Source organism: Salmo trutta, chromosome 4, assembly GCF_901001165.1.
Source record: "Salmo trutta chromosome 4, fSalTru1.1, whole genome shotgun sequence".
Taxonomy (NCBI): domain Eukaryota; kingdom Metazoa; phylum Chordata; class Actinopteri; order Salmoniformes; family Salmonidae; genus Salmo; species Salmo trutta.
Genome location: NC_042960.1, coordinates 53140456 through 53212544, shown reverse-complemented (window position 1 = coordinate 53212544; position 72089 = coordinate 53140456). Strand labels below are relative to the sequence as shown.

The 72089-nt window shown below is 43.9% G+C and overlaps 2 protein-coding genes across 4 annotated transcripts; both read left to right on the top strand.

The window, feature by feature from the left end:
- Positions 1–843: 843 nt before the first annotated feature.
- Positions 844–32313, top strand: LOC115192603 (mesoderm induction early response protein 2-like). Of its 2 annotated transcripts, XM_029751288.1 has the most exons (13): positions 844–991; positions 2969–3135; positions 7621–7746; positions 13243–13360; positions 13774–13880; positions 14001–14070; positions 14198–14349; positions 18995–19076; positions 21971–22065; positions 22270–22400; positions 22967–23064; positions 24366–24461; positions 30230–32313. In XM_029751288.1, exons 2-13 carry the CDS (start codon positions 2977–2979, stop codon positions 30706–30708), a joined length of 1713 nt encoding a protein of 570 aa, XP_029607148.1. In that variant the 5' UTR covers positions 844–991; positions 2969–2976; the 3' UTR covers positions 30709–32313. The 2 variants fall into 2 exon arrangements, with proteins under 2 accessions (XP_029607148.1, XP_029607149.1); XM_029751289.1 differs by lacking the exon at positions 24366–24461.
- Positions 32314–40780: 8467 nt separating this feature from the next.
- On the top strand, positions 40781–67994 carry LOC115192602 (interleukin-6 receptor subunit beta). Of its 2 annotated transcripts, XM_029751287.1 has the most exons (13): positions 40781–41034; positions 44284–44404; positions 45213–45388; positions 45746–45906; positions 46052–46235; positions 49239–49321; positions 49618–49849; positions 50050–50238; positions 52851–52952; positions 53103–53378; positions 53493–53586; positions 53764–53866; positions 67944–67994. In XM_029751287.1, the coding sequence occupies exons 1-13, from the start codon at positions 40971–40973 to the stop codon at positions 67983–67985; spliced, it is 1827 nt and encodes a 608-aa protein (XP_029607147.1). In that variant the 5' UTR covers positions 40781–40970; the 3' UTR covers positions 67986–67994. The 2 variants fall into 2 exon arrangements, with proteins under 2 accessions (XP_029607147.1, XP_029607146.1); XM_029751286.1 differs by lacking the exon at positions 67944–67994 and having other exon boundaries at positions 53764–54144.
- The last annotated feature ends 4095 nt before the right edge of the window (positions 67995–72089 follow it).

Genomic DNA, 72089 nt, shown 5'->3' with positions numbered 1-72089 from the left:
GTCTTAAAGTAATGATGGACTGTCATTTCTCTTTGCTTATTTGAGCTGTTCTTGCCATAATATGGACATGGAATTTTACCAAATAGGGCTATCTTCTGTATACCCCCCTACCTTGTCACAACACAACTGATTGGCTCAAACGCATTAAGAAGGAAAGAAATTCCACAAATTAACTTTTACCAAGGCACACCTGTTAATTGAAATGCATTCCAGGTGACTACCTCATGAAATTGGTTGAGAAAATGCCAAGAGTGTGCAAAGCTGTCAAGACAAAGGGTGGCTATTTGAAGAATATCAAATATAAAATATATTTTGATTTGTTTAACACTTTTTTTGGTTACTACATGATTCCATATGTGTTATTTCATAGTTTTGATGTCTTCACTATTATTCTACAATGTAGAAAATAGTACAAATAAAGAAAAACCTTTGAATGAGTCTGGGTCCAAACACTTGACTGGTACTGTGTGTTTTCAAAACTGTTATGTTTCCATGAATTCTGATTATTTCCAGGGATACACAACATCCTGAAATATATGTAGATAGATTTGTTAAAAATAATACTATATTTCCCTTGACATAGTGATGCTGAATGTAATAAAAAAAAGCAAAATTTACCCCACTCTCCCCTAGACCATGACAATCAGATTGGCTACAATGACTATTCAGGCTCATAGGTGAACAAACATGTGATATTAAGTTCAAAGGGCAACTTTACAAACATCTGAACTTCAATCATTGTCCTTTGTTAGTTATTTTCACAAAGAGCAAGCGGGATGGCAAGTTTCTGAAAGCCTGTACCAATACCAGACGTGAATAGTACAAGGCGTACTCTCTCATTTCAGAATTTTTCCTGTAGTTTACTGTCATCATTGTTGCTGAAACGTTGCGGCAGTAAACTAGGTCTGTAGGCTGTACATACTGTAGAATAGAGCCATAGCTCTACAACATCCGGGCATTCCTCAGCCTGCGCAGAAACGGAATGGCGGAGGTAAGTAAGCAAAAGGGCTTGGGTAGGAATGTGAGGACTAAATGATACTGGAACAGCTCTGAGTTTGAGAGCCTCTGTCGTCCAAGACTGTAGCTATCGATGTTGACAATCGTATCAACGGGTTACAGAAGGTTTTGAATCTAATATTTGTTGATAATTAAGGAAGTAAAATGGGGGCATTTTGTCCCAGGCTCGCCTCTCCGCGTTCTTCGCATTAAAGAGCCATTCCCAATTTGCCAGATAGTGCGCTATAGAACACAATCGGAGACCACCTCGACGGTGGTGCTGAAGAAGTGGTCCAGGTGTGCTCCGTTAGTAATGCATTTGGACTGCAAACTTTGAGAGAAGTCCGACTTATTTCAGATACTCTGTCGGTGTCTTTTCGGGTGGAAACGCAATAGCCAGAACTATTTCCTTCTCTCGCGTGCCATTTGTGAGTCAGAGGAAGGAACGTTCAGCACCAAGTTACAGGAAAGCGCCCTGGTCATTGCGTCCTGAAGTGAAGTGGACCAAGCTTTTCAAAGTTAAAATGGCCATAAACGTACCTGTCACAAATGTATTGTTTGTGAAAGTATTCGCCCTAAAGAGTTTTAAGTAGACCACAGCTGTATTTGCTTGAGGTGAAAACTAACTCTTGACTGTTGGTTCATAGGTCAACTCTATTAATGGATTTTCTATTTTGACAAAAAGTCAAATTCAGTTTTTCTAATACCATTAGTTTCCACTGTTGGATTAACTTCAACCATTCTTTAATTCATGAGTGATTGTAAGGCAACTTTGAATTACAGAACAAGTAAAAAGACTTGTAACATTTTACACAACAGCAGGTAAGCCTATAATGCATTATTATAAACTAGGTGGTTCGAGCCCAGAATACTGATTGGCTGAAAACCATTGTATATCAGACCGTATACCACGGATATGACAAAACATGTATTTTTACTGTTCTAATAATGTTGGTAACCATTTTATAATAGCAATAAGTCACCTCAGGGTTTTGTGATATATGGCCAATATACCACGGCTAAGGGCTGTGTCCAGGCCATCATGCATATGAACAGCCCTTAGCTGTGGTATATTGGCCATATGCCACACCCCCTCGGGCCTTATTGCTTAAATATACTGCTATAATGCATTCTAGGGCTTGTCATAAGCATGTATGACAGGCCTTATAATGTTTTATCATAATCTCATAATGATCCTGACTAAATAAAAGCCATGTTGAGTTGACAATTCACTGTTTGTGCACAAATTTGTTTACATCACCATTAGTGAGCATTTTATCCTTAGTCAAGATAATCCATCCACCTGACAGGTGTGGCATATCAAGAAGCTGATTAAACAGCATGATCATTACACAGTTTTGTCACACAACACAATGTCACAGATGTCTCAATTCATGAGGGTGCGTGCAATTGGCTTGCTGACTGCAGGAATTTCCACCATAGCTGTTGCCAGAGAATGTAATGTTAATTTCTCAACCATAAGCCGCCTCCAACGTCGTTTTAGAGAATTTGATAGTACATCCAACCAGCCTCACAACCGCAGACCACGTGTAACCACACCAGCCCAGGACCTCCACATCTCGCTTCTTCACCTGTGGGATCGTCAGAGGGGTGGGGGTGCCGAGGAGAATTTCTGTCTGTAATAAAGCCCTTTTGTAGGGAAAAACTCATCCTTATTAGCTGGGCCTGGCTCCCGGGTGAGTCGACCTGGCTCCCAAGTGGGTGGGCCTATGCTCTCCAAGGCCCACCCATGGCTGCGCCCCTGCCCAGTCATGTGAAATCCAAAGATTAGGGCATTATTTATTTATTTCAAATGACTGATTTCCTTATATTTACTGTAACTAATTAAAATCTTTGGAATTGTTGCATGTTGCGTTTATATTGTTGTTCAGTATATAATGGAATGAACAGGGATCAAGCACCTACTGGTCTTCCACGATGGTAACCCTTTGTGTGTGTGTGTGTGTTTTAGCTAGTTCGATGGGCTCTGGAGATCACAGATGCAGCCTAGTGGAGATCCTGAGGCAGGGCTATGAGGGGCCAGAGGAGGAGTCCAGGGCCCTAGTGGAGCTGCAGAAGAGCCTGGGGGCCTCGCACTCACAGGGCCGCCTAATGAAGATGGCAGCACGTCCCCAAAATGTGAGTACAGCTCCTCTGGCATCTGGTGTGGTGTGTTGACCCATTAGAGGCAGCAGTAGGCAACCACAACTTTACTGCTGGGCTGGGACAAAAGCCTGACCTCACTGCATCCCTCTAGACCAGGAGTGAATAATATTATTCTATGTAATAGATTGTCAATTATTCCATAATGTGATGAATTAATGCAGGGCAAAGTCCGGCCCGGGGGCTGTATGCAGCCCGCGACCTGATTCAATACAGCCCGCGGAATCATGCTCAGATCACATGAAGTATTTGCGATAGTAAAGTTTTGAAAAATGTATTTGTTATTCAAATTAAAAGCCCAATGATTACTCGCCTTTGTGTAATGATTTAACTCACACCGCTTGTGGGACATTTCTTTTGAAGGCACGTATAAATAACAACTGCACAAGGACAGACAGTGACTGACAGGTTGACACGCACGTCACAGTTACAAATAGTAGCTAGCTAGAAATTGCGCAAAAATGATTTTTTCAAAGATAAAAAAAGGAAAGTAGACAATGAATGTAGGGTGTTCCAGCAAAAGCGGACATCGAAATATGTCTTTATTGAGGTATCAGGGAAAGCGGTGTGCTTAGTGTGCAAAGAGAGCATCGCTGTCTTGAAAGACCACAACTTGTCCCGACACTTCCAGACAAAGCATGTAGAGAAATATAGGAATATGTCTTCTGAGCAGAGGGCAAGTGCATTCACAGCTTTCACAGTTGCAAAAGCAGCAAGGACTTTTCACAAAACTGCATTCAGCATACGACGGAATTGCGAGAGCTAGCTTTGTACTGTATACAAATACCAAGGTATCTGGTTAGACTGTAAACTCTCCTTTCAGATTCACATTAAGCATCTCCAATCCAAAATTAAATCTAGAATCGGCTCCCTATTTCGTAACAAAGCATCCTTCACTCATGCTGCGAAACATACCCTCGTAAAACTAACTATCCTGCCGATCCTTGACTTCGGCGATGTAATTTACACAGTAGCCTCCAACATTCTACTCAGCAAATTGGATGCAGTCTATCACAGTGCCATCTGTTTTGTCACCAAAGCCCCATATACTACCCACCACTGCGACCTGTATGCTCTCGTTGGCTGGCCCTCGCTTCATATTCGTTGCCAAACCCACTGGCTCCAGGTCATCTATAAGTCTCTGCTAGGTAAAGCCCCGCCTTATCTCAGCTCACTGGTCACCATAGCAGCACCCACCCGTAGCACGCGCTCCAGCAGGTATATCTCACTGGTCACCCCCAAAGCCAATTCCTCCTTTGGCCGCCTTTCCTTACAGCTCTCTGCTGCCAATGACTGGAACGAACTGCAAAAATCACTGAAGCTGGAGACTCATATCTCCCTCACTAACTTTAAGCATCAGATGTCAGAGCAGCTCACAGATCATTGCACCTGTACATAGCTCATCTGTAAATAGCCCATCTAACTACCCCATCCCCATATTGTTATTTTTTTCTCCTTTGCACCCCAGTATCTCTACTTGCACATTCATCTTCTGCACATCTATCACTCCAGTGTTTAATTGCTAAATTGTAATTACTTCGCCACTACGGCCTATTTATTGCCTTACCTCCCTAATCTTACCTCATTATATAGATTTTTTTCTATTGTGTTATTGACTGTACGATTGTTTATCCCATGTGTAACTGTGTTGTTTTTGTCGCACTGCTTTGCTTTATCTTGGCCAGGTCGCAGTTGTAAATGAGAACTTGTTCTCAACTGGCCTACCTGGTTAAATAAAGGTGAAATATATATATATATATATATATATATATATATATTTTTTTTTAAATAGTCCCACAAAATTTCTAAACATAGCAAGCCATTCACTGAGGGCGAATTCATTAAAGAATGTTTAATTGACTGCAGCAATACTTTGCCCCGACAAGAAAGAGCTGTTTGAAAATGTTTCCCTGTCAAGACGAACAGTGACACGGCGTGTTGAGGACATCGCAGAGAATATGGAACAACAGTTGAAAGACAAGGTGGATGAGAGCAGTGATGCACGTGACACAGTGCAGTTGTTGATATTCTTACAAGGCATAACCCCAGACTCGGAAATGACAGAGGAGCTTGGTTCAGTGCAGTCTATGAAGAGCACAACACTAATAAGTGTGGCAAAGCTGGGACTGAGTTTTGAAAAGTTATCCAGTGTGACCACTGATGGGTGCCCAAAGTTGACAGGAAAAAACGTTGGCCTTTTGAAAAGGATATAAAATCAAGTAGCTGAGCTGAACCCAGATCAGAAAATGATTTTCCTGCATTGCATTATTCATCAGGAGGTGCTCTGTAAATGTGTTCTGAATATGAGCCATGTTGTGGATACAGTCACTAAAGTGGTAAACTTCATGAGAGCAAAATCTTTAAACCACAGGCAGTTTGTCTCACTGTTGGAAGAGACAGAGTCGGATCCTGCAGATCTCCCCTACCACACAAACGTGAGATGGCTGAGTTTGGGGAAGGTCCTTAAAAGGGAAAGGAGGATACCTAGACAGTTGTACAACTGAATGCCTTCAAGTTAAACGTGTCTTCCGCATTTAACCCAACCCCAATGAATCAGAGAGGTGTGGGGGGCTGCCTTACTCGACATCCACATTTTCGGCACCCGGGGAACAGTGGGTTAACTGCCTTGCTCAGGGGCAGAATTACAGATCTTTACCTTGTCAGCTTGGGGATTCGATCCAGCAACCTTTCGGTTACTAGCCCAACGCTCTAACCACTGGGCTACCAAAAGCGTGTGGGACCTGAAGTCAGAGATTGCTGAGTTTTTGCAAATTAATGGGAAAAATGTGGATATCCCTCAACTGTAAGATAAAGAATGGTTGGCTGATTTTGCCTTCACCGTAGACATCATGGCCCTCATGAATTAGCTGAATTCCAAACTACAAGGGAAGGGCCTTTTTGCACATCAGATGTACAACTTTGTAAAAGCCTTCAAGGGAAAATTACTCCTCCTGACCCGCCAAGTAGAAGCCAACAATCTCACCCACTTCCAACACCACTAGTCTGCTCCCTATCAGATGACCAGCGGGAGAAGTATACATCACTGCTGCGTGCTTTGAACGGTGAGTTTTCTCGTCGTTTTGACGATTTCAAAGTGTTGGAAAATGACATGCTGTTGGTTTCCTCTCCTTCCACCTTCAATGTGGATAACACTCCCACTGACCTGCAACTTGAGCTTATCAATCTTCAGTCTGATGCAGTGAATGCAGAACTATTCAAAACAATGTCACTGACGAGGTTCAATGCATCTCTCGATGAACAAAACTTTCCAAAGATTAGGAGGAGTCATGCTCAGAATATGTTTGTACTGTTTGGGTCAATCTATGTATGTGAACAGACATTTTCAGTGATGAAATATAACAAGTCAAGGCACAGATCATCTCTTACTGACTCTCACCTCTCTGCAATCCTGCGCATAGCGACATCAGAAACTATACCTGACTTCACTGCTCTAGCCAGACTTCACCCCTCACACTGATTGTTTTATTTATTTATATATATTTTTTATCCCTTTCTCTCCCCAATTGATAGTTACAGTCTTGTCTCATTGCTGCAACTCAGGAGAGGTGAAGGTTGAGAGCCATGCATCCTCCAAAGCACAACCCAACCCAACCAAGCCACACTGCTTCGTGACACAATGACTGCTTCACCCAGAAGCCAGCCACACCATGTGTCAGAGGAAACACCGTACACCTGGCGACTGTGTCAGCATGCATGCACCCGGCCCACCAGTCACTAGAGTGCGATGGGACAAGGACATCCCTGCCGGCCAAACTTTCTGGCTGCGACAGAGCCTGGACTCAAACCAGGTCCTCTAGTGGCACAGCTAGCACTGTGATGCAGTGCCTTAGACCACTGTGCCACTCAGGAGGCTACTCCTCACACTGATTGAGTAGTTTAAATGTAATGTTGAGCTCTCTCTCTTTCTTGTGTTTTTGTGCATACCCGTTAACAAGAGTTCTGTCCGTGGTGCTGAATGCACAATGCACTTTTCCCTCCGTGTAGTTCATTGCATGTTTAATAATGAAAATACCTACCAAAAGGAGAAGATGGATGTGGTTTATTTGTGTGCATGTAAAAAAAAAAAAGTAAAATAAGTAGCATATCTGAATGTGATTTACAGTAGATATATCTGTCAACACAGTCATACACATGATGTATAATCCTGTAATATGATTCTGGCCCGCGATGGCAAAAATATATTATAATGTGGCCCTCCATTGAAAATAATTGCCCAGGCCTGGATTAATGGATTCTATCCAATTCTTAATTGCCAAATGTACCCTTATCTCGCTCACTCGCTTTCTCTCTCTCTCTCTCTCTCTCTCTCTCTCTCTCTCTCTCTCTCTCTCTCTCTCTCTCTCTCTCTCTCTCTCTGTCTTTCTCTCTCTCTGTCTTTCTCTCTGTCTTTTTCTCTCTCTCTCTCTCTCTCTCTGTCTCTCTCTCTGTCTCTCTCTATAGGGCAGTGAGATTCCCCTGGAGGACCTGCTGTCTCTGTGTGGGTATGAGGTGTCTGATCCCCTCCTGCAGCAGGACAGGGAGCCCAACGAGCTAGCAGCCAGTCTGCCTGACATGACACTGGACAAGGTGAGACCTGGGTATAACTAGACATACCTGAGAATGGAGTAATCCACAGATAAAACTGTAAACACAGCCAGGAAAGCATTGCAGAAGGGGTGAACAACTCAAGCCCTCCAGTTCCAGTCTGGGTGATTTTTGTTCTTGTTTTGTTTCTTCCTAGTACTTAATTGATGAATTTGTTAGTAAATCAAATCAAATTTTATTTGTCATATGCTCCGAAAGCTTACGTACGACCTTAGTAAAAAATGCAGAGTTTTTAAAAAAGGTGTAGGTAGGTGTAAAGTGACTATGTACAGAAAATAAACAGAGAGTAGCAACAGCGTGTGTGTGGTGTCAATATGCATGTGTCTTTGTCCGTGTGTGTGTGTTGGAGTGTCAGTGTAGTATGTGTGGGTGTGTGGTTAGAGTCCAGTGAGTGTACATCAAGCCTGTGCAAGACAGTCATTGCATATACAGTGCATTCAGAAAATGTTCAGTATTGACTTTGACCTTGACTTTTTCCACATTTTGTTGTTTCAGCCTTATTCTAAAATTGATTCAATAGTTTTTTCCCCTCTCATCAATCTACACACAATACCCCATAATGACAGAGCAAAAACTGTTTTTTGCACATTTATAAAAAAATAACAAAACAGAAATATCACATTTACATAAGTATTCAGACCCTTTACTCAGTACTTTGTTGAAGTACCTTTGGCAGCGATCTGCCCTGAGTCTTCTTGGGTATGACGCTACAAGCTTGGCACACCTGTATTTGGGGAGTTTCTCCCATTCTTCTCTGCAGATCCTCTCAAGCTCTGTCAGGTTGGATGGGGAGCGTCACTACACAGCTATTTTCAAGTCTCTCCATAGATGTTCGATCGGGTTCAAGACTGGTCTCTGGCTGGGCCATTCAAGGACATTCAGAGACTTGTCCCAAAGCCACTCCTGCTTTGTCTTGGCTGTGTGCTTAGAGTAGTTGTCCTGTTAGGTGAACCTTCGAGCCAGTCTGAGGTCCTGAGCGCTCTGGAGCAGGTTTTCATCAAGGATCTGTCTGTACTTTGCTCCGTTCATCTTTCCCTTGATCCTGACTAGTCTCCCAGCCCGCTGTAAAACATCCCCACAGAATGATGCTGCAACCACCATGCTTCACCGTAGGGATGGTGCCAGGTTTCCTACAGATGTGACGATTGGCATTCAGGCCAAAAAGTTTGATCTTGGTTTCATCAGACCAGAGAATCTTGTCCTTTAGGTGCTTTTTGCCAAAACTCCAAGCGGGCTGTCATGTGCCTTTTACTGAGGAGTGGCTTCCGTCTGGCCACTCTACCATCACGGCCTGATTGGTGGAGGGCTGCAGAGATGGTTGTCCTTCTGGAAGGTTCTTTCATCTCCACAGAGCTGGAGCTCTGTCAGAGTGACCATCGGGTTCTTGGTCACCTCCCTAACCAAGGTCCTTCTCCCCTGATTGCTCAGTTTGGCCGTGCGGCCAGCTCTAGGAAGAGTCTTGGTGGTTTCAAACTTCTTCCATTTATGAATAATGGAGGCCACTGTGTTCTTGGGGACCTTCAATGCTGCAGAAATATTTTGCTACCCTTCCCCAGATCTGTGCCTCGACACAATCCTGTCTCTGAGCTCTACGGACAATTCCTTCGACTTCATGGCTGTGGGAACTTATATAGACAGCATTGGCGCTCAGTGCCATTTATGATGAGGGAGGAAGATTTTTCTTTTCATGAGCATGGCCTTATTTCTATTACAGCATGTTGGATGACTGTCATTCATATTCCATTCACCCAGTTCGATGTAACGTTGATAGGTTTAGGCTACTACATGCTAGTGGTTAGAGCGTTGGACTAGTCACCGAAAGGTTGCAAGTTCAAATCCCCGAGCTGACAAGGTATAAATCTGTCATTCTGCCCCTGAACAGGCCACTGTTCCTAGGCCGTCATTGAAGATGAGAATTTGTTCTTAACTGACTTGCCTAGTTAAATAAAGGTATAAAGGTTAACATGTTTTTTTTTAAATACTCACATTTTCCCTATACCCATCATGAGTTTGCTACAACCTAGCCTATGAATGAAATTTTACAACATAGGTGCACACAGGTCCAGAGAAAAATGTGAGATGACAGACAGTGACACATTGACAGACAGTGACATTCAGTACTACCTTGCACACTCTTGCCTGCATCTAGCTTATCAAGGTTGTCATCATTAGTCCAACAGTTGCAAACGAGAGTTTCAAATGAAAAAAATATTTTTTTATCCCTGTTTCAATTGCTTCCATTTAAGAAACGCTTTTCAACAGAATCGGTGGAATGAATACACCCCTGATCACGCATAAACACAGTTCACGTTCATAGCATTGTTATTCCTCTCACCTTTTCCCTTCGTTTGTGGACTTCAATGAACAACACATCAGCTGTATGTGACCAGGCTAAAAAAAACTTTCCAAGCCAAACCATCTACATCGTTGTCCCCATATTAGCTAATCAAGCAGTAACGTTACAGTGTATAGTCAGTAAGCAGTTACACCGGCGGGCCCCAGTGGCAATAAATTAATAAAACCAAAAGCTTACCTTGACTTGGAAGAGTTCCAGTGTTGTGTTGGATAGTCATAGCCAGCTAGCTAACATAGCATCCCTCTGTTTGAGCCAGGTGTTTGAGTAGCTAAACTAGCCAGCTGCGTTTGCTAGCTAAGTAAGTGAAACTGAAAGTGAAGAAAAATGACTCTCTCTCTCTCTCTCTTGTTTCTCCTTCATTTTTTAAGAAATGTATTTGTTGAAAACTGTTCAACTATTGTCTTTCTCTCTCTTTGAGTCAACTACTCACCACATAATGTTATGCACTGCAGTTCTAGCCAGCTGTAGCTAATGCTTTCAGTACTAGATTCATTCTCTGATCCTTTGATTGGGTGGACAACATGTCAGTTCATTGCTGCAAGAGCTCTGATAGGTTGGAGGACGTCCTCCGGAAGTTGTCATAAGTTACTTTGTAAGTCTATGGAAGGGGGTGAGAACCAAGTGCCTCCTAGTTTTTGTATTGAAGTCAATGTACCAAGAGGAGGACGGAAGCTAGCTGTCCTCCGGCTACACCATAGTGCTACCCTACAGAGTGCTGCTGAGGCTACTGTAGACCTTCATTGCAAAACAGTGTTTTAATCAATTATTTGGTGATGTGAATATATTTACTATAGTTTTATCTAAAAAGGATAACTTTTTCAATGTTTTACAATTTTTATTTTTATGAAATTCACTGATGAGGATGGGCCTCCCTTTCCTCCTCTGAGGAGCCGCCACTGATAGACAGGTGGGTGCCTTTCCAAATCATGTCCAATCACTTGAATTTACCACATCTCAAGGATGATCGATGTAAACAGAATGCACCTGAGCTCAATTTCGAGTGTCATAGCAAAGGGTCTGAATATTTATGTAAATAAGGTATTTCAGTTTATTTTTAATATATTTGCAAAAATGTCTAAAAACCTGTTTTTGCATTGTCATTATGGGGTATTGTGTTTATATTGATGAGGATTGTTTTTAAAATCAATTTTAGAATAAGACTGTAACGTAACAAAATGTGGAAAAAGGGAAGGGAAGTCTGAATACTTTCCAAATGCACTGTATACTTATGGGGTCAATGTAAATAGTCCAGGCAGCCATTTGATTAACTGTTCATCAGTCTTATGGCTTGTGGGTAGAAGCTGTTAATGAGCCTTTTAGTCCCAGACTTAGCACTCTGGTGCCATTTGCCGTACAGTAGCAGAGAGAACGTCTATGACTTGGGTGGCTGGAATCTTTGACAATTTTTAGGGCCTTCCTCTGACACCGCTCACCGCCTTGTGTAGAGGTCCTGGATAGCAGGGAGCACTAAACTCTGTAGCACCTTGCAGTCGGATGCTAAGCAGTTGCCATACCAAGTGGTGATGCAAACAGTCAGGATGCTCTCGATGGTGCAGCTGTAGAACTTTTGGAGGATCTGAGAACCCATGCCTAATCCTTTCAGCCTCCTGAGGGGGAAGAGGGGTTGTTATGTCCTCCTCACAACTGTGTTGGTGTGTTTGGACCATAATAGGTCCTTTGTGATCAAATCAAATCAAATGTATTTATATAGCCATTCTTACATCAGCTGATATATCAAAGTGCTGTACAGAAACCCAGCCTAAAACCCCAAACAGCAAGCAATGCAGGTGTAGAAGTACGGTGGCTAGGAAAAACAACCCTAGAAAGGCCAAAACCTATGAAGAAACCTAGAGAGGAACCAGGCTATAAGGGGTGGCCAGTCCTCTTCTGGCTGTGCCGGGTGGAGATTATAACAGAACATGGCCAAGATGTTCAAATGTTCATAAATGACCAGCATGGTCAAATAATAGTAATCACAGTGAACAGGTCAGGGTTCCATAGCCACAGGCAGAACAGTTGAAACTGGAGCAGCAGCACGGCCAGGTGGACTGGGGACAACAAGGAGTCATCATGCCAGGTAGTCCGGAGGCATGGTCCTAGGGCTCAGGTCCTCCGAGAGACAGAAAGAAAGAAAGGAAGAGAGAAAGAGAGCCTTTCAAATCATTTCATGGCTACAGATGTAAGTGCTATGGGGCGATAGTCATTTAGGCAGGTTACCTTGGCCTTTTTGGGCACATGGACTATGGTGGTCTGCTTGAAACATTAGGTGTTACGGACTGGGTCAGGGGCAGGTTGAAAATGTCAGTGAAGACACTTGCCAGCTGATTAGCGCATGTTCTGAGTATGGTAATCAGTCTTTCTCTGTGGCCTTGTGAATGTTAACCTGTTTAAAGGTCTTACTCACATTGGCTATGGAGAGCGTGATCACACAGTCGGTGCTCTCATGCATGGTTCATTTAGCTCGTCTGGTAGGCTCGTGTCACTGGACGGCTCGTGGCTGGGTTTCCGTTTGTAATCCGTGATGCTAGCCCTGCCACATCCGACAAACGTTAGAGCTGTTGTAGGAGGATTCGATCTTAGTCATGTATTGACGCTTTGCCTGTTTGATGGTTCGTCGTAGGGCGTAGCGGGATGTTTGTTGCCTGGTATCCATGGCTTCTGGTTTGCATATGTACGTACGGTCACTGTGGGGATGACGTCATCGATGTACTTATTAATAAAGCCGGTGACTGATGTGGTATAATTGGTTATTGGTGCACCCACCTGGTTTTCCAAGCAGAAATCAATCACTAGTTAAAAGGCAAGAAGGAAAACCAGCATTGAGTACACTGTGATTATCGAGGAGCTGTGCAGTTCTGCATTCAAGAGCATTATAGGATACATGTTCTGGCGTTGACATGATGTCTATTGATTCTTGTATGAGTAATGATGACTTGGCCCTTAAGGAATTGAGTTAAGATGGGCTCTTGATGCCCTGTCTAGTCTACAAACACTCAGAAAACATGAAAAATACTAAATCACGTTTATGTATTATAAATCCCATTAACTTCGCTGAGTGTGATGCTTAGAGAAGGTAGTGAACTATTCCATTGAGACAGTAATGGACAGTTCCATTCTTCTAGGACCAGATTGCTAAAGATCTGTTCTCAGGAGAGGATGAAGAGGAGTCATCAGCTGATGACCTCACTCTCTCTGTCACCTCCCACGCCTCTGACCTCCTCTTCCGCCGTCACCTAAGAGGTATGACCAAAAATGTCATATAGAGTATTAGGGCTGTGACGATACCAGTATTGCAATATTTCTTTCAATGGCAAAAATGAAAAGCACCTATATTGAAAGCACCTGCTTTCAATATACTTTGTATCCCTCATTTACTCAAGTGTTTCCTTTATTTTGGCAGTTACCTTTATGTAATGGGTATGACACACTCCTACTTTTCGAGCACAGCTACCACTTCCCCTAAACAGACCCCCACCCACCCACCCAGCTCACCACTCAGGAGAATCCCCTTCTTATCATATCACATCAATATATTTTTTAAATGGCCTGAGGACCCCTTTATGCCAAAACAAATTTGTTGTACCTTGAAGTTGTTAACTGGTGGTGTTATGAGAATGCTACATATTGATGTAATAAATGTTCCCATGTGCCAGCCCATTCCATGGCAGATGGAGACAAAGGCACCTTCGTCAGCTCTTCAGAAGATGTCTCAGACGATGATGACGACAACACCTCCATTCCATCCAATGATGAACGCAAGGTGAGACACTGGGGCCTACTGAACAGAGCTCAAATATTCTACAATTACTATTTAGGGAAATATAACAACCTGTTTTCTGTAGTGCCTTTGTGACTGACACTGTGGTCGTTATTTTTCCAGGACATCATGGTGGGCTCAATGTACCAAGCCAAAATCCCTCCTCTCAGCCCATACTCATACCAGGAGAGAGGTAACCCCCAATAGACCCTTTCAGAATCAGTGTACATTTTGGATTAGTGTGTTGACACTTTGGCTCAGTCTCACACAAATCCTTATACCTGTGTCTCTATCACTATCTCTCCATCTCCTGTTCCCAGTCTATGAGAATGAGGACCAGCTCCTGTGGACCCCAGACATGTTGCCAGGCCAGGCTGTAAAGGAGTTCCTGCTAAGTGCCCAGAGACGGGGAGGCCAGGACGGGGCTGTAGACACCCTCATCAACGGGGACATAATCAAAGACAATGAACAAGTAATGTAGTGGGTTGGGTCATTTACTTTATGTTCGTATTCTTATCTTTTATTACAGTTGAAGTCGGAAGTTTACTTACAAAAAAATCCCTGTCTTAGGTCAGTTAGGATCACCGCTTTATTTTAGAATGTGAAATGTCAGAATAATAGTAGAGAGAATGATTTATTTTAGCTTTTAATTCTTTCATCACATTCCCAGTGGGTCAGGCGTTTACATACACTCAATTAGTATTTGGTAGCATTGCCTTTAAATTGTTTAACTTGGGTCAAATGTTTTGGGTAGCCTTCCACAAGCTTCCCACAATAAGTTGGGTGAATTTTGGCCCATTCCTCCTGACAGAGCTGGTGTAACTGAGTCAGGTTTGTAGGCCTCCTTGCTCGCACATGCTTTTTCAGTTCTGCCCACAAATTTTCTATAGGATTGAGGTCAGGGCTTTGGGATGGCCACTCCAATTCCTTGACATTGTAGTCCTTAAGTCATTTTGCCACAACTTTGGAAGTATGCTTGGGATCATTGTCCATTTGGGGTCATTGTCATTGTCCATTTGGAAGACCCACCTGGTTGGGATGGTTTTCTTCGGCTTGCAAGCCTCCCCCTTTTCCTCCAAACATAATGATGGTCATTATGGCCAAACAGTTCTATTTTTGTTTCATCAGACCAGAGGACATTTCTCCAAAAAGTACGATCTTTGTCCCCATGTGCAGTTGCAAACCGTAGTCTGGCTTTTTTATGGCAGTTTTGGAGCAGTGGCTTCTTCCTTGCTGAGCGGCCTTTCAGGTTATGTCGATATAAGACTCGTTTTACTGTGGATATAGATACTTTTGTACCAGTTTCCTCCATCATCTTCACAAGGTCCTTTGCTGTTGTTCTGGGATTTATTTGCAATTTTCGCACCAAAGTACGTTCATCTCTAGGAGTCAGAACGCGTCTCCTTCCTGAGCGGTATGACGGCTGCGTGCCCCATGGTGTTTAAACTTACGTACTACTGTTTGTGAAGATGAATGTGGTACCTTCAGGCGTTTGGAAATTGCTCCCAAGGATGAACCAGACTTGTGGAGGTCTACAATTTTTTTCTGAGGTCTTGGCTGATTTCTTTAGATTTTTCCATGATGTCAAGCAAAGAGGCACTGAGTTTGAAGGTAGGCCTTGAAATACATCCACAGGTACACCTCCAATTGACTCAAATGATGTCAATTAGCCTTTCAGAAGCTTCTGAAGCCATGACATCATTTTCTGGAATTTTCCAAGCTGTTTAACCTCTCTAGGGTATGTGGGACGAAATTGTCCCACCTACTCAACAGCCAGTGGAATCCCGTGGCGCGATATTCAAATACCTTAGAAATGCTATTACTTCAATTTCTCAAACATATGACTATTTTACACCATTTTAAAGACAAGACTCTCGTTAATCTAACCACACTGTCCGATTTCAAAAAGGCTTTACAACGAAAGCAAAACATTAGATTATGTCAGCAGAGTACCCAGCCAGAAATAATCAGACACCCATTTTTCAAGCTAGCATATAATGTCACATAAACCCAAACCACAGCTAAATGCAGCACTAACCTTTGATGATCTTCATCAGATGACAATCTTAGGACATTATGTTATACAATACATGCATGTCTGTTCAATCAAGTTCATATTTATATCAAAACCAGCTTTTTACATTAGCAGGTGACTAGCATGTGACTAGCATTCCCACCGAACACTTCCAGTGAATTTACTAAATTACTCACGATAAACGTTCACAAAAAACATAATAATTATTTTAAGAATTATAGATACAGAACTCCTATATGCACTCGCTATGTCCGATTTTAAAATAGCTTTTCGGTGAAAGCACATTTCGCAATATTCTGAGTAGATAGCTCGCCATCACGGGCTAGCTATTTTGACACCCACCAAGTTTGGCACTCACCAAACTCAGATTTACTATAAGAAAAATTGGATTACCTTTGCTGTTCTTCGTCAGAATGCACTCCCAGGACTTCTACTTCAATAACAAATGTTGGTTTGGTTCAAAATAATCCATAGTTATGTTCAAATATCCTCGAAGGGTGACGAAGGGTGACGCGCCCGACGCGTTTCGTGACAAAAAAATTCTAAATATTCCATTACCGTACTTCGAAGCATGTCAACCGCTGTTTAAAATCAATTTTTATGCGATTTTTCTCGTAAAAAAACGATAATATTCCGACTGGGAAACCCTGTTTTCGTTCAAAGACGAAAAAATAAAAACATGGAGTCGTCTCGTGCACGAGCACCCAGTCTCATTGTTCTCTGATTGACCACTATCCAAATGCGCTACTGTTTTTCAGCAATGGGCTGCAAAGTCATCATTCAACGTTCTGCCGCCTTCTGAGAGCCTATGGGAGCCGTAGGAAGTGTCACGTTACAGCAGAGATCCTCAGTTTTCAATAAAGAGAGTGTAGAAAGCCAAGAAATGGTCAGAGAGGGCACTTCCTGTAAGGAATCTTCTCAGGTTTTTGCCTGCCATATGAGTTCTGTTATACTCACAGACACCACTCAAACAGTTTTAGAAACTTTAGGATGTTTTCTATCCAAATCAAACAATTATATGCATATTCTAGTTTCTGGGCAGTAGTAATAACCAGATTAAATCGGGTACGTTTTTTATCCGGCCGTGCAAATACTGCCCCCTACCCTAGAGAGGTTAACCTCTCTTGGGTATGTGGGACGTGACCGTCCCACCTGCGGGACACACTATTCAACAGCCAGTGAAATAGCAGGGCGCCAAATTCATAACAACAAAAATCTCATAATACAAATTTCTCAAACATACAACTATTATATCCCATTTTAAAGATAAGATGCTCGTTAATCCAACCACATTGTCCGATTTCAAAAAGGCTTTACGGCGAAAGCATAGCATTAGATTATGTTAGGACATCACCTTGACAAGAAAAACCACACAGACATTTTCCAAGCAAGGAGAGGTGTCACAAAAACCAGAAATACAGCTAAAATTAATCACTAACCTTTGAAGATCTTCATCAGATGGCACTCATACGACTTCATGTTACACAATACATGTATGTTTTGCTTGATAAAGTTTATATTTATATCCAAAAAACCCATTTTACATTGACGTGTAATGTTCAGAAATGTTTTGCCTCCCAAAACATCTGGTGAATGAGCACATCAATTTACAGAAATACTCATCATAAACGTTGATAAAATATTAAACTGTTATTCAAAGAATTATAGATACACCTCTCCTTAATGCAACCGCTGTGTCAGATATCAAAAAAACTTTACAGCGAAAGCACACTTTGCAATAATCTGAGTACAGCGTTCAGACATGAAACCAAACCCGCCATTTTGTTGAGTCAATAAAATATTATAAATATTCACTTACCTTTGATGATCTTCATCAGAATGCACTCCCAGGAATCCCAGGTCCACAATAAATGTTTGTTTTGTTCGATGAAGTCCATCATTTATGTCCAAATACCTCCTTTTTGTTCGCGGGTTCAGTCCACTACTCTAAATGCAGGAAGCGCGCAAAAATGTCACGACGAAAAGTCAAAAAAAGTTATATTTACGTTCGTAGAAATATGTCAAACGATGTATAGCATCAATCTTTAGGATGTTTTAAACATAAATCTTCAGTAATATTCCAACCGGACAATTCCAATGTTTTCAGAAAAGAAAAGGAACACAGCTCACACTCACGTGAGCACGCACCTCAGAGCTCATGTCATTTCCTCACTCATCTGACTCCAGGCCCTCTCGTTCGCTCAATATTCACAGTAGAAGCATGAAACAATGTTCTAAAGACTGTTGACATCTAGTGGAAGCCTTAGGAAGTGCAAAATTAACCCTAAGTCACTGTGTAGGCAATAGGCAATCAGTTGAAAAAACTACAACCCTCAGATTTCCCACTTCCTGGTTGGATTTTTCTCAGGTTTTCGCCTGCCATATGAGTTCTGTTATACTCACAGACATCATTCAAACAGTTTTAGAAACTTCAGAGTGTTTTCTATCCAAATCTACTAATACTATGCATATCCTACCTTCTGAGCCTGAGTAGCAGGCAGTTTAATTTGGGCACGCCTTTCATCCGGACGTCAAAATACTGCCCCCTACCCTAGAGAAGTTAAAGGCACAGTCAACTTAGTGTATGTAAACTTCTGACCCACTGGAATAGTTATACAGTGAATTATAAATGAAGTAATCTGTCTGTAAACAATTGTTGGAAAAATTACTTATTTCATGCACAAAGTAGATGTCCTAATCGATTTGCCAAAACTATAGTTTGTTAACAATAAATTTGTGGAGTGGTTGAAAAAGGAGTTTTAATGACTCCAACCTAAGTGTATGTAAACTTCCGACTTCAACTGTATTTCTTATTGTTGTTGCATTGTTGAGGAGGAACCTGCAAGTAAGCATTTAGTTAGACGGTGTATACCACATGTATCTTGTACATATGACTAATAAAACTTGAAATTGGGTGGTAAAGCAGAAACAGAGTGGGACTTAGTAGGGCTGAATCTTCATATGTAAATCTATTAACTTTGTTTGCATGTTGAGTGATTTCTGCACAGTTCATATTGTGGTTGAGGTCACGGACTTCTGTCACAACTGTTTGCTTTCTTTTCTCTTTCTTTCCGTCTCTCAGGCTCTGTATGAGCTGGTGAAATGCAGCTTTAATGCAGAGGAGGCACTGAGACGAATGCGCTTTAATGTGAAAGTATTCAGCGGTAAGACCGTCCACGACACATTTATTACTGCTATATAGTAGGTAATATGTCATCTTACTGCAACATATTACTTGTGACAACAACTCTTTTGATTTTATTAGGATCTCTTATAGTCCTCATTTGGACTAATCTTTCAAGAGTCTATTAACTCATATCAATGACTCATTAACGGCACCAAATTGTTATGATTATTTTTATATTTTTGGTATTTTACCCTTTTCTCCCCAATTTCGTGATATACAATTGCGATCCAATCATGACCTTGTCTCATTGCTGCACACTCAACGGGCTCGGGAGAGGCAAAGGTCGATTCATGTGGCCTCCGATAACATTGCCCGCCAAATAGCGCTTCTTAACACCCGCCCGCTTAACCCGGAAGCCAGCTGCACCAATGTGTCGGAGGAAACACTGTTCAACTGACGACCAGCGTCAGCCTGCAGGCGCCCGGCCCGCCACAAGGAGTCGCTAGAGCGCGATGAGCCAAGTAAACCCTCCCCTGGCCAAACCCTCCCCTAGCCCGGACGACGCTGGGCCAATTGTGCGCCTCCCTATGGGACTCCCGGTCACGGCCGGTTGTGACAGCCTGGGATCAAACCCAGGTCTGTAGTGACAGCTCAAGCACCGTGATGCAGTGCCTTAGACCGCTGCGCCACTTGTGAGGCCGGCATCTAATTATTCATTGGAATTTCATATTTGAGGACAGACAGTGAAGCACCCACCATCCCTGTAGAGTCTTCTTAAGCAATAAGGCCTGAGGGGGTGTGGTATATAACCAATGTACCATGGCTAAAGCTGTTCTTATGCACGGCACAACGTGGAGTGCCTGGACACAGCCCTTAGCCGTGGTATATTGGCCATATATTACAAACCCCAGAGGTGCCTTATTGCTATTATCAACTGGTTACCAACATAATTAGAGCAGTACAAATAAATGTTTTGTCATACCCGTGGTATACGGTCTGATATACCACGGCTGTCAACCAATCAGCATCCAGGGCTCAAACTACCCAGTTTCTAAAACTCAATAACCACCCCTGTGTGTTAATTCTCTACAGCTGTTTAGTCTCTGAATGATGCTAGTATTCTACATTTCAGAGCATAAAATATAAACATTTTGTGTGGGACCGTGGAACTTCTATGGTTTCTTTGGAACTTAATCTTTGCTTTCCCTTGGAAATTCAATTATTTGATAGACCCACCACAAACCCATGTTACCAACAGCTTAAAATACACATATCTTGGCCTAGGTCAAATATTTAAGCTAACTCCCAGGGCTTGTAATCGTATTCATATCAGCAGTCCTACTCTGAAAACCTTTTTGAATCTGTCATCTAGTGCCGGGACGATACCAGTATCACGATACTCGTTAGTGTCGTGGAAAGAAAACAACACGAAGCGGATTAACTTCTTTAGGAAAACAGCCCTAATGTTGGAAACATCATTATGTTATCATCCAGAATCACATGAATTTATATTCCAGTTTATAGCACATAATATTTTACATACAGCAGGTTTTAAAGGACCAAAGAGTTAGTTCTACTTCGTTATTGCGATATTGGTATCGTGCTAGGCCTACTGTCATCTTGACTAACGCTACAAATAGTTTTGATCCTGCATTTCTGCCACACACATCCAAGCTGGGAGTGTAGTAAAGCCCTGCATGGGCATTCATTGTAAGCCCGAGCCTGTTAGTAAATCCATTAGCTGCTCTTCTCTGTCTGTCACACGCTCCCTGCGCGCAGCTCGCTCTGCTCATGGCTCTCGTGAGTCTGTGAGTATCCATAGCAATGGCTCAGCCTGGGCTGCTCTGCTCAATGAAGAGTCATGAGAGAGCAGTTCGCTGTCACTCTAAACTCAGACAACTCAAGGAACATTTATTATTTTCTGCTAAGTAATGTCTCCTGTTTTATATTTGATGAGGTTGAAGCACTTCTGACACCATGTTATGATCTTAGTCTGATATGACTGTACTGCGTAGCAGAGCACAAGCAAACAGCCCCTACCTGGCCTTTAACCCAATGTGTAATGTCGGGGGTCGGGTAGCAGAGCTCTAGAGTAGGTTAAAATGTAGCCTATTGTGCCCTCTCCAGTGTAGGCTGACAAATCTACCAACTTGCAATGCCAAGCGTCGGCTGGAGTGGTGTAAAGCTCACCGCCATTGGACTCTGGAGCAGTAGAAACACGTTTTCTGGAGTGAGGAATCACGCCTCGCCATATGGCAATCCGACGGACAAATCTGGGTTTGGCGGATGCCAGGAGAACGCTACCTGCAGAAATGGTTTGCCAAGATCGGTGTGGAAGGACTTGACTGGCCTTCACAGTGCCCTGACCTCAACCCCATCGACCACCTTTGTAATGAATTGGAACGCCGACTGTAAGCCAGGCCTCATCGCCCAGCATCAGTGCCCAACCTCATAATGCTCATGTGGCTGAATGGAAGCAAGTCCCCGCAGCAATGTTCCAACATCTAGTGCAAAGCCTTCCCAGAAGAGTGGAGGCTGTTATAGCAGCAAAGGGGGGACCAACACTATATTAATGCCCATGATTTTGGAATGAGATGTTCGACGAGCAGGTGTTCATATACTTTTGGTAATTTAGTGTAGCTAGATAATGGAAATCAAGCATTCAGAGGAGTTTGTTAGATTTTGTTTTTAATTTAACCTTTATTTAACTAGGCAAGTCAGTTAAGAACAAATTCTTACTTACAATGATGGCCTACCACTACCAAACCCGGACGACACGAGGCAAGTTGTGCGCCGCCCACTGCGGTGGTCTAAGGGTGAATGGTGAATGGATTAATAGTAATCATCTTGACGTGGTTAGCTCCTGTAATATGACTCCAAAACAATTCATTTAAGTCTGTTCAGAGACAACTGCTGTTGTCTTCTGTGCAGAGGAGCTGTGTGCCTGGAGCAAGGAGGAATGTCGAAACTTTGAACATGGCTATCGAGTTCATGGGAAGAACTTCCACCTCATTCAGGCCAATAAGGTGAGCAGCACAGAAACTACCAACGTCAGGTTTGGGACGAACCTGATTTGCCACAAAGTTGAAATTTTCTTTTTTTAAGTAATGGCCAAGACTGGCATAACCTGAGGTGTGCCTGTGCAAACCTGCTTGTCTCCATTGATCAGACAAGAAACTCACTGATTCATACCATAGCAAACAGCAAACCACACTGTGTTTATATGTCAGGTACGCACGCGTTCGGTGGGTGAGTGTGTGGAGTATTACTACATGTGGAAGAAGTCGGATCGCCACGAGTACTTCACCCAGCAGACCACTAAGCTGGGCCGCAAGAAGTACAGTCTGCAGTCAGGGAGCATGTGAGTAGCACTGCAGATATGACCTTGTCTAGACCTGAGAGTCAAGCCCCATTTCAATGCCAGCTGAGTTGGCAAATACTACCATCAAGTTGAGTAAAGTTTTAGAATTGCAGTCACTATTATGACACTACCATCTAGTTGTTGTTGTCATGATCGTCTCCTTAGCCTGGCATCATTCCCAGAATAATAGCTTATTTAAATAGAGCGCAGGAAAAGGATATCCTGGCACTGGACACAGTGGACACATTTTAATACCAGGTGTAGACGCACTGTACTGTGATGGGAATGTAATAGGATCATCTTGATCGGAATAAATAACAGGTGTAGACAAGCAGAAGTAGTGTATCTCAATATAACATCCCCATTGTCATTGTTTTCAGACTCGAGATGTTTGATATGTTTAGTTGATATCATGCTGGGAGTCCTGGGTCGTGTTCAGTACTCATAACAATAACAAAATGGTTTAAATCTGAGAATGGAAATGAGTTTTCTTCTTGGACAAGTTCAGGTGTAGTTGGAACGGTTTTTCCTTCATAAGCCGTTTCCTTCTGTTTTGTGTTTTCCAGGGAGGATGGAGAGCAGGATGGAGAGGTTGGGGAGATGGAGGGGTGCTCCCAGATTCAGCCCTCCTCACATCCACCAGTCATAGACCTGGACAAGCAAGGTAACCCCTTCCCTGGTTACCCCATAGCCCCAGCCCTGGACCCTTCCCTTAGCCTAGCCCCTTCTCTAGCCCCAGTCCTATAACACAGCCCTGGACCCTGCCCTTAGCCTTAGCCCCTTCTCTAGCCCCAGTCCTATAACACAGCCCTGGACCCTGCCCTTAGCCTTAGCCCCTTCTCTAGCCCCAGTCCTATAACACAGCCCTGGACCCTTCCCTTAGCCTAGCCCCTTCTCTAGCCCCAGTCCTATAACACAGCCCTGGACCCTTCCCTTAGCCTTAGCCCCTTCTCTAGCCCCAGTCCTATAACACAGCCCTGGACCCTGCCCTTAGCCTTAGCCCCTTCTCTAGCCCCAGTCCTATAACACAGCCCTGGACCCTTCCCTTAGCCTTAGCCCCTTCTCTAGCCCCAGTCCTATAACACAGCCCTGGACCCTGCCCTTAGCCTTAGCCACTTCTCTGGCCCCAGTCCTATAACACAGCCCTGGACCCTTCCCTTAGCCTTAGCCCCTTCTCTAGCCCCAGTCCTATAACACAGCCCTGGACCCTGCCCTTAGCCTAGCCCCTTCTCTAGCCCCAGTCCTATAACACAGCCCTGGACCCTGCCCTTAGCCTAGCCCCTTCTCTAGCCCCAGTCCTATAACACAGCCCTGGACCCTGCCCTTAGCCTTAGCCCCTTCTCTAGCCCCAGTCCTATAACACAGCCCTGGACCCTGCCCTTAGCCTTAGCCCCTTCTCTAGCCCCAGTCCTATAACACAGCCCTGGACCCTGCCCTTAGCCTAGCCCCTTCTCTAGCCCCAGTCCTATAACACAGCCCTGGCCTTGGTCCCTGCCCCAGAGCATTCAAGTTTCAGAGTTTATTCACCATGTGCACAGGATACAAAAGGTGTACAGTACAGTGCAATTCTTACCTTGAGAGCTCTTTCCCAACAATGCAGTGATGATAATAGAGAGAAAAATAGAACAAATCATTTTAAAAAACATGTTTGTAAAAAAATAAATAATGAAAGAAACACTACAGCTTGTTTTAAGACTGAGGTCATAAGAGTTAGCTGGATCCATAAGTAATAGTCATACATGCCATCTACCCTCTCACCATTTCATATCCACCCCACTCTTTGTCTTATTATTATTTGTCTTGATTACATTGTTTGCCTCAATTTGATGTGTTGTATTCATGAACATATGATTTGAAGCATTTTGATGTATTGTTTTATCCCACCGGTGTGCATCTGTGTTTTCCCATTGGTTTGTGTGTTTTCCTGTGGTGTTTCTACCTTTGTGTTGGCATGGCGTTCCAGAGGAGGAGGGCCGTCCCCGTCGCAGACGAACGCCCCGCTTTCTCTTAAAGCCCTGAGCTCACTGCACACAGGCCACTCTAACCAGGCAGGGACACAAGGTAAAGAATCTAACCAGATGGGGCCACCAGGTAAAGACTCTAACCAGGCAGGGACACAAGGTAAAGAATCTAACCAGATGGGGCCACCAGGTAAAGACTCTAACCAGGCAGGGCCACCAGGTAAAGACTCTAACCAGGCAGGGCCACCAGATAAAGACTCTAACCAGGCAGGGCCACCAGGTAAAGACTCTAGCCAGGCAGGGCCACCAGGCAAAGACTCTAACCAGGCAGGGCCACCAGGTAAAGACTCTAACCAGGCAGGGCCACCAGATAAAGACTCTAACCAGGCAGGGCCACCAGGTAAAGACTCTAACCAGGCAGGGCCACCAGGTAAAGACTCTAACCAGGCAGGGCCACCAGGTAAAGACTCTAACCAGGCAGGGCCACCAGGTAAAGACTCTAGCCAGGCAGGGCCACCAGGCAAAGACTCTAACCAGGCAGGGCCACCAGGTAAAGACTCTAACCAGGCAGGGCCACCAGGCAAAGATTCTAACCAGGCAGGGCCACCAGGTAAAGACTAACCAGGCAGGGCCACCAGGTGAAGACTCTAACTAGGCAGGGCCACCAGGTAAAGACTCTAACCAGGCAGGGCCACCAGGTAAAGACTCTAACCAGGCAGGGCCACCAGGTGAAGACTCTAACCAGGCAAGGCCACCAGGTAAAGACTCTAACCAGGCAGGGCCACCAGGTAAAGATTCTAACCAGGCAGGGCCACCAGGTAAAGACTCTAACCAGGCAGGGCCACCAGGTAAAGACTCTAACCAGGCAGGGCCACCAGGTAAAGGCTAACCAGGCAGGGCCACCAGGTAAAGACTCTAACCAGGCAGGGCCACCAGGTAAAGGCTAACCAGGCAGGGCCACCAGGTGAAGATTGACCAGGCCGAGCCACCAGGTAAAGACTCAAACTGTGCCTGACTTACAGTGAGGGAAAAAAGTATTTGATCCCCTGCTGATTTTGTACGTTTGCCCACTGAATAAGTATTTGATCCCTCTGCAAAACATGACTTAGTACTTGGTGGCAAAACCCTTGTTGGCAATCACAGAGGTCAGACGTTTCTTGTAGTTGGCCACCAGGTTTGCACACATCTCAGGAGGGATTTTGTCTCACTCCTCTTTGCAGATCTTCTCCAAGTCATTAAGGTTTCAAGGCTGACGATTGGCAACTCGAACCTTCAGCTCCCTCCACAGATTTTCTATGGGATTAAGGTCTGCAGACTGGCTAGGCCACTCCAGGACCTTAATGTGCTTCTTCTTGAGCCACTCCTTTGTTGCCTTGGCCGTGTGTTTTGGGTCATTGTCATGCTGGAATACCCATCCACGACCCATTTTCAATGCCCTGGCTAAGGGAAGGAGGTTCTCACCCAAGATTTGATGGTACATGGCCCGGCCCATCGTCCCTTCGATGCGGTGAAGTTGGATCAACTACTTTTTTCCTTCACTGTACCTAGCACATACTCCCCACTGGAGTCCTGGGTGCACAGTGTTTAATAGGCAGTCAGATTCAACCAGTTTACACAAAAAGTTTTTATTTCCTGTAAGGGTGAGAGAAAAAAATATACAGTATCACAGGAACCACTCACTTACAGTGCCTTCAAAACATCCTCATGCTCATCCAATTTCTGCTGTTGCTGTTTTTGCTGATTGAAAATATGAAGCCAAACAAGTTTCATGAGGTCAGGTATTCATGAGGTCAGAACTGGAGCAGGGTCTCGAGTGGCGCAGCAGTTTAAGGCACTGCATCTCAGTGCAGTCCCTGGTTCGAATCCAGGCTGCATCACATCCGGCCATGATTAGGAGTCCCATAGGGCGGCGCACAGTTGGCCCAGTGTCATCCGGGTTTGGCTGGGGTAGGCTGTCATTGTAAATAAGAATTTGTTCTTAACAGACTTGCCTAGTTTTATGAAGGTTAAATACCAAATACAGGCATTATGCTTCTTAGGCCAGGAAGTTGCAGGAAATCTACCAAACCATAATTAAAACTTAGGGCTCATGAAAAGTCTCATTGGAGGGTTAGATTTTTAAGTTTTGTTTTGGCTTCCTCACAATAATTTAACCTAAAATATTTTATGAATATTTTATTTAAATTATTTTATTAATTCTAATGCTTTAACTGATCAAATAAAATGTTTTTTGTCACATGCGCCAAATACAACAAGTGTAGACTTTACCTTGAAGTGCTTACCATCTTACCATGTTCACCAGCTTTGTTATATTGTACTTTGAGTCTGAAACCATAACATTTTGAAAAGAGCTCATTGTCCCTTGTAGCTCAGTTGATAGAGCAGGTTGTGGGTTCGATTCCCATGGGGGGACCAGTATGAAAAAACTCTGAAAATGTGTGCACTCACTACTGTAAGTTGCTCTGGATAAGAGCGTCTGCTAAATGACTAAAATGTAATTGTAATATTAACCAGGTTTCCATCCAACCCTTTAATACTAATGAGTTAGCTGTTGCAAAAATAATCAAGACAGGCCTCATGGAAACAGAAAAATTGTCGGTCTAATTTCCTTATGTCGACAAAAGAAAATATGCTGGACAAGGGTGGATCATTTTTTTCTCAGTTAAAAAGATTCTGACATTTGCGGTGGAAACTTGGAGTCACGCAATGATATATTAGGTTATAGCATACTATGACCACGACGTGGACAAGCATGAAGAGTTTATAGGCAGAGGAAATACATTATGATCAACTTCACATGGGGGTTAAGTGCATGATGAGCTTCATGCAAATTTCTGATTAATATTGAGGGTATTTCAATGCTGGTGACATGATAATCAGTGCTTTGTTGCCAATTATCAAATAAAAATGATCTTGCTCTTGTCCATATCTCATCATATAAGCTATCCTTTCCATCGTATCAACTAACTTTTGTCTACAGAGCATTCGTCCAAAACCAGGTTGGGCAAGTTTGCTATTTATCGCAACAGTTTTTGTGACAAAGTCATTGGTAGAGTTGAAAATGTGATGGAATTCACTTTAAACTTTTTTTCCGGTAGATGGAAACTTAAGTGCTTTTTATGTGCACTACATCATCATGCACAGATTCTTATCCGCAACAAGTCAGTTTGATGGAAAAACACCTCTGGTGGGAAAATGCTCCATTCATTTCAATGCAGATTTTATAATATTCACCAATTGGATGAATACCTAACTAGTAAGGGGAGAAAAGGGAACCACTGCCCAATGTCAGTAGCTGGGTTTCCATCCAATTGGTAGCTGTATTCCATGTGAATTTAAAAAATATGCAGAAAAAAAAGAAAAGCATTTTCCCACCAGAGATGTGATTCCCTCAAACTGACTTGTTGCGGATAAAAACCTGTGTGTGATGACATATTGCACATACAGTGCATTTGGAAGATATTCCGACTCCTTGACTTTTTCAAAATGTTGTTACATTACAGCCTTATTTCAAATGGATTAAATCATTTTAGAAACAGGTTTTTACAAATGTTTGCAAATGTATACAAAAAAAACTTAAATATCACATTTACATAAGTATTCAAACCCTTTACTCAGTACTTTGTTGAAGCACCTTTGACAACTATTACAGCCTTGAGTCTTCTTGGGTATGACCCTACAAGCTTGGTACACCTGTATTTGGGGAGTTTCTCCCATTCTTTTCTGCAGATCCTCTCAAGCTCTGTCAGGTTGGATGGGGAGCGTCACTACACAGCTATTTTCAAGTCTCTCCAGAGATGTTCAATCAGGTTCAAGTTCAGGCTCAGGCTGGGCCACTCAAGGACATTCAGAGACTTGTCCCAAATCCACTCCTGCTTTGTCTTGGCTGTTCTTAGGGTCGTTGTCCTGTTGAAAGGTGAACCTTCATAAGTTACATAACAAGATGTTGATCACATTTTTTTTTTATTCAATAGATTTTTTTCCTCATCAATCTACACATTTATCAATTTTAGAATAAAGCTGTAACGTAACAAAATGTGTAAAAAATCAAGTGGTCTGAATACTTTCCGAATGCACTGTATATACAAAAGTAGTGGATTCTGTTATTTCAGGCACACCAGTTGCTGACAGGTGTATAAAATCGAGCACACAGCCATGCAATCTCCATTGACCAACATTAGCAGTAGAATGGCCTTACTGAAGAGCTCAGTGACTTTCAACGTGGTACGAAGTGGTAGACCACACAAGCTCACAGAATGGGACTGCCATGTGCTGAAGCGCGTAGCTCGTAAAACTCATCTGTCCTCGGTTGCAACACTCACTACCGAGTTCCAAACTGCCTCTGGATGCGACATCAGCACAATAACTGTTAGTCGGGAGCTTCATGAAATGGGTTTCCATGGCCGAGCATCCGGACACAAGCCTAAGATCACCATGCACAATGCCAAGCATTGGCTAGAGTGGTGTAAAGCTCGCCGCCATTGGACCCTGGACTAGTGGAAACGCGTTCTCTGGACTGATGAATCACGCTTCACCATTTGGCAGTCCGACAGATGAATCTGGGTTTGGCGGATGCCAGGAGAACGCTATCTGCCCCAATTCATATTGCAAATGGTACAGTTTGGTAGAGGAGGAATATTGATCTGGGGCTGTTTTTTCATGGTTCGGGCTAGACCCATTAGTTCCAGAGAAGGGAAATCTTAACGCTACAGCATACAATGACATTGTAGACGATTCTGTGCTTCCAACTTTGTGGCAACAGTTTGGGGAAGGCCCTCTCCAGTTTCAGCATGACAATATCTCCGTGCACAAAGTGAGGTCCATACAGAAATGGTTTGGCGAGATCGGTGTGGAAGAACTTGACTGGCCTGCACAGAGCCCTGGCCTCAACCCCATCGAACACCTTTGAGATGAATCAAATCAAAGTTTATTTGTCACGTGCGCCAAATACAACAGGTGTAGTAGACCTTACAGTGAAATGCTTACTTAAAGGCTCTAACCAACAGTGCAAAAAAGGTATTAGGTAAACAATAGGTCAGTAAAAAAAGGCTATAACAGTAGCGAGGCTATATACAGGCACCGGTTAGTTGGGCTGATTGAGGTAGTATGTACATGTAGATATGGTTAAAGTGACTATGCATATATGATAAACAGAGAGTAGCAGTGGCGTAAAAGAGGGGTTCGAACACCGACTGTGAGCCAGGCCTCATTGCCCGACCTCTCTATTGCTCTTGTGGCTGAATGGAAGCAAGTCCCCTCAGCAATGTTCCAACATCTAGTGGAAAGCCTTCCCAGAAGAGTGGAGGCTGTTATAGCAGTAAAAGGGGGACCAACTCCATATTAATTCCCATGATTTTGGAATGAGATGTTCGTTCGAGCAGGTGTCCACATACTTTTGGTCATGTAGTGTATTTCATTTTCAAGAAATCTGCTAACATTTCTAAAAACATGTTTTCACTTTTGTCATTATATGGTATTGTGTCTAGATGCTTGAGGATTTTTTTTTAATGAAGTTCATAACTTATTTTATCTCCCTATTAACTGATTTTCCACGTTGTGGTGGTAGTACAACGTAACATTTGCGCATAAATGCATTTCCACCGCAATTGTCGCATAATCTATTTCACAGACAAACATATTATCCACCCTTGTCTAGCGTATTTTGTTTTGTCGACATTGGGTAATTTTACACAGCAAATGTGCTGTTTCCATCAGGCCTGTCAAGAGTTTTTTTTTTAATGCGTCAGGTAATTAATCAGCATGAAATGGTTGGATGGAAACCTGTTAGTGCCACATATGCTCTGTCTGTTACCGTTGAGGTAGTGATTGTTCCAGTCTCGCTTTAGTAATTCTTCTCTGCTTGTCTAGATGCTGAGATGGGGATGGAGGTGTTGGAGCTGTGTGGCGCTCCTTGCCCCAGCCCACTGAGGGAGCAGCTGTTCAGCCACTTCTCTCCACTCCCCCCTCTGGAGGACCTGCAGCAGGAGCCCTCTCTGAACTGTTCCAGCCCGAGCCACTGTCCCACCTCGCCCCCTGCCCAGCTCCACCTCTCCTCACTGCCCTGCTGCAGCTCCCCGTGCCCCCAAGCGGAGCCTCCTCTCCTGGGTTCTGGCTTCTACCAGCTGCAGCTGGGGCCTTTCCTTCCAGACGGTCTGTCCATGGGGCCAGAGGATGGGGCATCCCAGGGGTTGCAGGTAGACTTCTCCCTGCCCTCCATCCCCCAGACCTCACCCGCCATTGCCCCCTCAGTCTTCGCCACTTCTGACTTTGGGGCCATCAGCAGTTACCTGTGTCCCTCAGCCCTGTGCCCCCCTCCCGTCCAGCACCCCCGCTCTCTCACACAGTAAGGGGAGGAAGAAGGGTGTCTTTACTCTGGAGAACATTCCAATAACACCTGGGTTGTCTGTACTTCTAATTATTGCCTGTTGAAGTAAACTTGGACCAGAGCTTACTCATGTGTTGGTGTGAAACTCCCCAGGAGAGAAACTATGTTTTTAACGGGGAGATGGGCATACCTGTATCATAGTGTTTACTAGGGGGGACTCCTACTGCATATAAGCACAATGGCTTACCTACCTGTCTGTTCTGGAAGGCCAGTCGTTCTACAGGGATGTTCCCAGTTCTTAGAGAATTCTTAGGTAATGTTGGTACTGGAAAAGCGGGTGGGCTTGTTGATAGCTCCAAGGCCAAAGCAATTATCCTGATGTTCTTTGCAGTGGCCTCCTCATCTTCCAGAGCAGAATTAGAGACAGATATAACATCCCTCACTGATTTCCCAACATTTACTGGGAACAATGAGCAGCAGACAGACAGCATGACCTGGATGCCATATTATAGTAGTATGTCCACAAGAGATGTTCTCCCTCTATCAGATCTGATAAGGCTGTTTCTATGAGCAGTGTTCAGTATGACTCTGCACCACTCTGACTGTGGACCTCTTAGGTAGGATCAGCCTCCCTGGTTCACTGTGGTTCCACCTCTCTTGAACATCCACAACTGAAACTGAAGGTTTTGTATACAGTCTATTTAAAAGGAAAGATCTGTATAAGAATACCATGAAACAATGCTTTTGAGATTGTCACAATGTTTTTATTTCTTTTCCTTGTTGTTCAGAAATGTCTTGGAAGGTTTGCAATAAGAAACCAGAGTTTGCGATGGGAGTACTTTTGTGTTCTTTCTAGTTTATGTTGACATTTGAAAGGTCTTGTACAGAACCAAACTCTCACAATTGCCTGACAACCATGGTAGGCACGTTAGCCTGTGTTTTGCGCATTATTGTACATGTTACTGTAGGTAAGTCACTGAATACACAATTACTCAGGTTTTGTAGCCTCTGGCTTCTTCCATGTATCTCAACTCCTGTTGTGTGATTAAGTGTTGGATATTACCCTGAATCACACATGCAACCTTGGGGGTAACAGCCATTGAAAAAGCCCAGTGGCATTGAAGGACATCAACCCAAAACGTGTGTGTTCAGAAAGATGCAATATTAAGAATGTTGCAGATGGAGAATGTGATATATAGCTAGCTACACAGTCCCCAGGTTTCAGTGATGCTCTACAGTATCCTGCCACTAGAGGATCTCGGCTGTCACATAGTCTGAAGAGAGTCTGCCTGCTTCACAACCCCTGCTCAGGTGGGCCCGGAGAGAATACATCCCCTGTGCTCTCTGCCCTGACAGCAGGAAAACGGCATGTCTTTATTTATTGTTATAGGTGGGGTCATCCTCTACTCCCTGCTCTGACCTAAGCTGTTCTAGATCTGTGTTTTCTTCGACCGTTTACAGGAAGTTCTGGATGTTGACTATCGGGGCAGGAAAGGGAGTAGAAACACAGCTTTTGTTTATTCTTTTTTAGCATTTATATCGTACTGCTTCTGTTGGTTTGTAATTATAATTATTATATTTTGTAAAAAACAAAAAAAAATAACCTATTAAAAATACACGTTGACAATGAAAGTCATTGCACATACACACTCACACACACTTTTTTACTATCGAAGTGGGGATCAAAAAATGTATACCGATTCAAAATCCTATTTTCCCTAAACCCCTAACCCTAAAACTAAACACAACCCTAACTCCTAACACTAATCTTAATGCCTAACACGGAACCCAAACCGGCTGTGCGCGTGCGCCATCGTGCATACATTTATTTTGTCCCCCCACACCAAACACGATCACAACACGCAGGTTAAAATATCAAACAAACTCTGAATCAATTACATTCATTTGGGGACAGGTCGAAACGCATTAAACATTTATGGCAATTTAGCTAGCTAGCTTGCACTTGCTAGCTAATTTGTTCTATTTAGCTAGCTTGCTGTTGCTAGCTAATTTGTCCTGTGATATAAACACCGAGTTGGTATTTTGCCTGACAAGCACAAGGTCCTCTACTCCGACAATTAATCCACACATAAAACAGTCAACCGAATCGTTTCTAGTCATCTCTCCTAGGCTTTTTCTTCTCTTGACTTTATATTGCGATTGGCAACTTTCATAAATTAGGTGCATTACCGCCACTGACCTCGTTCGTCTTTCAGTCACCCACGTGGGTATAACCAATGAGGAGATGGCACGTGGGTACCTGCTTCTATAAACCAATGAGGAGATAGGAGAGGCAGGACTTGCAGCGCAATCTGCGTCACAAATAGAACTGACTTCTATTTTAGCCCTTGGCAACGCAGATGCTCGTTGTGGGCGTGAGCAGTGTGGGTGCAATAATTGAATAATATAGATTTCTAAATGTATTTTTCAACGCTCGTGCACACGATGTGAGCAGTGTAGTCAGCCTGTAACCCCAATTGTAACCCTAACCCTACAGTAATTGTAACCCTAAATCTAACCACAGGAGGCTGCTGAGGGGAGCACAGCTCATAATAATATCTGGAACGGAGCAAATATAATGGTATCAAACACATGGAAACCACGTGTTTGATATATTTGATTCCATTCCACCTATCCCCCGCTCCAGCCATTAACATGAGCCCGTGCTCCCAAATTAAGGTGCCACCAACCTTCTGTGAATCTAACCCCTAAACCTAAAATAGCATTTTTCCTTTTGGGGAATGTGAAATGTCTCCACTTTGTCCTTGTTTTACTATCTTTGTGAGGACTTTTGGAACCCAAAAGGATGGTAAAGTTAGACCACACACACACAAGTACTTGAATCAAATTTACAACATTGTACCCAAATTAATCTTCATGGACAGACTACTTATCTGACCAAATTACATGAGTTTCTAGTTCTGGGTTAACCAAGATTATACCCACATAGGCAATACAAAAAATCCATAATGTGATTATGTGGTGCCATAATAGTAGTTGAATAACCCACTGCACTGTGTATATAACCATTTGGGTATAGGTTAATCAGCAGCAACTTGGTTAACATAGAACCGATACTAAATAACCCAGTAGCTGAAAAACCCAAACAGATCTCCAGAGTAGTGGCCTTTCTACTATGCCTATGGTATAACCAGGCTTCAAGTGCACCTGGATCCAGCGGCGTAGCCACGGGTAGGCCAGTTTGATCTCAGGCCTACCCCAGTTATTAGTATTATTACTCAATATACATTTTTATTTGTATTTATTTTATTACATGTTTAAAAATTCTGGCTCCGCCCCTGCATGACCTACATCACAAGGCGCAGACGGCAAGGCTTTGAGTTGAATATGGTGATGATTTCATCATAATCCAATGTATCTGTCAGTTCACGCTCAAAAGACAGCAAACTGAAGTGGTTCAGCTGGGCGCTTGTCATTGATGTTTGAAGACAATTTTTTATCCTAGTTGTTGTTGAGAAAATCTCTCCACACTGCATGATGTCATTGGAAGTGTGACAATGATCCTTAACAGAGAGTTTATATTAGGGAAAATATCATCAGGGCAGCTGTCAAGTACACTCATTATGGAGGAAAAGTCGCTCTTTCCCATGTTCATTTTGCGACTCAACTGCTGAATAAAGACTGTGAATTCAGCATCCTCAATTGACATTGCATAATGATCGCATGTGGTCTTCAGCTGCTCTTTAAGGCCGCAGGTTTGGGATTCTTTGGAAAAGGAGGCTGCTGCTTGCATGATCCTATATGTGTCTTCTTGAAATCTTGAGTTTAACTCCATAATCTGTCTGTCTAGAATATTGTTCCAAAGCTGTCTCAGGTCACTGTCACTCTTGATGCTGGATGTTTTCCCTAATGAAGTTGTGACTACACTGTCTGTCAATTTTACAGGGAGTTTTCGCTGCCGTGATGCGCTCACATCCCAATTACTAATCATGCTTAACCATCATCTCTTCAGTTAGCTTGAGAACTTTATCAAAGTCTCCCCCTGAGTTATCTCTGAACGTAGAAAAGCTGCTTTTGAGGATTTCAATTAAACCAATACAGTCCGTCACAGATAATGTAGAGCCTTGTAATCCCTTGGTAGAAAAATCACTAGTGTCAAACAATTTACTAAACGTGACTAACAGGAATAAAAACGTATTGTTCTGGAGTTGTTGTAAGAGGGCATCGGCTTCTAATTTGGTTTGTCCACAAGCCTCTGAAAAATCTGCAAGAACCTCTAAAATGACATCTAGCAGTAACAGCACTACTCATAGACCCTGATTTTGAACTCCAACATACATCCGTGGATCTTTCTAGCTCGATACATGGTCTATCGGGATGCAACTCTTTCTGTACTTCTAAGAATCGAGCATGTCTGTGGGATCCACTTATTGTGTGTAGCTGGTTTACTGTGTCAAAAAAAGTACTGACATGTCTCGACACTTGCCGCCATGCACAGAACCAAATTCAAACGATGGGAGTTGCAATGCACATATACCGCTTGCTTAAATGCTTGCCTTAGTAAGACATGTACCCCTCCTCTGTTCCCTGACATAACTAGCATCGAAACAAAAACCCACACACAGAGTGGGATCCAACTCCAAGGGTTGCAACACTTCAAGTATTTTCCGAGAAATTCCTTGTGCAGACAAATCAGCGGTTTCCATAAACCCAACAGCTCTTTCTTTAATCATTCCAGCATGAATGTATCGGATGCACACAGCAATAAGTTCTCGTTTAGATTGATCTTTATATTCATCTGCTAGTATGGCAAAATACGTGGAAGGCGCAGAATGAACTTCATCTTTTATCATGCACAGCAATTTCGGGGCTCATAAGCGTGGCATTGCGAGGTAGCTCTGTTATATCTAGCCTAGCTGTAGAAGAACGCACATCTGCACAGTTTCACATTGTACATCACTCTGTCATTTAATGACATGTGCCACTCATTCTGACAACCCATTCATCCGTAAAGCAGCACACTGTCGTAAACCATAACAACGTACAGTATGACGTACAGCACGTCGTACCATACATAACATCCCCCCCCCCTTTCCAAAATCAGGGACTGGTACCATATATAAAATGTCCATAGGGCAAGAACCTAGAGTGATACCTGTAAGAAATAAACATTAACCCTTAAACGGAAGGACTCTCCAAACTAACCAGTTCAGTCCATTAACCTGGAGGTTGACTAAGACACCTACCGGAGCCTAAGAATGAAAAGAGGTTAAGTAGTCCCCCAGATGAGCAGGGCGAGTTCGTGCCCGCATAGGCCTTTCTTCAACCGCCACCGCTTGTGGCTCTGGCCCTTGGGGAGCCCACAGAGGCTGGGGCTCGGGTGGTAGTGGTGGGGGAGGTCCATCCGGTGGCGTCTCTGGCCTGCATGTCTGTTTTGTGTGCATTCGTATTCCTCGAGGGGCAGGGACTTTTCTGAGGCGGCTGGCGTGCCAGCGTGATCCATTGCTCAACATGAATGTGGCGGGCCCCAGTTGTCGACTGACCTGCAAGGGGTCCGACCAGAATGAGGCCATTTTGTTGCACCGCTGAGGCCGTCGGGCTCGGACCCAGTCAGACACTTGGATGATCGACTTCTTCACCCTGTGTGCCTTGTCAAAACGCTGTTTCATTGCTCTTTGGTGCCTGGTCACTGCCTGCTGTTCTTGGGTGCACCTAGTCGCCAGTTCTGCTACTCTCTGTGTTCTGAGTCTGTCCAGTGGCAGTTCCATCTCACGACCTAGCATGAGGGATGCCGGGGAGACCTGTGTTGTTGTGTGTTTGCTTGCTCTGTAGTGCATTAGCGTTTGATTCAAAGCAGTTTGGAACGTGCACCCCTGGACCAGGTGCACTCTGATGCCGTTCTTCAGTTTGGTTGAAGCGTTCTACCCCTCCGCTAGCTTGTGGGTTGTAGTAGGCCGTGCGAATGTGTTTGATTCCCTTGTTGCTGAGATATGAGGAGAACTCGGCAGAGGTTAGCTGGGGCCCATTGTCCGTGGTAAGGGTGAGGGGTAGGCACCACCTTGTGAACAGGCTGTCTAGGATGTCCACGATGGCCTGTGCTGTGACAGTTCCGACAGGAACCACTTCTGGTCACTTAGAGTGGAGGTCGTACACCACCACCAGGAAGCGCTGATGGTGAGGGACTGCGTGTCCATGGATCTCGCCACAGATGTCCAGTTGGATGTGCTCCCAGGGGCGGGACGGCCATGCGAGAGGCTGTAGGGGGGTGGGGCGGACTGTCCTGTTTTCCCACTGAGGAGGCATGCAGCACAATCCCTGACCAGGGCTTCAATGTTGTGGTCGACGCCTGGCCACCACACAAGGTCTCGACATCGCTGTTTGACCTTCACTATGCCCAAGTGCCCCTCGTGCTCCATGGATAGAACACGCGCACGCAGACCACTCGGGACCACAGTGCAAAACCCTCGAGAGACACAGACTTCTTCCCAGCAAGAAAGTTCGTGCTTCACCCTGGCGAAAGTCGGCAGCTCTTCCGGCACGTGTGCTGGCCATCCAGTGGGAGTAGTGGGGCAGAAACCTGAGGTAGTAAGCTGTCATGCCCAAGAATGAGGCCACCTGAGAGGCTGAGGTCGGTTCCGGGATCCGGTGGACGGCTTCAATGTTCGACATGAGTGGGGCAATGCCTTTGGCTGACAGGCGGAACCCCACAAACTCAACGGCTGGAGCTGCAAAGGTGCACTTTCCACCGTTAAGGGTCAGGTTGTTCTGCAGTAGAGCGCTGAATACTCTGTGGAGTCGATAATCATGGATGTGGAGGTCAGGGCCGTGGACCACGATGTCATCCAGATAGACCGCCACCCCAGGTATTCCAGCGAGGATGGTGCTCATCACTTTCTGGAAGCAGCTGGGGGTGGAGCTAAGTCCAAAAGGCATGTGTGTATATCTAAACACGCCAGCATGTGTGACAAAGGCCGTGAGGTCTCTGCTAGCTGCATGGAGGGGTACCTGAAGATAACCCTGATGAAGGTCAAGCTTCGTGAAGATCGTGGAGCCATGGATTTGTGCGGTCAGCTCCTCAGCTGTAGGCAAGGGGTACTTATCCGGGACAACGGCCTTGTTCACAGCACGGAGATCCACACAGGTCCAGATTCCACCTGACTTTTTGGTTGCAATGACCAAGTTTGAAATCCAGGGGGCAGCGTTGACTGGCTCAATGATGCCTGCATCCAACTGTGCCTGGAGATCTTTTGTGACGTCATAACGCAGTGGGGTCACTTCCGGATTCACTAGGGGCCTGTGAGTAAAGGCTGTGAGGCAGCCCAGTCCATCAAACAGAGTTGGCCAGTTCTGTTGCCATGTGCAGGTAACCTGGTGGATAGCTGACCCACTGTCATCTCTCAGTGTGAATCCCAAGCCTGTGAAGAGGTCGAGGCCCAAGAGGTTGGCACCCCGCTTTGCAACATGGGCTGTGCCGTGGCGGAGATCTTTGTGGGCTATACTCGGCCTTGTCCCGGGATGGTATGTTGGTGGTTGGAGATATCCCTCTAGTGGTGTGGAGGCTGTGCTTTGGCAAAGTGGGTGGGGTTATATCCTACCTGTTTGGCCCTGTCCGGGGGTTTCATCGGATGGGGCCACAGTGTCTCCTTACCCTCCTGTCTCAGCCTCCAGTATTTATGCTGCAGTAGTTTATGTGTCGGGGGGCTAGAGTCAGTCTGTCACATCTGGAGTATTTCTCTTGTCTTTTCTGGTGTCCTGTGTGAATTTAAATATGCTCTCTCTAATTCTCTCTTTCTCTTTCTTTCTTTCTCTCTCTCGGAGGACCTGAGCCCTAGGACCATGCCTCAGGACTACCTGGCTTGATGACTCCTTGTTGTCCCCAGTTCACCTGGCCGTGCTGCTGCTCCAGTTCCAACTGTTCTGCCTGCAGCTATGGAACCCTGACCTATTCACCGGACGTGCTACCTGTCCCAGACCTGCTGTTTTCAACTCTCTAGAGACAGCAGGAGCGGTAGAGATACTCTCAAAGATCGGCTATGAAAAAGCCAACTGACACTTACTCGTGTTACTGACTTGTTGCACCCTCGACAACTACTATAATTATTATTATTTGACCATGCTGGTCATTTATGAACATTTCAACATCTAGGCCATGTGCTGTTATAATCTCCACCCGGCACAGCCAGAAGAGGACTGGCCACCCCTCATAGCCTGGTTCCTCTCTAGGTTTCTTCCTAGGTTTTGGCCTTTCTAGGGAGTTTTTCCTAGCCACCGTGCTTCTACACCTGCATTGCTTGCTGTTTGGGGTTTTAGGCTGGGTTTCTGTACAGCACTTTGAGATATCAGCTGATGTAAGAAGGGCTATATAAATAAATTTGATTTGATCATACTTGAAGGGAACTTTGCTAGCTTTGGTTGACAGGCTGGTTCATCAACGGCAGACAAATCTGTTGGTGGACCTACTGCAGGTTCACCCCCGCCCGCAGCATCAAGAACGAGAGGAGACGGTGGGGTAGGAAAGCATGCCTGGCTCAATGTGGCAGTGGCGGTTGTGATGACGATTGCGGTTGTTTCTATCCTGGAGCCACCTGTTAATGTCTCATTCTGGAAGCTATCGGTCGATTGATCCAAATAATTTTCTGGCACACACTCTTTTTCCTCCAGACGTCTTTTTTTTTTTTAAACCTAGCGATCGACATTTGGTTTGCCATTGCTAGAACTACTAAATGACCTTAGCTGGTGAGTCAATTCGAGTAAGCTAGTGTGGTAGAGGTTGCTAGCTTATGAGCTACAGAGTTTATCCATGTGACCTTGTTCAGTTAAACCACCGTATGATTTTATTTTTAAATGTAACCAATAGTCGGAAGCCAACTTGATTGTCACAGACTATTTCTTTGTTACATTATATTAAAATTAACCATAGAAAATACATCTCACATGCATTTCTTTTAAACGTATAACAAAATAAATACAAATAAAAATGTATATTGAATAATAATAATAACTTTTTTGGGGTAGGCCTGAGATCAAACCTACCCAGGCCTACCCGTGGCTATGCCACTGAGGTCACGCCTTATGATATGTCTACTAAAGGTAAGGTACCTTTTTATAGTACTACTGCCTGCCGTGGTATAAATGGTGACATCAAATATAGGCGTGTTTGCCCATCGAGATTAAAGTGCGCCTGAAGATGAGTTGTATGTTGTTGGCAAGTTGGCAACTGGTCTAAAGTTACTGTCTTATTTTAATATGCTGGGATAGGTAATTATTTGTATATGTAACGAGGTTGCTCCGAGTACTATGCACTAGTATAAAACGATTGTATTACGAAATAATATACGGTGCACATCGCAAAAAAATGTAATAAACAAGTAGAAAAAATGCCTATCCAAATTTTTCTAGGTCTATCCCTCCCTAAACAAATCTGGCTACACCCCTGCCTGGATCTACTGTACATTTCTGCATTCTGTGCTTTTAACATAGTGTTTTCAACTTACATATCTGACACACGTTGACCAAGATGGTTACATTGTGCATGTTCATTTCTACAGGTATTATTATTCAACAGTTCTCACCTGGGTTTTTGAACCCACAGCCTCTTGGTTCCCGGCACTCCAATCTTTCCGCTAAACCACCATGCCCGTGTCCTTAGCGGTTATCGGTCAATCTGACTATTCTCAGCATTGATTTTATTTATTTTATTTCAGCAAGTTAGGGCTTTCTGTATAGTTGTCTAATGTTTGTGGGGCGTGTTAACCTGTTTTAATGATACTCATGAACAATGGTGAAAGTATAATTAATTTCTTCCCTGTACAGGACCTCCACATTTTTGTATGGGCCTAATCATATAATTACGTATATAATATCTTAATTCAATATGATCTCTGTGGAAATAGTCATAAAGATGTGTCATTTAACTTTTCAAATGTAGACCTAATAAGTTTTTATTCTGTCAAACTCTACCAGTTATGAAGTTTTAATCTGATTGTCAAACAATCACGTTTAGGCTAGCGGCTGATTGCTGAAATATGAGAGGTTGCTGAAGAGCATCGTCATAACTGGTAAGAGGGGCTCGTTATACTAGCTATGTTCCTGGAACTGTCACACGTCTTCACACTATATTCAGAGCTCTGTTGTGTGACACTCCGAGGACACCGTTAGTGACAGCAGACCCCTTTCTAATGAGGCATGTTAAGATTTGTTTACACAGGCAAGACAAGCTGTTTAGGACCCATATTTTAGGCCAATACGAGGCTTCAGATAGTCAGCCGTCTCGTAATCTGGACTCGGGGTGCTGGAGGCATAGGAATTCATCGTAACTCGAGGATGGACGACAGGAGTCTAGCACTTGTGGCTCTATACGTTGGACTAAATATTTGCACTGCTACAGGTGAGAGTTTGTATAACTTTTTAGTGTTGTATCTACATACATTGGAAGTTTGAACAAGTCTTGTTTCTCTTATGATTAAATACTTGGTAATGTAATAATTGGCATGCTGCTAAATTCAGCTAACAACAAACATTCCCACAACTTTAGAGAACGTTCCTTTAAGAGTCTCATTAGGTCATTAACTAACGTTTTCATAGGAATGTTCCCTTGATGTGCAAGGAATGTTTCCAGAGACTTTTCCCGGAATGTAAAATATACCATGTTCTCAGAATTTAAGATATTAATGTTCTGGACACGCTTCATGGGAACGTTGCAATAACATTCATGTGTCCAGTTTTCTGAGGATTTGGAGAATATTCAATCAACATCCCACCAAACATACACAGAACATGGTTACCATGTTCTCCGAATAAAATATAATGTTCTAGACACGTTTCATGCTAACGTTGCAAGAACATTCATGTGTCCTGTTGTAAGGATGTCGCCTGATGTTTAAAATGTTTATTTCATTACACATCAAGCCTCATTTCTGTTGCCGAGCCAAATAAAGCTCTGATTAGTGAACCACTAATCTGATCATAGCTCTTTGTCTGTTTGCAAGGTTATGGATACTCACACACACACAGTACTTTTAACATAGTGTTTTCAACGTTGACAGCAGTTGCCATACCAAGCGGTGATGAAGCCAGTCAAGATGCTCTCAGTGGTGCAGCTGTCATTTAGTAATGACAGAATGTATTTAGAACTTCACGCACAGTAAAAATTGTATGATTTAATACAATTATTTTATTGATAGGAGTGGGAAAAATGTCTTTGTGCACACCAAAGCACACCAAAAGACGGCATTAACGATAAGTAATAAAATAAAGACGCCACTTCTAAAATCCCATTTTACACCATAGCCTGCTGAATTTGCAAGATACATTTTATTTCATTTTTATTTAGTCACAAATGAAAATGTGACCACCGGTCGTAGTACAGATGTGTAACATGTACTCTGGGAATCGGGAAGCAAGGACAGGGAGTGCAAATTTAATAACAAATAGAACATAGTACAAAACAAGAAACACGAAAAGCGTACAGATAAGAAACAACAGAAACAGAGTCAATAACACCTGAGGAGTGAAAGATATGGGGGAGGAAATCAGAAAGGTGATGGAGTCCAGGTGAGTGTCATGAGGCACAGGTGCGCATAATTTGTATTTATTTATTTAACTAGGCAAGTCAGTTAAGAACCAATTCTTATTTTCACTGACAGCCTAGGAACAGTGAGTTAACTGCCTTGTTCAAGGGCAGAATGACAGATTTTAACCATGTCAACTTGGGGATTTGATCTTGCAACCTTTCAGTTACTAGTCCAACACTCTAACCACTAGGCTACCTGCCGCCCCAATGATGAGACAACTGGCGCCGGAGAGGGGGAGTGGGAGTAAATGTGACAAGATGAAGCCTGAGCTGGAATGTGAAGCTAACTGAAGCTGTCTAGTAGATCTAGCTTCTATCTAGTAGATCTAGCTTCCTTCATAGTATAGTATACCTGGCATACTACAAAGCAGGATCAAGGCGTTAGCCAGCTAACTAGCCTAAATATTCTGGGGAAAAAACATCGATATTTTTGAAAGATAAGCTTGAAATGGGCAATCTCTAATTGACTCAACAACAAAAAACACATATCTAAGTTTAGCTTTCTTACTGAACTGTAAAATCATCAATTATTTCTGGCTATTTATCAAAGTTATCTGGCTAACTTATTGCTCCTGCTTTGTAGTATAGCCTGCAGAACTAATAACATAGATTTCTGCAACCTACTTCAGGGTGGTTAGGGAGGTCAAGCCTACACTGATATATTTAACAGTGTCAAGAGCACATGTGGAGAGGTAGCATACCAAATTTACATCACTCTAGTAGTCAATGAAGGTCAGTATTTTTGGTGTGCCAAAATCCTGAACTATCCCAAATTCAGGACCTTAATTAAGAGCTTGGTTGTGGAGGAATGCAATATTTTTTAATTGTTTTATTTTCATTGTGTATAGCTGCATTTTTTGAAATGTATTGCTTTTTGATTAATTACTATGTATGTTGTTTCTTAATCTTTTATTGGCTTTCAGGATATAGATCTAATTTCAAAAATAGATGAGCTAATCTCAATATGACTTCATAGAAATGATATAAGCCTAAATAGATAACTTGATTAGTAAGGAATGCACAGTAATATCCAGGAGTATATCAGAGAGGACTATAATTTGTTGGTATTTCTTGAGAGAGACAACGATAGGGAGGAGGTCAGAGACACACTGCCAGGATAACAACCTCTCCCTCAATGTGAGCAAGACAAAGGAGATGATTGTGGACTACAGAAAAAGGAGGACCGAGCATGCACCTATTCTCATCAACAGGGCTGTAGTGGAGCAGGTTGAGAGCTTCAAGTTCCTTGACTGGTTGCATCACCGCCTGGTATGGCAACTGCTCGGCCTCCGACCGCAAAGCACTACAAAGGGTAGTGCGTACGGCCCAGTACGTCACTGGGGCCAAGCTTCCTGCCATCCAGAACCTCTATACCAGGTGGTGTCAGAGGAAGGCCCAAAAAATTGCCAAGGACTCCAGCAACTCTAGTCATAGACTGTTCTCGCTGCTACCGCACGGCAGGCGGTACCGGAGCACCAAGTCTAGGTCCAAAAGGCTCCTTAACAGCTTCTACCCCCAAGCCATAAGACTCCTGAACAGCTAATCAAATGGCTACCCAGACTATTTGCATTGTCCCCCCACGCCCATTTTTACGCTGCTGCTAGTCTCTGTTTGTTATCCATGCATAGTCACTTTACCTCTACCTACATGTACATATTACCTGAATTACCTCGACTAATTGGTGCCCCCACACATTGACTCTGTACCGGTACGCCCTGTATATAGCTTTGCTACTGTTATTTGATTTCTTTTTTTACTTAAGTTTATTTTTGTAAATACTTTCTTAACACTTTTTTTTCTTAAAACTGCATTGTTAGTTAAGGGCTTGTAAGTAAGCATTTCACTGTAAGGGCTGCCTACACCTGTTGTAATCGGCGCATGTGTCAAATTACGTTACATTTGATTTGATTTGAGACTGTGGTCTGTTCCGCCAATGGCAAGCAATAACATAGATCAAAACAGGTGATTTTGAATGTGTTGTTTCCATATGTGAGCATTAATTAAACATTATTTCTACACACTTTGAATCACCTATATCCTTTCTCTCCCCTCTGGTCCATGCAGAATTCTCCCTCAGCCCTAGCCAGCCTCAGTGTGTCTTTATTGCCTACTCCAACGTGACCTGCTACTGGACACCTGGACAAGGCTCTCCCTCAGACACACGCTTCACACTGCAGGTCAACATGTAAGACACGTGCTACAACATCTACGGCACAAGTTAATAGTTGTGATTGTATGAGGCCCCTTAGACAGAGGAAGAGGAAGTACTTGAATGCCAATATATCCTTCAACATGCAGTGCCCTGACTGAAGTAAACAAAGGCAGGCTGACATATTCCAGCAGTTGCGCAACCACAGAATGATTCATTACATTTCGGAGGAAGCTGGTGGGAGGACGGGCTCATTGTAATGGCTGGAATGGAATTTTTGGAACAGTCAAACATCTGGTTTCCATACGTTTGATGTGTTTGACACCGTTCTATTAATTCCATTCCAGCCATTACAACGAGCCCGTCCTATAGCTCTTCCCACCAGCCTCTGTTCTATTTCAATGAGTACTCTACACCTTGACATCAGCATGCCTTTGTTTTCTCCATGACCACAGGCTGAATGAGGAGATTTAAAATATAATTCATAGAGTTCATTAATTATATTGATGGCAAAGCTCCCAGCATAAGTTGCCTAATGCCTACCCAAAGCCATTCTGGTGTATCAACTTTATCATTGTGTTTCATCATGTGTGAATCATATTTGAGTTTGTTATGGTTATTTCCCTGGTTTGTACTTAAAATGACATTGTATTTTCTCAAAGTTGGTGCTCATAACCTTTTACATATAGATCATTTTATTTCATCACCAGGAAACATCAGGCGAAACACCTGACTGCAGTGTAATGTGATTTGAGGTTCGGATTGGGTTGTTCTGAGGCTGATACAGTGGAGATTCATTGTACAGGAAACTATTCAGGAAATGCCTGTGTTTTTGTGCCTGCAGAACCGGATGTGATGACCCTGTGATCCATCAGTCCCAACTGTGTCAGACTGTTACCCAGACCCACTGCTCGGTTAACGTGACCTCTGTGAGCCGCTGCTACTGCATCAGGGTCCTGGCCGACAGCCCTCACACAACAGCCAGCTCACCCAGCCTCTGCCTCAATGCCATAGACGCAGGTAATACACAGTGTCATACAATAGACTATACAGAATGAAGGATCTTATTTTGATCACCCTGTTGCAGGAGAATATTGGGAATGTAAACCTTGTAGTGTATTTGAAGTTTAAAAAGGCTTCTGAAGTTTGTAAGTTCCACTTTGACATTTCTGAGTTGATTTTCCCTTATGAAAAATGTATCAACCCCTACAAAAATGTCCATTAATTACAAATCACATAATAATTCACATTTCCTATTGCTACAGGATTATTTTCCTGCTGTAGCAAACTGGCTCAAATTAAGATCCTACATCTGTACATACATGTTTTACACACATCTTACTTTACATCTAACCCTTTGTCTTTTTTTCCCCCCAGTGAAGCTGCCCACCCCTGTCCTCTCCAATGTGTCAGCAGTGAGAGGCAAACCCAGATGCCTGAAGCTGCAGTGGACTACCAATACCAGCTTCCCGGTGACCAGAAAACATGTCTCCAATGGTGCTCTGGTCTTCCAGGTGCAGTACAGCACAGAGGAGCAGGTGTGTGGCCCACTGTCATCTCCAATCTATCAGTTACTGTAGGACTATGTAATGTATACAGTGTGATGTGTATAATATATGTATATCTACAGTGGGTGTTTGGCGTTAAGTTGTTGTCCTTTTTTTCCCTATATATTGCCATCAGCCTGAGCCCAAGACAGTGAAGGTGGACCTGAGACCTGAGAGAGAGCAGGGTCTCTTCTCTGCCTCCACGTGTATCTTCTCCGCCTCCACTCTATATACACTGATGATGCGTTACCGATACAATAGTACCCTCAGCCACTGGAGCGACTGGAGCTTAACACAACAGCAGTGTACAGAGGTGGCAGGTGAGAGAGTGAGAGAGAGGGAGAGTGAGACTGAGTGTGTGTGAGTGTGTGTGAGTGTGAGAGAAAGAGAGAGATCTAGTGGTGTAAGCTGTGGCCTCCAGACCGGAACACATACAGTGGGCTCCAAAATTACTGGCACCCCTGACTGGCAATGCACAAACAATACTTAAAAAATATATAATTATGGAGATAAACTCAAAATACTGTACTTTATTAATGTTTCAATGGAACCAACCAAAATCATACAATTATTTAATGCAAAATACATTTCCCCAAAATCAAGGTTTCCTAATTATTGGCACTCCTCATTTAGTACTTAGTTCAACCACCTCTGGCAAGGATAAAAGCAGTGAGTCTTTTCTTGTAATGTTTGACAAGGTTAAGGAACACGTTTGGAGGGATTTTGGACCATTCCTCTATGCAGATCCTTTCAAGATCCTTCACATTCTTGGGTTTGCGCTTATCAACTGCCCTCTTCAACTCAGCCCACAGGTTTTCGATTGGATTGAGGTCCGGCGACTGAGATGGCCATGGCAGAACATTGATTTTGTTGTTACAGAACCATTTCTGTGTGGATCTTGAGGTATGTTTTGGGTCATTGTGTTCTTGGAATGTCCTCCTACGGCCAAGTCCCAGCCTTCTGGCAGAGGCAACCAGATTGCCAGCCTTAATTGCCTGGTACTTGGTGGAATTCCTTATGCCATCAGTCTTAACCAGTGCCCCTGGACCTCTGGAATTAAAACAACCCTCAAAACATCACAGACCCACCACCATATTTCACTGTGGGTATGAGGTGCCTCTCCTTGTATGTATCTCTGTAACGACGCCAAACATGCTGATGCTGTATCTGACCAAAACGTTCAATGTTGGTCTCATCTGACCAGAGCACCTTCTTCCAGTCATAATTTAAATGACGTTTGGCAAACTCCAAGCGCTTGTGTCTGTGTCTTGGGGTCAGAAAGGACTTTCTTCTGGCAACCCTTCCAAAGAGACTGTGGTTGTGGAGGTGGCGTCTGTTGGTGCTTTTTGAAACCTGGTGACCCCAAAAAACCACCAGGCCTGCAATTCTTTCACAATGATTCTTGGGGATTTTTTGCTTCTCTCACCATCCTCCTCCCTATCCTGGGGGCCGAAATGCATTTGCATCCTCTACCCGTGAGGTTTTCAACTGTTCCATATCTTTAGATTTGTTTTTATCATTGCCCTGACTGTGCTCAGTGGTATATTCAATCGTTTGTGGATCTTCTTGTAGCCATTACCAGATTTATGAAGGTCTACGACCATCTGTCTCTTTTGAACTGCCAGTTCTTCTGTTTTCTTCATGGTGTTGGATGGCAAAGGGATATCGCATGCGTGTTACCTTATTTTTATATCCTAGTGAAACAGGAAGTGATGTAATGGCTCAATATACTTCCTTAAGACTTAGATAAACTTAAATAAGCAGAATTTAATTCCAGGTTTAATTTTGGTAGATGTTATTTACAATAATATTTAAGTGTGCCATTAATTGTGAAACCTTGATTTGGAGGTCATAGATTTTTTATTAAATCAATAATTGATTTTGGTGGGTTCCATTGAAACATTAATAAAGTACAGTATTCTCACATGTTGGTATTTTGAGTTTCTCTATAATTATATTGTTTATATTTTTTTAAGTATTGTTTGTGCATTGCCAGTCAGGGGTGCCAGTAATTTTGGAGCCCACTGTATACAGCTGCAGCATGGATTCCAATGCCCTACTCCTTTAGGAAAAAGAAAATAAGAAAAAAAGAAAGCGAGGAGAGGCAAACCATGTGACATGAGAGTTTGATGTGCTTTCTGGTAGAAAAAGAAGAGAAGGGAAGTAAAGTAGAACATTATATTGTCAGCGTAGTGTGCTTTGTTCCTAGGACTATGAAACGGTCAAGGAACAATGATCTGGGAATATCTTTGATCACATCAAATCAGAACTGTTGATAAACTCCAGTTCCTCATATTCCCCTCATATAGATCTGTGTGGCTTTGCAAATGACTCATGTAGAATAATTTTACCTGTTAACCTAGAACAGAAGTTGATTTCTAGTACATTCTAGCTCCTGAGTGGCACAGCAGTCTAAAGCACTGCATCTCAGTGCAAGAGGTGTCACTACAGTCCCTGGTTTGAATCCAGGCTGCATCACATCACACATCACACATTTGGCTGGGGTAGACTGTCATTGTAAATAAGACTTTGTTCTTAACTGACTTGCCTAGTTAAATAAATGTAACAAAAACATTCAAATGAAGGGAAGAGGAAATTCAGAAACCCCTGAAGAGTTGCTGAATTTCCTCTTCAGTTTTCTCAACAATTCATGATAATTTCATGACCGTTGGTTGGAGACTGAGGTCGTGGTAGTGTAGCTTCTTCCCCTTAGCACATGAAAAGGGCAAACTGAATTTTAAATTAATGAAATATACCCGGAAATGTTTTACTAATTTAACTTATGCCTTATGAGCTTAGTTCAACTAACCCCATAAGAACCCCCAAATATAAGCTTGTTTAACTCCTTAAACTTTGTAATTGTAAACAAACACTGTATAGCCTCAAAACATGGTTAAAGCTATAATTTTGATATCGTTAATGGTCAGTCCATAGCTCTTGTCTATGAATTTGAGAGTGGTTACATTTCTCCAGCCCCATCCCTCAATTGTTTATAGAAAGCGGGGTGGCCACTTTGTTATTGTTTAAATATGCAGATTGCCCCTTTTAAAAGTCACACACAAGGTGAAAGTGAAAACCAAGCCAAGTTGGCCATAGTGTGCTTTCTCCTTGGCTGCACAGGCTTATGGGAAATGTAGTCTGGGCAGACCATAAATCATATGTAGATAAGAACATAAATTGTCTGCTTAAATGAGCACATTATTGTGCATGAATCTTTTATACATCACCTTACAAGTGTGGCAAGGATTTTGAATGGATGTGGTTAGGAGTGTGTTGTAGATACTAGTGAGGTTTGCGCTATCTGATTGTGTTCTCCCCTCTAGCACCCTCTACTGTCCCTCAGCTATGGAGGACCGTTCAGCCTGTAGGTGGAGCAGACATGAGACGAGTGACTCTGCTGTGGAAGGTAAGATGGCACAGAGGAGGCAGGTGGGAGGAGGTATAGGAGGACGGGCTCATTGTAGTGGCTGGAATGGAATGGTATCTAACACATCAAATATATGAAAACCACGTTTGACTCAGTTCCATTTATTCCATTCCAGCCATTAAAATGAGCCCATCCTCTTATAGCTCCTCCCACCAACTTTCTCTGAGGTGGCACTAGGGCTAGTTATTCTGCTCTCTCAGGTCTATTCCATTGTAAAGTGTCTATATGCATATTCTATAAACATTCAGTTTGAGTTGTCCTTGTGTGTCTTGCAGTCCCCACCCAGGAGTCAAGTGAAATGCTCTGTCCCATGGTTTAACGTATCCTGCTGTACTGAGGGTTCCCAGAATGCACTGCATACATGGGACTGCAATGCCCTGAGTGTGTCTGACACTTCCTGTCATCTGACCCTTCCCCCTGAGCGCTGCTCCTGCACACTGAGCATGTCCAACCCTGCCGGCATCTCTCCTCCAGCTACCATCACAATCCCCAGCACCACGGACACAGGTACACAGACTCTGACTGTATTTGACCATTGACGTCAATAGCATTGCGACATATTAAGACGATAGCATTGTGTGGCAGTGTATATATTGATATGAATTTGAACAAATGCCCAGAAACTTTTGCATCATTTTAGTTGTATTGTGTCCAATGCATATCCTCTGTAAAATGAGAGTATAACTTACTGATGGTATGATCACCAGCACCCAAGGCCCTGGTGGATGTCAGTGTCACAGCATTGGATGATTCCAGACTGGAGGTACGATGGACAGCTCTAGAGACCCCATCACTAAGCAGCTTCCTGGTGGAGTGGTGGGCTTTATCTGAGACAGCTAGCTATACTCCATACTGGCAAAGACTGAGCCACAATGCAAGCAAAATTATAATCACAGGTAAATGGGTTGATTCTATGTACAATTCAGCTAGTTAATTGTCATGCCTATGACTAGGGCACAGAGTTTTCCCTGATCAGGTCACATGTCACAGGGTCCTCCTACTCTATGTGTGCCGGGGGATGTTTTAGTGGTTGTCCTGCCGCCCCCGCCACGACCAGGTATGCCCCTGGTGGCAGTGGTCCCTCCTATCTATTTCCCCATCTCATATTCTAACCTATACCTGTCAATATAACTTCCAAATACTCCACAAAATATGGCCAAAAAACGAAGTGGATAATATCCACCACTTAGTAAACGGAAAATGACGGAACATTTATTGTGGGTCTTACTTTTCCTCATCAAGGCACTCTTGAAAAAAAACAGAGAGGTGAACTTGTTGATCCTTGTACAGCCTAATGAAGGCTTGTACCAAACTCAAACACTTAGGCATTTCGGGTTGTCTGTTTTTTTATTATATAAAAAACATGATGAGCCAAAATGACAAGACAATAAAGGCTTTTTACATCATCCCCCTTTTTACATCATCCCCCTTTTTACATCATCCCCCTTTTTACATCATCCCCCTTTTTACATCATCCCCCTTTTTACATCATCCCCCTTCAAGAGTGCCTTGATGTGAAAAGTCAGCCCAATTATAATTTTTTCTACATTTTTCACTTACTAAGTTGTGGACATTATACCTTTTGTTTTTATGCCAGTAATAGTCCACCCTTTACAAAGAGCACCTTCTACCAAGTTTCCATGGCCTTATAGTCTTTACCAGTGGAGGCTGCTGAGGGGAGGACGGCTCATAATAATGGCTGGAATGGAGTCAATGGAGTAGTATCAACCAAATGGAAACCACATCTTTGATGTGTTAGATATCATTCCATTGTCCCCATTCCAGCCATTATTCAAATCAACTCACATTTTATTGGTCACATGCACATATTTAGCAGATGTTATTGCTGGTGTAGTGAAATGCTTGTGTTCCTAGCTCCAACAGTGCAGTAGTATCTAACAATTCACAACAATACACACAAATCTAAAAGTAAAAGAATGGAATTAAGAAATATATAAATATTAGCACTAGCAATGTCGGAGTGGCATTGACTAAAATACAGTAGAATAGAATACAGTATATACATATGAAATGAGTAAAGCAGTTTGTAAACATTATTTAAGTGACTAGTGTTCCATTATTAAAGTGACCAGTGATTCTATGTCCATGTATATAGGGCAGCAGCCTCTAAGGTGCAGGGTTGAGTAACAGGGTGGTAGCCGGCTACTTATTATAACCCGTCCTCCCCTCAGCAGCCTCCACTAGTCTTTACCCATTTGAGTGCAGCAGCACATTGTTTTTTCTACCCTAAAAATATGTACTGAACAAAAATATAAACGCAACATGTAAAGTGTTGGCCCCATGTTTCATGAGCTGAAATAAAAGATCCCAGAAATGTTCCATACGCACAGAAAGCGTATTTCTGTCAGATTCTGTGTACAAATTTGTTTACATCCGTGTTATTGAGCATTTCTCCAATGCCAAGATAATCCATCCACCTGACAGGTGTGGCATATGAAGAAACTGATTAAACAGCATGATCATTACACAGGTGCACCTTGTGCTGGAGACAATAAAATACCACTGTAAAATGTGCAGTTTTATCACACAACGCCTGACATATCTCAAGTTTTGATGGAGCGTGCAATTGGCATGCTAACTGCAGGAATGTCCACCAGAGCTGTTGCCAGATAATTCAATGTTAATTTATGTACCATAAGCCGCCTCCAACGTCGTTTTAGAGAATTTGGCAGTACATCCAACCGGCCTCACATCCGCAGACCACGTGTAACCACGCCAGTTCGGACTTCCACATCCGGCTTATTCACCTGTGGGATCGTCTGAGACAACTGATGAAACTGTGGGTTTGCACAACCAAAGAATTTCTGCACCTACTTTTAGAAACCACCTCAGGGAAGCTCATTTGCATGCTCGGCCAAAGTGTGCTCTTCACGGATGAATCCCAGTTTCAACTGTACCGGGCACATGGCAGACGGCGTGTTTGGCATCGTGTGGGCGAGCGGTTTTCTGATATCAACGATGTGAACAGAGTGCCCCATGGTGGCGGTGGGGTTATGGTATGGGCAGGCATACACTACGGACAACGAACACAATTGCATTTTATCGATGGCAATTTGAATGCACAGAGATACTGTACCATGACAAGACCCTGAGGCCCATTGTCGTGCCATTCATCCGCCGCCGTCACCTCATGTCAGCATGATAATGCACGGCCCCATGTCACAAGGATCTGTACACAATTCCTGGAAGCTGAAAATGTCCCAGTTCTTCCATGACCTGCATCCTCACTAGACATGTGATTTCCTCATATGAAGTGTAACTCAGTAAAATCTTCGAAATTGTTGCATGTTGCGTTTATATTTTTGTTCAGTGTAAATAAAATAAATTGCCTATATTTGGTGACGTGATCAGGAAAACCTCTGGGGCCCTACTTTTACAGTATATGTTGTATCTACAAAGACTTGACAGACAAGTATGTGTTGTTGCATGGGATTACATTCTGACGATGGGTATGAGTAATGTGCGACGAAATATCCATTGTTGTCAGAGGGCGTGTGGCCGAAACTGTGCTACAAAGTGACTGTGAGGCCTGAGTATGATGCAGAGACTGGGGAGGAGCTGTCAGTAGAAGCCTACACCAGGCAAGAAGGTCAAACACACACACACACACAACAACTTACTTTATATCCTAGGCTTTAGCTCATTCATTGATTTGTCAATAGCTGCCACCATAATGAATAACCTTTTATGTGGATGTGTTGTACACCTTTTTACTCACCCTTTTACACTGACTCTTCAGCCCCCTCTGCTGGCCCCAAGCCAGTGGTGCAGGAGCTGAGCAGCAGTGCTGTTGTCCTGCAGTGGGATCCTGTTCCTCTGGAGCAGAGGCATGGCTTCATCCGCTACTACACCCTCTACATCCAGAGTGAAGAAGAAACTCCAGAGGTTGTAGTGGTGCCAGGAGACAGCCTGAGGTACCAGTTGAGTGGTTTGTCTGGACTGTACAGGATCTACATGGTGGCTCACACTGATGCAGGAGGGAGTCCTCCTGGTCCAATGCTTGATGTGGCTATAGGTGAGGACTAAGACAGGCTGAGATGTTTTAACAGTTTTATTGACTTACCTCCATTGGAGTGGACAGTTGTTCATTCATTTGTGTGTGTGCATGTGGGTGTGTGTTCCAATCTAGGGGGCATTGTTTTGGTGGACACCATCCTGTGGTGTTCCATTCCTACTGTGCTCACCGTCCTGATACTGCTGAACTGCCTACAGTGGAGACAGAGGTGAGAGAGCCACAGAGAGAGCAGCCTACTAGTAGAGGTCTTGAAGTGGAACTCTCCCCATTTCTTGCTAGCCTGCTTCACTTTTCCAGACCCACATGTTTCCCTGGCTGATTAGCAGCAGACTGCAGATGCCTCCACTCAGTCTGTGAGTATGATAACAGTGTCTGTTCTCTGCAGGATAAAGCAGAATCTCTGGCCTACAGTCCCTGACCCTGCACATAGTAGCCTGTCCACCTGGAACACAGAGACGAAATACACCACAGTCCTTTTCACTGGGGGGGTGAGTACTTTTATGATCCTTCCCATCCGGAATCCTTGGGACGTCCCTACCCCATTAATGTTTACATTTAAAATGGTTAGGGTAAGGGTAATAATAATAATAATACATTTTATTTTAAGTGCTTTTCACGACACCCAAAGTCACTTTATATACACAAGAAAATCTGAAGGATTAAAAGCAATAAAATCACACATTAAAATAAGTAAGTGTATAAAAGTACACCAAACATGATGACAGACTAACCATGGAGAATACTAAACATGATGACAGACTAACCATGGAGAACACTAAACATGATGACAGACTAACCATGGAGAACACTAAACATGATGACAGACTAACCATGGAGAACGCTAAACATGATGACAGGCTAACCATGGAGAACACTAAACATGATGACAGACTAACCATGGAGAACACTAAACATGATGACAGACTAACCATGGAGAACACTCAACATGATGACAGGCTAACCATGGAGAATACTAAACATGATGACAGGCTAACCATGGAGAACACTAAACATGATGACAGGCTAACCATGGAGAACACTCAACATGATGACAGATTAACCATGGAGAACACTCAACATGATGACAGACTAACCATGGAGAACACTCAACATGATGACAGGCTAACCATGGAGAACACTCAACATGATGACAGACTAACCATGGAGAACACTAAACATGATGACAGACTAACCATGGAGAACACTAAACATGATGACAGATTACCATGGAGAACACTAAACATGATGACAGACTAACCATGGAGAACACTCAACATGATGACAGACTAACCATGGAGAATACTAAACATGATGACAGGCTAACCATGGAGAATACTAAACATGATGACAGACTAACCATGGAGAACACTAAACATGATGACAGGCTAACCATGGAGAATACTAAACATGATGACAGGCTAACCATGGAGAACACTCAACATGATGACAGGCTAACCATGGAGAACACTAAACATGATGACAGGCTAACCATGGAGAATACTAAACATGATGACAGGCTAACCATGGAGAACACTAAACATGATGACAGGCTAACCATGGAGAATACTAAACATGATGACAGGCTAACCATGGAGAATACTAAACATGATGACAGGCTAACCATGGAGAACACTCAACATGATGACAGGCTAACCATGGAGAACACTCAACATGATGACAGGCTAACCATGGAGAACACTAAACATGATGACAGGCTAACCATGGAGAACACTCAACATGATGACAGGCTAACCATGGAGAACACTAAACATGATGACAGGCTAACCATGGAGAATACTAAACATGATGACAGGCTAACCATGGAGAACACTCAACATGATGACAGGCTAACCATGGAGAACACTAAACATGATGACAGACTAACCATGGAGAATACTAAACATGATGACAGACTAACCATGGAGAACACTCAACATGATGACAGACTAACCATGGAGAATACTAAACATGATGACAGACTAACCATGGAGAACACTAAACATGATGACAGGCTAACCATGGAGAACACTCAACATGATGACAGGCTAACCATGGAGAATACTCAACATGATGACAGGCTAACCATGGAGAATACTAAACATGATGACAGACTAACAATGGAGAACACTAAACATGATGACAGACTAACCATGGAGAACACTCAACATGATGACAGGCTAACCATGGAGAATACTAAACATGATGACAGGCTAACCATGGAGAATCCTAAACATGATGACAGGCTAACCATGGAGAATACTAAACATGATGACAGGCTAACCATGGAGAACACTAAACATGATGACAGACTAACCATGGAGAATACTAAACATGATGACAGGCTAACCATGGAGAATACTCAACATGATGACAGACTAACCATGGAGAACACTCAACATGATGACAGGCTAACCATGGAGAACACTCAACATGATGACAGGCTAACCATGGAGAACACTCAACATGATGACAGGCTAACCATGGAGAACACTCAACATGATGACAGGCTAACCATGGAGAACACTCAACATGATGACAGGCTAACCATGGAGAATACTCAACATGATGACAGACTAACCATGGAGAATACTAAACATGATGACAGGCTAACCATGGAGAATACTCAACATGATGACAGGCTAACCATGGAGAATGCTAAACATGATGACAGGCTAACCATGGAGAACGCTAAACATGATGACAGACTAACCATGGAGAATACTAAACATGATGACAGACTAACCATGGAGAATACTAAACATGATGACAGACTAACCATGGAGAACACTCAACATGATGACAGGCTAACCATGGAGAATACTAAACATGATGACAGGCTAACCATGGAGAATACTAAACATGATGACAGGCTAACCATGGAGAACACTAAACATGATGACAGGCTAACCATGGAGAATACTCAACATGATGACAGACTAACCATGGAGAACACTCAACATGATGACAGACTAACCATGGAGAATACTAAACATGGTGACAGGCTAACCATGGAGAATACTAAACATGATGACAGGCTAACCATGGAGAACACTCAACATGATGACAGGCTAATCATGGAGAACACTCAACATGATGACAGGCTAACCATGGAGAACACTCAACATGATGACAGGCTAACCATGGAGAACACTAAACATGATGACAGGCTAACCATGGAGAATACTAAACATGATGACAGACTAACCATGGAGAACACTAAACATGATGACAGGCTAACCATGGAGAATACTAAACATGATGACAGGCTAACCATGGAGAATACTAAACATGATGACAGGCTAACCATGGAGAATACTCAACATGATGACAGACTAACCATGGAGAATACTCAACATGATGACAGGCTAACCATGGAGAACACTCAACATGATGACAGGCTAACCACGGAGAACACTAAACATGATGACAGGCTAACCATGGAGAATACTAAACATGATTTATTTCACCTTTATTTAACCAGGTAGGCAAGTTGAGAACAAGTTCTCATTTACAATTGCGAACTGGCCAAGATAAAGCAAAGCAGTTCGACACATACAACAACACAGAGTTACACATGGAGTAAAACAAACATACAGTCAATAATACAGTAGAAAAATAAGTCTATATACAATGTGAGCAAAAGAGGTGAGATAAGGGGGGTAAAGGCAAAAAAGGCCATGGTGGCGAAGTAAATACAATAATACAAGTAAAATACTGGAATGGTATATTTGTAGTGGAAGAAAGTGCAAAGTAGAAATAGAAATAATGGGGTGCAAAGGAGCAAAATAAATAAATAAATAAATACATACAGTAGGGGAAGAGGTAGTTGTATGGGCTAAATTATAGATGGGCTATGTACAGGTGCAGTGATCTGTGAGCTGCTCTGACAGCTGGTGCTTAAAGCTAGTGAGGGAGATAAGTGTTTCCAGTTTCAGAGATTTTTGTACTTCGTTCCAGTCATTGGCAGCAGAGAACTGGAAGGAGAGACAGCCAAAGGACGGTGACTAGAGAGATATGCGTTTTGTGTTTTGTTGCCAACCTTACTTTGCTACCTGACAACTTTACGGTTTTTACTTTTTAATTACCGTTTATATTTTTAGTTTTTCCCTCACTCAATTTTTTTCATTCAACTTTTTCACTCCAGACGTTTTATCTGGACATGGTTCGTCAGGACTTCCAACAGCCGAAGCTAAGTAGTAACATTAACATGATGCCTTCTAATTGCAGTCGTTGTACTCATAATATACAGGAGAACGATCGCCTTACGGTGAGGATAGCTGTGCTGCAAGCCCAGCTTCAGACACAATCGTTAGGCAAGGGTAATTTCAGTGTAGGAAAGGATGAAACAGCGTCTGTGCAACCAGTAAGTACAGATAGTAACGTTAGTATAAATCCCCTCGCACGGTCCCTGCAGCCGGACAACTTTCTCTTGGCTTCTGGAGGAAATGCTGTAGGAATGCTCAACCGGTGTCGCTCATTCAGCCGACAGAAACTTTCAACCGGTTCTCCTAATTAAGCAGAGTCTGAGGCCGAGCCTTCTCTGGTCTCTACTCCTCCCGTTACGGGGTCTGAGACGCCGAAGCTTCCCACCATTAGCTCTGACAAATTGAAAACCCTAGTCATTGGCGACTCCATTACCCGCAGTATTAGACTTAAAACGAATCATCCAGCGATCATACACTATTTACCAGGGGGCAGGGCTACCGACGTTAAGGCTAATCTGAAGATGGTGCTGGCTAAAGCTAAAACTGGCGAGTGTAGAGAGTATAGAGATATTGTTATCCACGTCGGCACCAACGATGTTAGGATGAAACAGTCAGAGGTCACCAGGCGCAACATAGCTTCAGTGTGTAAATCAGCTAGAAAGATGTGTCGGCATCGAGCAATTGTCTCTGGCCCCCTCCCAGTTAGGGGGAGTGATGAGCTCTACAGCAGAGCCTCACAACTCAATCACTGGTTGAAAACTGTTTTCTGCCCCTCCCAAAAGATAGAATGTGTAGATAATTGGCCCTCTTTCTGGGACTCACCCACAAACAGGACCAAGCCTGGCCTGTTGAGGAGTGACGGATTCCATCCTAGCTGGAGGGGTGCTCTCATCTTATCTATGAACATAGACAGGGCTCTAACTCCCCTAGCTCCACAATGAAATAGGGTGCAGGCCAGGCAGCAGGCTGTTAGCCAGCCTGCCAGCTTAGTGGAGTCTGCCACTAGCACAGTTAGTGTAGTCAGCTCAGCTATCCCCATTGAGACCGTGTCTGTGCCTCGACCTAGGTTGGGCAAAACTAAACATGGCGGTGTTCGCCTTAGCAATCTCACTAGAATAAAGACCTCCTCCATTCCTGCCATTATTGAAAGAGATCGTAATACCTCACATCTCAAAATAGGGCTACTTAATGTTAGATCCCTCACTTCAAAGGCAGTTATAGTCAATGAACTGATCATAATCGTGATGTGATTGGTGTCGTGTCTTTGACATCATTAAAACTGAAGACATATTTATCAAATAACTCTGTAATTATTATTACGCGATTAACCTGATTAATCATGTAACTGTAATTAACTAGGATGTCGGGGCACCAAGGAAAATATACAGATTACAAAGTTATAATTTTCCTAATATAACTTTCAGATATTTTAATATCTGATCAATTAGCCTTCGAATGAATTACTTATTTACCTCACGTCAGTCTCATTCCAAACGTCATAAATTGTTGGTTATCTGCACGAACCCAGTCTTCACTATGAGTCATCCATACATCAATTGTCTTAAAATCATTTATTTACTAACTAAGTAATTCACAGAAATGCATAACAAACAGTAGATGGTTACAAGGAAATCATAGGGGAATGTGCCCTAATGGGTTAAACCGGCATGGCAGCTTGTTAGATAAAAGGGGAGTGGGGGTCATCTGAGAAGGCACTACAGAGTTGATAATTATAACAATTGAAATGCGGATCCTTTGCACATGAACGCTCACTCATTCGGGAACAATTGCAATCAATATATATATTTACGCTCAGTGTGTCGTCGGGATCTCTGTTGAAAAGTTAGATTCTGTTGACGAGTCTGTCTGCCCTCTCTCTCTCTCTCTCTCTCTCTCTGTCGTGGTTAGAATGCATAGTTCAGAGTAACATTCATTAATGTCGTTATAGAATAGCTGTTTCGGCGGTTGACAGTCTTCGCGTTCAATGATACCGAATTCCTAGCTGCAGACTAGTAATTAATATCAAAGACTTGTTCTTATTCTGTCGGTATCGATAGTCTAAGAGTTTAACCACGTGGTATGGTTAAAAGTTCAGCAAGAGGAATGCATGGTCAAACCTTGGCCCTCTCGTTATCGAGGTAAGCTGGTCTCCAACCTTTAGCCATCTCGTAATTGAGGTAAGCTCGGTCTCCAACCTTTAGCCATCTCGTAATTGAGGTAAGCTCGGTCTCCAACCTTTAGCCATCTCGTAATTGAGGTAAGCTCGGTCTCCAACCTTTAGCCATCTCGTAATTGAGGTCAGCTCGGTCTGGTGATAGAAAACCTCGGTGGGGGTTTTATTCGGAAGAGCAGAAAAGGGCCTGTCCCATGACTCCAGACCATAACTGTGCTCATGGGCGGTCCTCTGATTTAGTTAAGACTCCAAAGGGAATTGGAGTTTCCTTCATTAAACAGTCCAAAATCACATTACACAATTTCACAAACAGTTCCATCCTTATTCATTTAAGTCATTTAACATTACATTTAAGTCATTTAGCAGACGCTCTTATCCAGAGCGACTTACAAATTGGTGCATTCACCTTAAGATATCCAGTGGAACAAACACTTTACAATAGTGCATCTAAATCTTTTGGGGGGGGGGGGGTTAGAAGGATTACTTTATCCTATCCCAGGTATTCCTTAAAGAGGTGGGGTTTCAGGTGTCTCCGGAAGGTGGTGATTGACTCCGCTGTCCTGGCGTCATGAGGGAGCTTGTTCCACCATTGGGGTGCCAGAGCAGCGAACAGTTTTGACTGGGCTGAGCGGGAACTGTGCTTCCTCAGAGGTAGGGAGGCGAGCAGGCCAGAGGTGGATGAACGCAGTGCCCTTGTTTGGGTGTAGGGCCTGATCAGTGCCTGAAGGTACGGAGGTGCCGTTCCCCTCACAGCTCCGTAGGCAAGCACCATGGACTTGTAGCGGATGCGAGCTTCAACTGGAAGCCAGTGGAGAGAGCGGAGGAGCGGGGTGACGTGAGAGAACTTGGGAAGGTTGAACACCAGACGGGCTGCGGCGTTCTGGATGAGTTGTAGGGGTTTAATGGCACAGGCAGGGAGCCCAGCCAACAGCGAGTTGCAGTAATCCAGACGCGAGATGACAAGTGCCTGGACTAGGACCTGCGCCGCTTCCTGTGTGAGGCAGGGTCGTACTCTGCGAATGTTGTAGAGCATGAACCTACAGGATCGGGTCACCGCCTTGATGTTAGTGGAGAACGACAGGATGTTGTCCAGGGTCACGCCAAGGTTCTTAGCACTCTGGGAGGAGGACACAAGGGAGTTGTCAACCGTGATGGTGAGATCATGGAACGGGCAGTCCTTCCCCGGGAGGAGGATCAGCTCCGTCTTGCCGAGGTTCAGCTTGAGGTGGTGAGCCGTCATCCACACTGACATGTCTGCCAGACATGCAGAGATGCGATTCGCCACCTGGTTATCAGAAGGGGGAAAGGAGAAGATGAATTGTGTGTCGTCTGCGTAGCAATGATAGGAGAGACCATGTGAGGATATGACCGAGCCAAGTGACTTGGTGTATAGTGAGAATAGGAGAGGGCCTAGAACAGAGCCCTGGGGGACACCAGTGGTGAGAGCACGTGGTGCGGAGACAGATTCTCGCCACGCCACCTGGTAGGAGCGACCTGTCAGGTAGGACGCAATCCAAGCGTGGGCCGCGCCGGAGATGCCCAGCTCGGAAAGGGTGGAGAGGAGGATCTGATGGTTCACGGTATCAAAGGCAGCAGATAGGTCTAGAAGGATGAGAGCAGAGGAGAGAGAGTTAGCTTTAGCAGTGCGGAGAGCCTCCGTAACACAGAGAAGAGCAGTCTCAGTTGAATGCCCAGTCTTGAAACCTGACTGATTAGGATCAAGAAGGTCATTCTGAGAGAGATAGCAGGAGAGCTGGCCAAGGACGGCACGTTCAAGAGTTTTGGAGAGAAAAGAAAGAAGGGATACTGGTCTGTAGTTGTTGATATCGGAGGGATCGAGTGTAGGTTTTTTCAGAAGGGGTGCAACTCTCGCTCTCTTGAAGACGGAAGGGACGTAGCCAGCGGTCAAGGATGAGTTGATGAGCGAGGTGAGGTAGGGGAGAAGGTCTCCGGAAATGGTCTGGAGAAGAGAGTAGGGGATAGGGTCAAGTGGGCAGGTTGTTGGGCGGCCGGCCGTCACGAGACGCGAGATTTCATCTGGAGAGAGAGGGGAGAAAGAGGTCAAAGCACAGGGTAGGGCAGTGTGAGCAGGACCAGCAGTGTCGTTTGGCTTAGCAAACGAGGATCGGATGTCATCAGCCTTCTTTTCAAAATGGTTGACGAAGTCATCCGCAGAGAGAGAGGAGGGGGGGAGGGGGAGGAGGATTCAGGAGGGAGGAGAAGGTAGCAAAGAGCTTCCTAGGGTTAGAGGCAGATGCTTGGAATTTAGAGTGGTAGAAAGTGGCTTTAGCAGCAGAGACAGAAGAGGAAAATGTAGAGAGGAGGGCGTGAAAGGATGCCAGGTCCGCAGGGAGGCGAGTTTTCCTCCATTTCCGCTCGGCTGCCCGGAGCCCTGTTCTGTGAGCTCGCAGTGAGTCGTCGAGCCACGGCGCAGGAGTGGAGGACCGAGCCGGCCTGGAGGATAGGGGACAGAGAAAATCGAAGGATGCAGAAAGGGAGGAGAGGAGGGTTGAGGAGGCAGAATCAGGAGATAGGTTGGAGAAGGTTTGAGCAGAGGGAAGAGATGATAGGATGGAAGAGGAGAGAGTAGCGGGAGAGAGAGAGCGAAGGTTGGGACGGCGCAATACCATCCGAGTAGGGGCAGAGTGAGAAGTGTTGGATGAGAGCGAGAGGGAAAAGGATACAAGGTAGTGGTCGGAGACTTGGAGGGGAGTTGCAATGAGATTAGTGGAAGAACAGCATCTAGTAAAGATGAGGTCAAGCGTATTGCCTGCCTTGTGAGTAGGGGGGGAAGGTGAGAGGGTGAGGTCAAAGGAGGAGAGGAGTGGAAAGAAGGAGGCAGAGAGGAATGAGTCAAAGGTAGACGTGGGGAGGTTAAAGTCACCCAGAACTGTGAGAGGTGAGCCATCCTTAGGGAAGGAACTTATCAAGGCATCAAGCTCATTGATGAACTCTCCAAGGGAACCTGGAGGGCGATAAATGATAAGGATGTTAAGCTTGAAAGGGCTGGTAACTGTGACAGCATGGAATTCAAATGAGGAGATAGACAGATGGGTCAGGGGAGAAAGAGAGAATGTCTACTTGGGAGAGATGAGGATTCCAGTGCCACCACCCCGCTGGCTCGATGCTCTAGGGGTATGCGAGAACACGTAGGCAGACGAGGAGAGAGCAGTAGGAGTAGCAGTGTTATCTGTGGTAATGTTTCCGTCAGCGCCAGGAAGTCTAGGGACTGGAGGGTAGCATAGGCTGAGATGAACTCAGCCTTGTTGGCCGCAGACCGGCAGTTCCAGAGGCTGCCGGAGACCTGGAACTCCACGTGGGTCGTGCGCGCTGGGACCACCAGGTTAGAGTGGCAGCGGCCACGCGGTGTGAAGCGTTTGTATGGCCTGTGCAGAGGGGAGAGAACAGGGATAGCCAGACACATAGTTGACAAGCTACAGAAGAGGCTACGCTAATGCAAAGGAGATTGGAATGACAAGTGGACTACACGTCTCGAATGTTCAGAAAGTTAAGCTTACGTTGCGAAAATCTTATTGACTAAAATGACGAAAATGCTAGCTAACTAAGACAACACTACACTAATCAAGTCGTTCCGTTGTAATGTAATAGTTTCTACAGTGCTGCTAGTCGGTAGAGGTTGGCTATTATACAAAAGCAACTTTGTAGCTAGCTAACATAACACTAATCAAGACGTTCCTTTGTAATGTATTTAGTTTCTACAATGCTGCTCGTCGGTAATAGTTGGCTGGGTATGGAACAATGGCGTCGCGGGGGACGGAAATAGCTGGCTAGCTAACCTAGCTAGCCTCGATAATTACTAAACTACACAATTATCAAGCTATGACAAAGACAGCTATGTAGCTAGCTAGCTAACACTGCACTAGTCAAATCGTTCCGTTGTAATGTAATAGTTTCTACAGTGCTGCTAGTCGGTAGAGGTTGGCTATTATACAAGAGCAACTTTGTAGCTAGCTAACATAACATAACACTAATCAAGACGTTCCTTTGTAGCGTATTTAGTTTCTACAATGCTGCTCATCGGTAATAGTTGGCTGGGTATGGAACAATGGCGTCGCGGGGGACGGAAATAGCTGGCTAGCTAACCTAGCTATTACTAAACTACACAATTATCAAGCTATGACAAAGACAGCTATGTAGCTAGCTAGCTAACACTGCACTAGTCAAATCGTTCCGTTGTAATGTATTAGTATCTACAGCGCTGCTAGTCGGTAACGGTTGGCTAGCTAGCGGTGTTGACTAGCTAGCAGCTAGCAGCCAGCAGTGTTGACTACGTTAGGAGGACGAAAAAAAAATAGCTGGCCTCGATAATTGCTCTAATTACTCTAAACTACACAATTATCTTTGATAGCTAAGAAAAAATTGTTCAGATCAAACAAACCAAACCGTTGTAATGTAAAGAAGTGTAATATTACCTGTGGAGCGAAGCGAAGTGCGACTGCTCGCTCCGGACCGGAAGCGATTTATTCATTCATTTTATACAACCATTTATATGTAAGTCTCATTGCTGAGGCTATTGTTGTCACAATTATCTTCGTCTTCTGACGATAATGCGAAATCGTCGTCTGAAAAGGTAGACCAAAACGCAGCAGGCATGCGGTTGTCCATTTTGAACATTTATTCACTCCAAAACGAATACAAAAACAACAAACAAGAAAACGAACGATTTACTGACAGTCTGCAAGGCACAAGGCTAACACAGAACAATCACCCACAACACACCCTAATATATGGGACTCTCAATCAAAGGCAGATAGACAACACCTGCCTTCAACTGAGAGTCCCAACCCCAATTAACCAAACATAGAAACAGACATACTAGACTAAACATAGAATACCTGAAAACCAAACAGTGCCCAAAAACCCCGGAATACTTAAACCAAATGCCCCTTCAACAAAACACACCACCTCGAACCACATAAAACGAATACCCTCTGCCACGTCCTGACCAAACTATTTTTGCTAACATTTACGATAGCAAATTTCAATTTACAAAAAAACCCCGACGTTTTCGTCTTTTGAGCTTCTAGTCATCAAATCTATGCAGCCTACTCAATCGCTTTTTATAGCTACTGTTTACAGGCCTCCTGGGCCATATACAGTGTTCCTCACTGAGTTCCCTGCATTCCTATCGGACATTGTAGTCGTAGCAGATAATATTCACATTTTTGGTGACTTTAATATTCACATGGAAAAGTCCACAGACCCACTCCAAAAGGCTTTCGGAGCCATCATCAACTCAGTGGGTTTTGTCCAACATGTCTCTGGACCTACTCACTGCCACAGTCATACTCTGGACCTAGTTTTGTCCCGTGGAATAAATGTTGTGGATCTTAATGTTTTTCCTCATAATCCTGGACTATCGGACCACCATTTTATTACGTTTGCAATCACAACAAATAATCTGCTCAGACCCCAACCAAGGAGCATCAAAAGTCGTGCTATAAATTCTCAGACAACCCAAAGATTCCTTGATGCCCTTCCAGACCCAAGGACGTCAGAAGACAAAAATCAGTTAACCACCTAACTGAGTAACTCAATTTAACCTTGCGCAATACCCTAGATGCAGTTGCACCCCTAAAAACTAAAAACATTTGTCATAAGAAACTAGCTCCCTGGTATACAGAAAATACACGAGCTCTGAAGCAAGCTTCCAGAAAATTGGAACGGAAATGGCGCCACACCAAACTGGAAGTCTTCCGACTAGCTTGGAAAGACAGTACCGTGCAGTATCGAAGAGCCCTCACAGCTGCTCGATCATCCTATTTTTCCATTTTAATTGAGGAAAATAAGAACAATCCGAAATGTTCTTTTTGATACTGTCGCAAAGATAACTAAAAAGCAGCATTCCCCAAGAGAGGATGGCTTTCATTTCAGCAGTAATAAATTCATGAACTTCTTTGAGGAAAAGATCATGATCATTAGAAAGCAAATTACGGACTCCTCTTTAAATCTGCGTATTCCTCCAAAGCTCCGTTGTCCTGAGTCTGCACAACTCTGCCAGGACCTAGAATCAAAGGAGACACTAAAGTGTTTTAGTACTATATCTCTTGACACAATGATGAAATTAATCATGGCCTCTAAACCTTCAAGCTGCATACTGGACCCTATTCCAACTAAACTACTGAAAGAGCTGCTTCCTGTGCTTGGCCCTCCTATGTTGAACATAATAAACTGCTCTCTATCCACCGGATGTGTACCAAACTCACTAAAAGTGGCAGTAATAAAGCCTCTCTTGAAAAAGCCGAATCTTGACCCAGAAAATATAAAAAACTATCGGCCTATATCAACTCTTCCATTCCTCTCAAAAATGTTAGAAAAAGCTGTTGCGCAGCAACTCACTGCCTTTCTGAAGACAAACAATGTATACGAAACACTTCAGTCTGGTTTTAGACCCCATCATAGCACTGAGACTGCACTTGTGAAGGTGGTAAATGACCTTTTAACGGCGTCAGACCGAGGCTCTGCATCTGTCCTCGTGCTCCTAGATCTTAGTGCTGCTTTTGATACCATCAATCACCACATTATTTTGAAGAGATTGGAAACCCAAATTGGTCAACACGGACAAGTTCTGGCCTGGTTTAGATCTTATCTGTCGGAAAGATATCAGTTTGTCTCTGTGAATCGTTTGTACTCTGACAAATCAACTGTAAATTTCGGTGTTCCTCAAGGTTCTGTTTTAGGACCACAATTGTTTTCACTGCATATTTTACCTCTTGGAGATGTAATTCGAAAACATAACACACAGCTGTACATTTCAATGAAACATGGTGAAGCCCCAAAATTGCCCTCGCTAGAAGCCTGTGTTTCAGACATAAGGAAGTGGATGGCTGCAAACTTTCTACTTTTAAACTCGGACAAAACAGAGATGCTTGTTCTAGGTCCCAAGAAACAAAGAGATCTTCTGTTGAATCTGACAATTAATCTGGATGGTTGTACAGTCGTCTCAAATAAAACTGTGAAGGACCTCGGCGTTACTCTGGACCCTGATCTCTCTTTTGAAGAACATATCAAGTCTGTTTCAAGGACAGCTTTTTTCCATCTACGTAACATTGCAAAAATCAGAAACTGTCTGTCCAAAAATGATGCAGAAAAATGAATCCATGCTTTTGTTACTTCTAGGTTGGACTACTGCAATGCTCTACTTTCCGGCTACCAGGATAAAGCACTAAATAAACTTCAGTTAGTGCTAAATACGGCTGCTAGAATCCTGACTAGAACCAAAGAATTTGATCATATTACTCCAGGGCTAGCCTCCCTACACTGGCTTCCTGTTAAGGCAAGGGCTGATTTCAAGGTTTTACTGCTAGCCTACAAAGCATTACATGGGCTTGCTCCTACCTATCTTTCCAATTTGGTCCTGCCGTACATACCTACACGTACGCTACGGTCACAAGACGCAGGCCTCCTAATTGTCCCTAGAATTTCTAAGCAAACAGCTGGAGGTACGGCTTTCTCCTATAGAGCTCCATTTTTATGGAATGGTCTGCCTACCCATGTGAGAGATGCAGACTCGGTCTCAACCTTTAAGTCTTTACTGAAGACTCATCTCTTCAGTAGGTCCTATGATTGAGTGTAGTCTGGCCCAGGAGTGTGAAGGTGAACGGAAAGGCTCTGGAGCAACGAACCGCCCTTGCTGTCTCTGCCTGGCCGGTTCCCCTCTCTTCACTGGGATACTCTGCCTCTAACCCTATTACAGGGGCTGAGTCACTGGCTTACTGGTGTTCTTCCATGCCGTCCATGGGAGGGGTGCGTCACTTGAGTGGGTTGAGTCACTGACGTGGTCTTCCTGTCTGGGTTGGCGCCCCCCCTTGGGTTGTGCCATGGCGGAGATCTTGTGGGCTATACTCGGCCTTGTCTTAGGACGGTAAGTTGGTGGTTGAAGTATCCCTCTAGTGGTGTGGGGGCTGTGCTTTGGCAAAGTGGGTGGGGTTATATCCTGCCTGTTTGGCCCTGTCCGGGGGTATGATCGGATGGAGCCACAGTGTCTCCTGACCCCTCCTGTCTCAGCCTCCAGTATTTATGCTGCAGTAGTTTATGTGTTGGGGGGCTAGGGTCAGTATGTTATATCTGGAGTATTTCTGCTGTCTTATCCGGTGTCCTGTGTGAATTTAAGTATGCTCTCTCTCTCTAATTCTCTCTTTCTCTCTTTCTTTCTCTCTCTCGGAGGACCTGAGCCCTAGGACCATGCCTCAGGACTACCTGGCATGATGACTCCTTGCTGTCCCCAGTCCACCCGGCCGTGCTGCTGCTCCAGTTTCAACTGTTCTGCCTGCGGCTATGGAACCCTGACCTGTTCACCGGACGTGCTACCTGTCCCAGACCTGCTGTTATCAACTCTCTAGAGACAGCAGGAGCGGTAGAGATACTCTCAATGATCGGCTATGAAAAGCCAACTGACATTTACTCTTGAGGTGCTGACTTGTTGCACCCTCGACAACTATTGTGATTATTATTATTTGACCATGCTGGCCATTTATGAACATTTGAACATCTTGGCCATGTTCTGTTATAATCTCCACCCGGCACAGCCAGAAGAGGACTGGCCACCCCTCATAGCCTGGTTCCTCTCTAGGTTTCTTCCTAGGTTTTGGCCTTTCTAGGGAGTATTTCCTAGCCACCATGCTTCTACACCTGCATTGCTTGCTGTTTGGGGTTTTAGGCTGGGTTTCTGTACAGCACTTTGAGATATCAGCTGATGTAAGAAGGCCTATATAAATACATTTGATTTGATTTGATATACCTGCTGGAGCGCGTGCTACAGGTGGGTGCTGCTATGGTGACCAGTGAGCGGAGATAAGGGGGGACTTTACCTAGCAGGGTCTTGTAGATGACCTGGAGCCAGTGGGTTTGGCGACGAGTATGAAGCGAGGGCCAGCCAACGAGAGCGTACAGGTCGCAGTGGTGGATAGTATATGGGGCTTTGGTGACAAAACGGATGGCACTGTGATAGACTGCATCCAGTTTATTGAGTAGGGTATTGGAGGCTATTTTGTAAATGACATCACCGAAGTCGAGGATCGGTAGGATGGTCAGTTTTACGAGGGTATGTTTGGCAGAATGAGTGAAGGATGCTGTGTTGCGAAATAGGAAGCCAATTCTAGATTTAACTTCGGATTGGAGATGTATGATGTGAGTCTGGAAGGAAAGCTTATAGTCTAACCAGACACCTAGGTATTTGTAGTTGTCCACATATTCTAAGTCAGAACCGTCCAGAGTAGTGATGCTGGACGGGCGGGCAGGTGCAGGCAGCGATCGGTTGAAGAGCATGCATTTAGTTTTACTTGTATTTAAGAGCAGTTGGAGGCCACGGAAGGAGAGTTGTATGGCATTGAAGCTCGTCTGGAGGGTTGTTAACACAGTGTCCAAAGAAGGGCCAGAAGTATACAGAATGGTGTCATCTGCGTAGAGGTGGATCAGAGACTCACCAGCAGCAAGAGCGACATCATTGATGTATACAGAGAAAAGAGTTGGCCCAAGAATTGAACCCTGTGGCACCCCCATAGAGACTACCAGAGGCCCGGACAACAGGCCATCCGATTTGACACATTGAACTCTATCAGATAAGTAGTTGGTGAACCAGGCGAGGCAATCATTTGAGAAACCAAGGCTATTGAGTCTGCCGATGAGGATGTGGTGATTGACAGAGTCGAAAGCCTTGGCCAGGTCAATGAATACGGCAGCACAGTATTGTTTCTTATCAATGGCGGTTACGATTTCGTTTAGGACCTTGAGCGTGGCTGAGGTGCACCCATGACCAGCTCTGAAACCAGATTGCATAGCGGAGAAGGTGCGGTGGGATTCGAAATGGTCGGTAATCTGTTTGTTGACTTGGCTTTCGAAGACCTTAGAAAGGCAGGGTAGGATAGATATAGGTCTATAGCAGTTTGGGTCAAGAGTGTCCCCTCCTTTGAAGAGGGGGATGACAGCAGCTGCTTTCCAATCTTTTGGAATCTCAGACGACACGAAAGAGAGGTTGAATAGGCTAGTAATAGGGGTTGCAACAATTTCGGCAGATAATTTTAGAAAGAAAGGGTCAAGATTGTCTAGCCCGGCTGATTTGTAGGGGTCCAGATTTTGTAGCTCTTTCAGAACATCAGCTGACTGGATTTGGGAGAAGGAGAAATGGGGAAGGCTTGGGCGAGTAGCTGTGGGGGGTGCAGAGCAGTTGACCGCGGTAGGGGTAGCCAGGTGGAAAGCATGGCCAGCCGTAGAAAAATGCTTATTGAAATTCTCAATTATAGTGGATTTATCAGAGGTGACAGAGATTCCTATCCTCAGTGCAGTGGGCAGCTGGGAGTAGGTGTTCTTATTCTCCATGGACTTTACAGTGTCCCAGAACATTTTTGAGTTTGTGTTGCAGGAATCAAATTTCTGCTTGAAAAAGCTAGCCTTGGCTTTTTTAACTGCCTGTGTATATTGGTTTCTAACTTCCCTGAAAAGTTGCATATCACGGGGGCTGTTCGATGCTAATGCAGAACGCCACAGGATGTTTTGTGTTGGTTAAGGGCAGTCAGGTCTGGAGAGAACCAAGGGCTATATCTGTTCCTGGTACTAAATTTCTTGAATGGGGCATGCTTATTTAAGATGGTGAGGAAGGCATTTTAAAAACATAACCAGGCATCCTCTACTGACGGGATGAGGTCAATACCCTTCCAGGATATCCGGGCCAGGTCGATTAGAAAGGCTTGCTCACTGAAATGTTTCAGGGAGCATTTGATAGTGATAAGTGGAGGTCGTTTGACCGCTGACCCATTACGGATGCAGGCAATGAGGCAGTGATCGCTGAGATCTTGGTTGAAAACAGCAGAGGTGTATTTAGACGGCAAGTTGGTTAGGATGATATCTATGAGGGTGCCCGTGTTTATGGCTTTGGGGTGGTACCTGGTAGGTTCATTGATCATTTGTGTGAGATTGAGGGCATCAAGCTTAGATTGTAGGATGGCTGGGGTGTTAAGCATGTCCCAGTTTAGGTCACCTAGCAGCACGAGCTCTGAAGATAGATGGGGGGCAATCAGTTCACATATGGTGTCCAGAGCACAGCTCGGGGCAGAGGGTGGTCTATAGCAGGCGGCAATGGTGAGAGACTTGTTTTTAGAGAGATGGATTTTTAAAAGTAGAAGTTCAAATTGTTTGGGTATAGACCTGGATAGTAGGACAGAACTCTGCAGGCTATCTCTGCAGTAGATTGCAACACCGCTCCCTTTGGCCGTTCTATCTTGTCTGAAAATGTTGTAGTTAGGAATGAAGATTTCAGAGTTATTGGTGGACTTCCTAAGCCAGGATTCAGACACGGCTTGGACATCCGGGTTGGCAGAGTGTGCTAAAGCAGTGAATAAAACAAACTTAGGGAGGAGGCTTCTAATGTTAACATGCATGAAACCAGAAGAAACCAGAAGATGTCATAGCATGTGTAGGTGGTGGAACTGAAAGGTTGGAATAGGTATAATGAGCAGGGCTAGAGGCTTTACAGATGACAGGCTAACCATGGAGAATACTAAACATGATGACAGGCTAACCATGGAGAACACTGAACATGATGACAGGCTAACCATGGAGAATACTAAACATGATGACAGACTAACCATGGAGAACACTCAACATGATGACAGACTAACCATGGAGAATACTCAACATGATGACAGGCTAACCATGGAGAACACTCAACATGATGACAGGCTAACCATGGAGAACACTCAACATGATGACAGGCTAACCATGGAGAATACTAAACATGATGACAGGCTAACCATGGAGAACACTCAACATGATGACAGGCTAACCATGGAGAATACTAAACATGATGACAGGCTAACCATGGAGAATACTAAACATGATGACAGGCTAACCATGGAGAATACTAAACATGATGACAGGCTAACCATGGAGAATACTAAACATGATGACAGGCTAACCATGGAGAATACTAAACATGATGACAGGCTAACCATGGAGAACACTCAACATGATGACAGGCTAACCATGGAGAATACTAAACATGATGACAGGCTAACCATGGAGAATACTAAACATGATGACAGGCTAACCATGGAGAATACTAAACATGATGACAGGCTAACCATGGAGAATACTAAACATGATGACAGGCTAACCATGGAGAATACTAAACATGATGACAGGCTAACCATGGAGAATACTCAACATGATGACAGGCTAACCATGGAGAATACTAAACATGATGACAGGCTAACCATGGAGAATACTAAACATGATGACAGGCTAACCATGGAGAACACTCAACATGATGACAGGCTAACAATGGAGAACACTCAACATGATGACAGGTGTCGTGTC

Excerpts from the sequence above, each read along its gene's own strand:
- LOC115192603 (XM_029751288.1), top strand. The coding sequence starts at position 2,977 with ATGGGCTCTGGAGATCACAGATGCAGCCTAGTGGAGATCCTGAGGCAG. Across the intron at positions 13,361-13,773 it reads CTTCCGCCGTCACCTAAGAG|CCCATTCCATGGCAGATGGA; the intron begins GTATGACCAAAA and ends CCCATGTGCCAG. Across the intron at positions 22,066-22,269 it reads ACCTCATTCAGGCCAATAAG|GTACGCACGCGTTCGGTGGG; the intron begins GTGAGCAGCACA and ends TTTATATGTCAG.
- LOC115192602 (XM_029751286.1), top strand. The coding sequence starts at position 40,971 with ATGGACGACAGGAGTCTAGCACTTGTGGCTCTATACGTTGGACTAAAT. Across the intron at positions 41,035-44,283 it reads AAATATTTGCACTGCTACAG|AATTCTCCCTCAGCCCTAGC; the intron begins GTGAGAGTTTGT and ends TGGTCCATGCAG. Across the intron at positions 50,239-52,850 it reads AAGCAAAATTATAATCACAG|AGGGCGTGTGGCCGAAACTG; the intron begins GTAAATGGGTTG and ends CATTGTTGTCAG.